At 34.9% G+C, this 72,089-nt stretch overlaps 1 protein-coding gene across 1 annotated transcript; it reads right to left on the minus strand.

The window, feature by feature from the left end:
* Window positions 1-4,476: 4,476 nt before the first annotated feature.
* On the minus strand, window positions 4,477-8,009 carry LOC149374083 (uncharacterized). The gene is made up of 9 exons (XM_089594997.1): window positions 7,967-8,009; window positions 7,612-7,897; window positions 6,869-7,200; window positions 6,777-6,820; window positions 6,206-6,597; window positions 5,649-6,157; window positions 5,246-5,434; window positions 4,911-5,148; window positions 4,477-4,858 (listed from the first exon to the last, which is right to left on the minus strand). Exons 1-9 carry the CDS (start codon window positions 8,007-8,009, stop codon window positions 4,477-4,479), a joined length of 2,415 nt encoding a protein of 804 aa, XP_089451123.1.
* Window positions 8,010-72,089: the final 64,080 nt, after the last annotated feature.

A 72,089-nucleotide genomic window follows, 5' to 3' on the forward strand; every position in this document is an offset into this window, starting at 1 on the left:
GAAGTGAGTGAGCACTACGTGCGAGAATGTGTCACTAAAAATAGAGTTGTTATGAAGTAAATTTAGTCAAAAAATCAGCTTGCTGCCATCTTTACCAAACAATTGTCTTATAAAACTCATGAAATACTCACTGCTCTCATCTCAAACGATGAGTAAGTATTAAAAATTTAAAAAATTTAGAAATTTTTAATTTGAACTAAATGTGCATGCATTTACACACGCACACACACACACACACATACACACACCCTTTTGTCTTAGCATTTATGTTCATAATTTTTTTTGTATGTTTTTAGAATCAAAAAATTACACTGTAATAACGACGAGTGTCTTCCATTGAGCCAGAGTACATATCTACATGGAAGTTATTTAATCTTATTTTTTTTATGTACTTATGAATGGAGAAAAGTAATTTCGAAAAGAGTTTCTTCATGAGATTAAAGTAAATTATAATGTAATTAAATGACCGTTATTTAAGACTCGACGTATAAAGGAGGGAGTGTTAGAATGTAAGTACTATCCCGTCCTTCTCACTAGAGGTGGTGGCTTGCTTGAATAAGGCAGGTGCTCACATGCGTGATGTACTTTCACTCTCAGTTCTTGCCTGACTACCAAAAGGTGATGACGGGCGGCTTAAAGAATAAACGTTAAACCTATTTTGCTAATTGTGTCTTTACTTACTTTTTGGTATCTCCGTATTTTTTACAAATTTATATCCATCACTATATTTTAAGAAACTCTATTTATTTATGTAAAAGTTCCTATGAGCTTAATACAAAAGGAGCCTGTTTACGCCATCAAAAACAATTCAAGCAGAACTCATTTTTTTGTCTCAATGTTAATCTTCTCAATCTATTGTGGACGTATCCAATTCCAACAATTTTGGCCGTCATAGTGGCGTTAGCAAATTGCTACTTTTCAATGCAGCGTTTTTTGCAAATAACATTACAAGAATCAAACGTATCTAGATAATTATTAGATATTCAAGTTGCTGCTATTTCCCTACAAATAAAAAAAAAAGTTGTTGCTCTCACTCATTTAAAAGCTCAGAAATTTTTTTAAGTTATTTAATTCGTCAAATATTTATTTATAAGCATTTATAGCCCAAATTGAAACTAGCTGTTAATAAGATCTTATATTTTGTAAATTCATCAAGGCCTAGTAAAACTATGTAATGTAAAAAAATAATAACTAGTAATTAGTAATTTTTGAAGGTCTATCGTTTGTTAGCCTAAATGGACAGTTTAAATTTTGATTGAACTAGTTTCAAATGAAAAGAGAAAATAAAATCATCATATCTTCGTTATTCTTTACCCAATTTAAATGTTAATTTCTTTCAATTTAAGGTAGCTAGTGAAAATAATAACAATGGGCACATTGACGACATCTCAACAATGAACAAATAATTGTTAAAAACAACTTTTTTAACATCTTTGTCTTTTTGAGCTTGTAAAAGTTATAATGTAGTAAATAGTAAAATATTTATGTATAACGATAAAATAGTAAAAATAATGCTGTTATATCCAGTGTTGTTCTATCGAGAAATAGTTTTTGTGTGAATTAGGTAGGAGTTAAAAAATAAAACTTTTACTAAATATTCTAAATATTATATACATAGGAACAAAAAAATGGCTTACACTCTAATTACATTAAAAAATCAGGGGGAAGTGTTAATGGCATTAATTTATCCTAACTTTCCTGCTCATTTGCTAAATATCCATACTGCTATCGCCGTTTGTACCATAAGTTTTAAATTATCAGATTTTTTGTAATACATATCTCTACTGCTAATACTATTTTATTGCTATTAATCGATGTATGATTATTTTGCTCATTACAACTTTTACAAGTTTCAGAAAGACAAAAAAGTTTCAAAAAATGCTTATAACAATTTATTATTTATTATTAAGATGTGTTGAATTTGACCATTGTTATTATTTTTGCTAGCTACATAAAATGAAGGAAAAAAAAGTATCAAAAATAAGTAGAAAATGTTGAAGGTATGACGATTTTTTTTGCTCTTTAAAATTAAAACTAGGTCAGTCAAAAATTCAAGTGTCGGTTCAGCTGCACAAATTACAGATCCCTAAAAATTACTTATTATTACAAATTATGTTTTGACATTTAAATTGGTCAACTCGCACAAGACCTTGATAAATTAAAAAAACATAAGATCTTGTTAACAACTAGTTTCAATTTGGGCTATAAGTGTTTATAAATGAATATCTAACAAAGTAAACAATTAAAATAATCATCTTGGCTCCTAAATAAGTAAGAGCAACATTTTTCTTTTAATTTGTAGAAAAATAGCAGCAACTCGAATATCAAAGATTTATCTAGACACGTTTGATTGTTCGAAAGTTGTTTGTAGATAACGCTGCAGTATGACGGCTTCATCATAAAAGTCTGATTTGTGTCATAAATTATTTTTAAACTTGATATGATGTGTTTTGGAAATTATTTTCAAAAAGAATAATGTAGTAGCTTTATTATTTTTTGCCAAAAAGTAAAAACTTTCCCATTATGTCTTAAAACTGTGTGAATATTGAACTAGCAAAATAAACATTAACGCGTTTTTTTGTTATTATTATAAAGAGTATTTATCTACAAATCATTAATGTTATATTTAACCATTAAAACTTAATATCAGGAAATTTAGTTTTAAATACCATCGTACAATTTTGGAACGTAACAGACAATGCCCATCATAGATAATGAGGGAAAAAATTTGCGATGTGAGTCTATGTGTCATTCAAAATGTAAATTTGTAATACTGGCAGAAATGTATAAGATACTTGGATAAGTGCGATATTCGCAGCATTCGAGAATATATTTTTCAAACAAATCTCATTAAACTGTTGGTAGATCTTGCCTTGGATTAGCAAAAATGTTTCAATCATATTATTTGCATAGCTTACAACGCGCAGGGATTTAAAGCTAAACTTATGTTTTAGTATATAGCAGAAAGACACGGTCAAAATTCAGCACTATATGCTGTAACGGATCAAAAATAAAATTCAACAAAATAATGAAAAAAAATTATTAAAATAGTTTTAATTATTATTACATAATTTTAAGTGGCTTGTGTAAGTCATATGGTACGTCCGAAATTAAGAAAAGTAGGGTTCCGCATTTTTTTAACAAACCCGTAACTCAATCATCCATAGGTCTTTCTCTACTTGATTTATATTTACCGGACAGTATGCATTTAAAAGATCAAAATAAGTTTAGAAAATGGTACAATCAGTCAGTAGAAAATAGTAATTAAAAATTTTGCTGTTATTCGCTCAGCTAAAGAAGGATGCCTTGAGCAAGCCTCAAATTACTTGGGCAAATACTTTATATTAATTTGTTAGTCAAGTCGCGAATCGACTAATAGCAGCAAAAAAGGCCATATTGAAATGAAGACGACTTACTTCACAATTATAACAAATGAAAAATCGTTATTTATTCATCAGTATAAACATATATACAATCGCACTAGAAGAATGTCGCTAGCCGCGAGGAAAATCACGACGCGAGCACAATTCTCATTCGAATTAAAACAAGCAAGGCTTAAGAAGCTGAAGCTTAACCAATTCAACTTGAATTGTTAAAAAGTTTGCTTAAATCAAGACGACGAGTCGATAGAAGACACGATCTCGGTAGTTTGAATTCAAGACGACGAGTTGATACAAAACTTGATCTCGCCGATTTTAATTATAATCTAACGAAAATACTTATGCCTGGACTGAGGCTGGCGAGCTCGGGAAAAGCGAGAAAGAGTGGCCGTGGTGATCCCTTAAGCCGACAACTGGCTAAAACAACAACATTAATTTGCTACTGCTGGTGAACTTGGGCAGAGCGAGAAGAAATCCAGCCTGGTTGGCTTCCAACCAGAGAGTAGACCGAGACGTTCGCTTGGAAGGAGCTCTAGCCATCTTAACTAAAGAGAGAGAGCCAGGAGTAGGGCTAACACACACATACACACACCAAACTGGATCTCCTAAGTTCTCAACGACAAGGAAGGTATTGTTGCGGTAGTGCGTGCCCGTGTGAGCCCCCTTTTTTGCCCACCTTGACGGAATGCCATCAAAATTGAAAAAAATAATGCACGAGATAGGATAGCCTAGTTTTGAATAGAGCTGGCCGTAGACTGCTTCTAGATGCAAAGCAGTATTACAATATAAGCTAGTCAAAAAAAGGCAAAACAAAAAAAAACACATCAGTCAAAGTTTCCTTAGCTAAATTAAATTAAAATTAAGAGACAAATTAGCATTGAATATTTTAGTAAATTACCCTACTCACGAAGCTTCGTTGCAGTTGAGTTAGTAGTGATTTTACATAATGTTTTCAACAAATTGTCCTACAGTATTAAACCATAATCGCAATCAGTCTTTTCTTTTTGCTAACATTAAGCTAATACAGTTTGTTGCACTAATTTACTCCGTCCTTGAAACACTTATACAGTTTTGGCTCGTCAAGCAATTTTATAAGCTAAACGATTGGTCGATCAAACTTGGTGTCAGCCGTTTTGATCGTAGCGACTTGTACAAGTCCGTCAGCACCGTGGTGTGTAGCGGTAACTAATCCCAAGGGCCACTTAGCTGGGTGTGAGAGTTCGTCTTTAATAATAACAACGTTGCCCTTGGCGATATTGGGTTGGGGCTTCAGCCATTTGTTGGAATTTAAGTGCTGGTGGAGTACCTCCTTTCTCCAACTAGTCCAAAAGGAGTTGCGTAGGTCCGACAGCAACTTCCAGCGACTGCACAGCCGAATTGATTGCTGCAACTCATCGTAAGGCTCGGGATGAGACAGAAACGCAGAACTGACGAGAAAGTGTGATGACGTAAGAGCAAGCTCTGCAGAGACTTCGTTGCTGAGAGGGCAAAGCGGCCTGGAATTTAGGGCAGGCTTCGATCTTGGCGAACAAGGTCGACAGCTCCTCGAATGTTAGCCTTGTTTCTCCGATGACTCGAGTGAGGTAATACTTTACACTGCGCACTGCGGCCTCCCACAATCCTTTGAAATGAGGGGATCGTGGCGTTATAAAGGACCAGTTCGTGCCCTGAGTGGCCACATTGTCCATCAGGCTGACGGTGAAGTTTGATGATCTGCTGAACATCTGCTGGAGCTCTGAGGCCGCACCCTTGAAGTTGGTGGCATTATCTGAATACAGGACATTGCGGTAAGGTCGGACACTACTTTAATGTGCATGGCACGGGTGATCATGCAAACAAAAATTGCAAGATAGCCCTTTGTAGACTTGGCGTGTCGTCCTCTTGAGAATAGGATCCAGGTGGGTCCTGCATAATCCACACCTGTGTGTGCAAAGGGATGCGCAGGGGTAACTCGAGCTGCTGGTAGTTGTCCCATCTGCTGTGCGCTACTTTTTGCTGCCAAGCAAGTGCAGACGGTGCATCGGTGTAGCACTTCTGCGGCAACTCGTGGCCCTCTGATAATCGACATAGATTTACGCAGATGTGACAGCATTAATTGCACTCCTTCGTGCAACGTAAGTCGATGCGCTTCTTTAACGAGTCACCTTACAAATTGACAATTGCCTGGTAGAATGATGGGGTGCATCTCACTATAAGGCAGCGACGAGTGATAGAGTCTTCCTCCTACTTAAATGAGGCCTAGGTCATTGAGAAAGGGACTAAGCCGACTTAATGGACTGCGTTTTGAGGCAGTTTGACCATCCACCAAATTTTGCCTCTCAGTTTGGTAATGCTGAAGTTGAATTGCTCTAAAGCAATAAGTCCTTGCTAATCTCTGCTCCTTGCCTGCTAAAGGCACGTCGGATAGCATCAATTGCTTATGTACGTTACGTAAGCGCCAACGGCAGCAGTAGGCAATAGTCCTGATGATTTTGGCAAAGCAGGAGAACTTTTGAAGCGACGGAAGACATTCAGGGTTCACAGATTGCTTCAAATTTTCGGGCGGCTTCCTCTGAATTGCAGAGGATTGGAGCTTTCCTTGGTCAGGCATCTCGGGCAATGTGAGAGACAGCCAGATACTTTCTTTTTGTATCAGCCATTTCGGTCCCCTCCACCAAATATCGTACTTTGTAATAGCAGCTGGAATTAAGCCAAGTGTAATACAGTCTCTAGGATTATCTCCGAATCTTACATGCCGCCACACTGTTGTAGGCAGTCCGGTGAGTATTTCGCTGGTTCTGTTAGCCACGAAAGTAGGTCATCGAGAGGGATGACTCTCCAACCACTCCAAGACGACCATAGAATCTGACCAGAAGTTGATACTGATTGGCTTTGTTGGTACATTTCCCAGCAAGTTTTGGACCAGGCAAGCTAAGAGAGTACAGCCGCACAGCTCGAGCCTAGGGAGCATCTGTACCCTCGTGGGAGCCAACTTGGTCTTGGCAAAGAGTAGATGCACAGCTTGGCCTAGTATCACTGCGTATAGGGCTGCTGCGTACGCTCTCTTTGACGCATTAGCAAAGCCATGCAAGTGCCATTTGTCCTTCTCTCTTCCTCCGAGCCAGCGGGGTATCCGTATGAGCGAGACTTTTCGGAGCTCATTACGAAGGCTTGCCCAGCGATGATTAATAGCCTCAGGCACCGGTGAGTCCCAGTCGAGATTGTTGAGCCAAAGATTCTGTAGAATTATTTTGGCAATTACCATTGTCGGGGCCAACCATCCGAGCAGGTCAAAAAGACGAGCAATCACAGACAAGATGATCGCTTAGTGACTTCACCATTACCAGAGACAAGCTTTGTGGTGAATGTAAAGACATCAAGATTAGGTAGCCACTTTAGGCCTAAAGTAAATATTACCTCATTGAGCTTCAAACTTTCCTTAGCTGAGACTGAAGCTAGACCTTGCAAAACCCTTGAATCGTTTGTTGCTTACTTAAACAAAGGCATACCAGCGGAGTCCAAAAGTTGTATAAGTTGATCTCGGCGCTCTTGTGCTGCCTCGATCGTGTCAGCGCCTGCAAAGAGGTCATCGACATAGAGCCTGTGTCGTAATATCTTGGACGCATGTGGGTGAGATTCTGTGCCATCTACTGCCAACTGCGGCATGACCTTTAGAGCCAGGTATGGGGCCGATGATGTGCCATAAGTTACTGTAACACACTTATAATCACGAATGGGCTGATCAGTTAATGAGCACCATAACACTCGTTGCCAGTCCACATCGTTAGCATGCACCAAGATCTGTCTGAACATCTGCACGACGTCTGTAGTGAAAACATATCTGTAAAAGCACCATTGAATTGTTACTTAAAGAATATCAGCCTGAAGCTTGGGGCCAGGCAACAGGTGATCGTTCAATGAAAGAACGTTTAAAGTCCATTGCGACGCGTTAAAGACAACACGTATCTTGCTCGGGTTCTCAGGCCGTATCACAGCATGATGCGGGGGATAATAACACGGGCGATCAAGCCCTTCTGACAAAACGAGCTTTATGTGTTGTAATTCGATGTATTTCTCGATGGATTTACGATACGATTCTGCGAGGTCTGGATTGCTACTAAGACGCTTTTCAGAGCGTTATGAGCAAGCCACTGCAATATTTCGGGAGCTTATAAATTCAGGATTGCTGCAAAGAGGCAATCAAACTACAAAACGACCTTTCTTGGTACGTGAAAATGTTTGAACGAATAACTTCTCGCAATAGATCTCGTCCTTCGTCAGTAGGGATTTACGGGGCACCTCCTTAATCTCCCAAAACTTTTGAAGGTTTTCCGGGACAGGAGGTTCGGTGTGTACGTGGAAAGCACGCACTTGTGCTGTATGGCAGCTACAAAAATAGTTTAACGTTGGACCAGTCAGGAGCCAACCGAAGACCAAATTCTGAGCTACTGGGGTGTTCTCAGGTCCTCGAATAAGACCGCTGAGAATTTCCGCCGAGTAAGCATCAGCACCAAGTTTGCAATCTATCTTTTGATGCTCTGCAAAATCAGGATCAGCCAGTTTAAGACCCCTGATGTGCGGCTAAACCAAATAAGCTACTCTCTCACTAGGTAAAAAATGCGAATGCTTAGGAAGAACTAATGCAGACATGTTCAATTTAAAATCGAGTGTTCTGCTTGAGCTTATATTCAGTATTACCTCTTTGTTTGCCCTAGACAAAGTTTCTGCGCCTACACCGATTGTCTTAATGTTGACATGTTTCCAGTCAAGGCTGAGATCAGATACAATGTGTTGTGCGATAAAAGAACGCTCCGCGGCGGGGTCGAGAAGTGCCCGAATGGACCAGGTATTTTCATCGGGATTTACGACGATAATGCGCGTGGTTGCAAACAACACTAAGTGACCGACTTGAGCGCTATGAACATTTACTATCTCTTGTTCATTAGAGGTTGTCGCGTTCTTATTATTCGTGTTTGGGGTTCCAGAATAGCGATTAGTTTAATTGCTCTGTTGAGCCTAATTAGTAGGGCTGTCAAAATGCAGCTTATGATGGTGTTTACCTTGGCAATAAAAACAACGGTTTGGTGAGGAACATTTATCTGCGAAATGGGAGGGTCTTCAACTACTCGAACACAGTTTGTCGCTTTTAGCTAACTCAAGCCGTTTACTTTGTGATATCACTTTGAATTTTATACAACGACCTAACACATGATTTTCTTTACATAAGGGACAACCAGAGGTTTTCTCTTTACTGTCGACTGATTGAGCAGCATGAGCATATACATGCTTTTCATGATTTTGCGATTCTTGAGAAGAAATTTGCTTGTTATGCGTATTTACTGAATCTGTGCCGTAATGTGCTTGTTCTAGCGCGTGAACGCGCCGTTCAATAAAATGCGTTAGGTCAGTGTAATAAGAAAATCCTCCCTGGGCCTCTTGCCAAATTTCTCAAGATTCTCACGAACTTTAATTAAGCTTACGGATGACACAATGCACTACATAATAATTTGGTTCTTTTGATTGGACACCCCAGGTCCTTTAATGATCGTACACCGCTTCTTCCGCGCGATCCATGATTTCATTCAAATCGTGTACATTTTGCGTTTTGACTGTTGGTAGCTGTATTAAACTTCTAACACTATTAAAAAGCCGGACACGAACGTTATCATATCGACGCACTAATTAATTCCATGCACTTAGGAAATTTGCGTCAGTCACTTCAATGCCCTTTAGGCGCTGCGCGGTGGAGCCTTGTAAGGCGTTTATTAACTGTTTCAGTTTTGCGACATTCGAAATATTTGGCTTATCATTAACTAGAGATAAAAATCGCTGCTGAAAGCTTTTCCACTCCTCCTTCTTTCCAAAAAAGGTTGGTAGCTGTAGGGAAGGTAGAGAGGTATGAACTTTATTTGTTGGGTTGACATTAAACGGCGGAACTAAATTGGAAGACTTAATTTTCTTTAACGTCTTGATCTTACTTAATATCAAGGCCTTAGCCAACCCATATGCAATCTCAATTTTAGTATAAAAATCGTCCTTAAAATACTCAGATTGCTTAAGATCTTCCTCATACTCAATTAAATCCTCGTGACGACTTATAAAAGTTTTCCAATAAGTCTCTAAGATATCTTATCAAGCCTCGGAATGATAGATTGTTTGCAGATCAATAGCTACTTTGGTCGTTGAATTATTAGCAAAATTCTGAATATTAGTACTCAATTTTAACTGAGCGTTATGCATTTTATCCATCTTGGAATCGAAAAATTAGATTATCAAAGCTAGGAAGATATTAAAATAATACCAATCTTCTAGCCGTGACGCTAACCAAAGCACTAAATACTATACAGCATGATACGTAACGGTAGCATTTCTCGAGAACCGCGTGTAGAGCGTTTTTTTCTGACTCAAACCCCGTTGGAATTAATTTTTTAGGGCAAATAGCTTTTAAATGGGAGCCAATTGAAAATACGTTCCAAACTACACCTAAATGGGGTTGGAAAGCTATAGCATGCCCGCATGAAACCGCGACGTTGCCACATAGTTATTGGAGCTTAGGCGGTAAGCAGTGAGAGCTACATCCATGTGCGCACGCAAGAGTGTCAGCTACTGCTGGTGACTTGAAGGTTGGATGTAAAAATTTTTACCTTAAGGTAAATATTGTCTGCTCCTTATGTTGTCAGTTGCTTATCCACGCGCTAACTGTCTTTCTCACTCTCATGTTGGACAAAAACATCTTTAAATTTTTATACTTAAATAATGTTACCTCGAATGACAGTAAAATACCATATCAGTAGGGATTTTTCCACTCAACACGATAGTATTTTTGCAAAAATAGTTGACCTCTCGGTCAAAAATATTATTGTTAAGTATGTCTTGCTTACGTTCCCAGGTATGCCGTCTGTACACGATTTAGAACGAGTCCATTCATAAATTGCAATAATCAAGTACCTGGGAAGTGCCCGGGAAGTACCCGCCAAGTGCCCGGGAAGTACCCGCCAAGTATCCGGGAAGTACCCGAAGAAGTGCCCGCCAAGTCCCCGCCAAGTACCCGAGGAAGTGCCCGGTAAGTGCACGCCAAGTACCCGGTAAGTATCCGAGGAAGTTCCTGCCAAGTCCCCGGGAAGTACCCGCCAAGTGCTCGGGAAGTACCCGAGGAAGTGCCCGGGAAGTATCCGCCAAGTGCCCGGGAAGTACCCGTCAAGTGCCCGGGAAGTACCCGGCCAGTACCCGAGGAAGTACCCAGCAAGTGCACGCCAAGTACCCGGGAAGTACCCGAGGAAGTGCCTGGGAAGTACCTGCCAAGTGCCCGGGAAGTACCCGAGGAAGTACCCGGGAAGTACCCGACTGGTTTGTATTTGGCAGGGACTTCCGGGGCACTTGGCAGGTACTTCCTGGGCACATCCCGGGTACTTGGCAGGCACTTCCTCGGGTACTTCCCGAGTACTTGGCGTGCACTTGCTGGGCACTTCCTCGGGTACTTGGCGGGGACTTGGCGGGCACTTCTTCGGGTACTTCCCGGATACTTGGCGGGTACTTCCCGGGCACTTGGCGGGTACTTCCCGGGCACTTCCTGGGTACTTGATTATTGCAATTTATGAATGGACTCGTTCTAAATCGTGTACAGACGGCATACCCGGGAACGTAAGCAAGACATACTTAACAACAATATTTTTGACCGAGAGGTCGACTATTTTTGCAAAAATCCTATCGTGTAGAGTGGAAAAATCCCTACTGATATGGTATTTTACTGTCATTCGAGGTAACATTATTTAAGTATAAAAATTTAAAGATGTTTTTGTCTAACATGAGAGTGAGAAAGACAGTAAGCGCGTGGATAAGCAACTCACAACATAAGGAGCAGACAATATTTCCCTTAAGGTAAACATTTTTTCATCCAACCTTTAAGTTAACAGCAGTAGCTGACACTCTCGCGTGCGCACATGGATATAGTTCTCACTGCTTACCGCCTAAGCTCCAATAACAATGTGGTAACGTTGCGAGTTCATGCGGGCACGCTATCCCGATTAGAAAAAGTCTACGGCCTGCCGGATACTACCATACGGGCCGTAGACTGTACGCCGGACATAATACTTCTTGCCCGTGTAACGCGTGTGATTAGGTACGTGTACGGACAATACACGGCACCCGTCACTCATGGCTCCCATGTACTGCCCGTACCCTGACCGTAAGCGGTCCGTACAGTATATATAGCTATGAAGGTGAGCAAAAATAAGCGGTTAAATTTATGCTAAACACTAAGTATTGCAAATAAGGCACGACCAATCTACAAGATACCAGAGCAAAAAGTGTTATTTAAATAATAGAATTTAATTTTAATAACTTTCCGTTATCATATGTAAGTGAGTATTTGTATCAATATGATAACTTTGAATTAAAACTAACAAAAAAAAAAGAAACCATTTTAAAACGTTTTTTGTTATTAAGTGTCTTAATAACAATACTATAGGTAAAATGATTTATTAAAAAAAGTGTATTTTTAAAAAATCTACAATGGATGACAGAATGAATAAACGTATGAATTGACATTTATTACACATGAGATGTGTTAGAAAAAGAAATAAAGAAACAGGTAATGATAATGAAAATAGTAAAACGGTTTTAACTACTAAAATACATGTGATAGAGGATAATATTAAATAATATTGAAAGTAATTTAGAAGATAAACAAACTATTAAAAATGAACAAAGTGAATGAACAATGATCATAAATATAGGTTTGAGACATGTAGCAGTGAAAGTGAATCTGATGTTGAAAGTGGCATTCAAATTAATTTGGAATGCAAGCAATCGATTGCACAAATTTTAAAAGATTATGCGAATGATTGTAAGCCTCCAAACGGTCATATTGATTATTTATTAAAAAAATTTTAATTAATTGACAATACTTTACCATTATCACACAAAACATTATTCACAGAAAATCTGATTTAAAAATATAAAGTTGAAAAATTTGATCCAAGTGATGCTAGTGACAATTCAAAGATAGCTTACTTGGGAAGATTACTTTAAAAAATTAAAAGAAAAAACAACAATGCATGCAATTTACTCTGTCTGCTAGTCATTTTCAGTACACAGCCTCACGGATAATACACAGGCAGTCCATGAGAGCCGTAACATACGGCAGCTGTGTACTGTCCGTACACGTACCTGATCAAACGCGGTAAACAGGCCGTGCATGGCCCGCTAGTTGGACCGTACACGGAGCCTCCGGCACCATGAGTGGGCCGTAAGCCACGTGGTTTTATTTCTAATCGAGATAGCTTTCCAACCCCATTTAGGGGTAGTTTGGAACGTATTTTCAATCGGCTCCCATTTAAAAGCTATTTCCCCTAAAAAATTAATTCCAACGGGGTTCGCGTCAGAAAAAATCGCTCTACACGCGGTTCTCGGGAAGTGCCACCGTTACATATCATGCTGTATACACAATATACAATATATACAATGCTGAAGGTCGACGCGTCTGACGAATGACGAGCTCGAAAGCAACTCTCTGAAGTAAAACTAGGAGTCCTGCCGCGACGCTAACTGAAACACCAAATGCTATATACACAATATACAATATTTACAATGTTAAAGGTCGACGCGTCTGACGAATCACGAGCTCGAAAACTATTCTTGAAGAAAGAGAGAGAGAGAAAAATATTGCGTTGCGCTCACCAAGCATCAGCTTCTACCTGTCTCTCCCCACTCACTCTACCGTCCAGACCGAAGACAAAGGCTGTGAGAGTACACAGCGGGGCGATGACAAGGGATCTGTGGTATTGACGCTGTTGACTCCGTCTGCGAAAACCCGCACAAAGAGGAGACCAATAACTGCTTGGCCGACGCTGGCTGCTTTCTCCTTTCCCTTCTGGATTGTTTTGGATAGATGCGATGTTGGATTTTATGCGAAGTAAAATACATTTATTAATTCAATTTTTTTTTTTTTTTTTTTTTGACTACCAACCACGCTCTGCCACCATGAAAATTTTGCTGTAATTTGCTCGGCTAAGGAAGGATGCCTTTAGCGAGCCTCGAATTACTTGGGCAATTACTTTATATTAATTTGTTAGTCGAGTCACGAATCGACTAATAGTAGCGAAAAAGGCCATATTGAAATAAAGATGACTTACTTCACAATTATAACAAATGAAAAATTGTGATTTATTCATCAATATAAACATATATACAATCGCGCTAGAAGAATGTCGCTAACCACGAGGAAAATCACGATTCGAGCACAATTCTCATTCGAATTCAAACAAGCAAGGCTTAAGAAGCTGAAGCTTAACCAATTCAACTTGAATTGTTAATAAGTTCGCTTAAATAAAGACGACGAGTCGATAGGGGACACGATCTTGTGAGTTTGAATTTAAGACGACGAGTCGATATGAAACTTGATCTCGCCGATTTTAATTATAATCTAACGAAAATACTTATGCCTGGACTAAGGCTGGCGAACTCGGGCAAAGCCAGAAAAAGTGGCCGTGGTGATCCCTTGAGCCGACAACTGGCTAAAACAACAACATTAATTTGCTACTTCTGGCGAACTTGGGCAAAGTGAGAAGGAATCCGTCCTGGTTGGCTTCAAACCAGAGAGTACACCAAGACGTTCGCTCAGAAGGAGCTCTAGCCATCTTGACTAAAGAGAGAGAGCCAGGAGTAGAGCTAACACTCACATACACACACCAAACTGGATCTCGTAAGTTCTCAACGTCAAGAAAGGTATTGTTGCGGTAGTGCATGCCCGTGTGAGCCCCCTCCAGGCCCCTCTGATTGCTATTGGCAACTCACTGAGCTGCGAGTGTCGCGCGCCTCTGTCCAGGTCATACTAACGCGAACAGTAATATTTAACTCTTAAACATCAAAAAGTGCTGTACGTAAGACGTAAAAACTAAAAAAAAAAAAAAAAAAAACTAGTTTAATACTGTAAAAATATTACAGAATGGAAAAAGATGAATTGAAAAACTTCTCAAATGGCTTTACAATGTCAATAAACACGTTTCCTTAGCGAAGTATCAACCACGCTGAATGAAGTCAAGAGAGACGCCGACCAACAAGTATCCTTGTCGATGGTTACCTCATTTCTCCAGATAGTGTACATAATCATCGAGAAATCGTATCACAATTTCAAGAGTATGTTGGACTCGCCGTGCGTGGGGATTCGATTATGAGCAATCTGTTGTGGCTCTAAGATCCTCGATTCTTATACGCTACTCACAGCTTGTGCTGCGCACTCATACGAGTGCGTGTGTAGGTCGAGGTCTTTGCAGAGCAAAATTAAATGTCTCATAATCTTGCTTCCTGGGCCCGCTGTGTCAAAAAGTTGTATATGCCACACATGCGAGAGATTACGTGGCTTACAGACGCGTATCTCCTAACACTCGCTGGCACTCTTGTGTAAACTGACATGCGTGCGTCAAGCGCTTTCCTCACGCACTAGTATCGTAATGTTCTTTTGGTACGATTTTTTATGGTGTTTCTGAATTAACTAAAAAATTGTTTAAATGACTGGAGATACAATATCTAATAGACATAAAAAAGCTTTTACAAGCAAAAAAAAATGTCAAACTATGAGTTAATAGAAGACTAGGAATGCGATTTTAATCGAGAAATATGTATAAATTATAAACTTTTAAGCTTATGTGACAAATTAAAATTATAAGAGAAGAAAAACATTGAATCACTTTTTTGGTAGCTAAAGGAGAAACACTAGCGAAATGTATAATTGTCAGGATAAAGAGAAAATAAAAAACGTTGATGTACAATCCTTATACTTTTATATTTGCAAACAAGGTATTTTTTCCATTGTTTATAAAATCTTATTCTACTTTTATATAAAACAAAGTTGCTCAAACCGTTGTAATCGCTAACCACGAAAACTATTGAACTGATTTTGCTAAGATTTTGCATATTATTTCTTAATAATTTCAAAATGGTTTTCGCATAGTTTTTTCTTGAAAAAGGTAATAACAATAGTGATAAAAAAGCTTAAAGTTTTAATAAAATAAGCAAGCTTTGCGCATTTATTCAGTTGGATTTACTAGGTAACATCAAGGTAAAATTGAAGTTACCCGCAATGAAAGATAGTGATAAGTGGTTACAAGATGCTCCATTGAGTTGTTGATTATCGTAGTCATTTATCGGCAGTACACCAAGAACAGAGTTGTTAATCGTGCAGCTAGGTATCCTGGCTACTAATAACACTCATTTTTAATGGATAAGCGAAATACATTGGCTTTTACTCCGGATCACCAAGATAACTGAGTGCCACGGTAAAATAGGTGGTCAGAACGTCGACATATCTGGCGAAACAGCAGAAGACGTGTCTAGCTAGAGCACAACCTGCTCCAACACTTTAGAGCCTTGTGGCCAGTTAACCATCTGGCCTGGAGCCATCAGAGAATTTTTTATTTAGACTGCAAGCAAAGAAGGTATTCTCCAGGCCCACTATTTCAACTAACGACGAGTGGTTGGTTATCTGAGTAACGACCCGAAGACAAGATATTTTTTGGTTAGTAGAGTTCCTCTCTCCGTTACGGTTTCCGTACACAGAGACTTCAAGGGCAATAGTCAAGCTACCCGCAACCAGCTCTCCATCATCAAGAATAATGATAAGGAATAGCTAGAAGTCTCACCACTGGCCCTTTTTAGGGCCACTTAAAGTATTAACGTTTTATACTCAACCATCAATCTCATCAATTTTTTTGAGGGCCACCCCAGTTTAAACTACCTCGCAAACAAATACATTTTTAAGACCATTTCCGAAAACGAGTCGTCGACTAAGAGACTATGTAAAGCCGGCCACTATTTAACCAAGTCAGTCCGTTACTGACAGACTTTACTTGCGGAGGTGTTCGTCACAAGGCTGCGAAATCAGGAATCACCGATCCTTATTAAGGTCTGCGCTGGGAGAGCCTCACAGCTATAAAGAAAAAATAATCTTGAGCAAACCGGACAGTCTCCAACGGGCAAGCATCACGAATTAGTCTCTCCTACTTAGATCACCAAAATAACTGAGTCTGCAAAAAAAAGGTGCTTTACGAGCTTTAGATATCAACGTCTTTGAGGTTATACCAGGAGACGTTGAGAAAGAGCTCTACAACTAGCTTTAAAGCTTTAAATGTTGTAGTTTCTCTTCCAATAAGAGAAGTGCGACAATAACAGGCGAGACAAGATCACCCTGAGGTATACAGGCAATTGCAAGAAAGAGTGTACTTAAGAAGCTCACTGGACCTTTTTAGGTTCATCGAATATCGAACTACCTTGCCGACAAATGTATTACAACCTAATAAAGTTAAAAAAATAGGCTTTAGGGCTAACAAAAATCTTAACTTTGCCAAAAGTTGCAAGATGTCGGGTTAGACGAAAAACTTTAAATGCATGTGATGAATAAAATTTTAGGCGTCAAAAAAATGACGCTAAATATTCATCGAGATTAAAACAGCATTAAAATTGATAAATAAAGAACTTTTTTAGTGAGGTATCAGTTTTTCATTGTAACCTTTATAGTAATCTCTTAAGTCTTCTTGATTTTTAAATAGGTAAAATATGTATTTGTTTTTTGTGGTGATAAAAAATTTAGAGATTAAGCTCCAGGACTTTGATGCTGTGATAATAAAGTTGTGAGATAAGAGAAAGATATTTTTTTTAACAATATATTTTTTGTGAGTTGTAAATCTTTGCAGCTTTGAAAATAGCCCTAATACGGGAGAAGCTGCAATTCAATGGCCTTTTAGGGCCAACGATTATTTAATGGCATAAGGAATGCACGGTACTTTTCAGCATAGTTATATTTTTTTAACTTCTTACAGCTTGTAACTTGATCAAGTAAACTGTATGGATTTCAGACAAATACGTTTTTAAAACATGATTTTTAATTTGTAACTTAAAACGTTTAACATTACATGTCAACATACTACAGCGTTCCATCTAGTGATTCTCGGGTGAAGCCAAGACGGGGGGCTGCTAGTTCTTTTACAAAGCAGAGTACAAGCAAAAAATAGGTGGCAATAATGATATCTACCAACTGAATAGTGTCATTACGTGTGATGTGATACCACCTATCGTTATATCGTTGAAAATGTTTATTAAATAGTATGATATTAGAAAACATAGAACAATGAAGAAACAGATAAAAAAGGATTATTTGCACATTGTATCAATTAATTTTTCAAGCAAATACCCCAATTTTAAGTTATTATCCTACGTGTGAACCTAATTAGCAGAAGAAGGCCTATATAGAGAAAGTTAATAGTACTAAATTCTTTGTGGCGTTAATTTGACACATGTAAGAATTTGCCACTGACTGAGATAGGGATGGCCCCAGAAAGACTAACCAATTTACTTTTGTGTACAAGAACAATGACAGTAGTGTTTAACTTATCAACGATGGTACGTTGTACGTTAAGGGGGCTCCAGCGGGAGGAGTTAGGAGGTCACAGGTAGCTCAATTGATAGATAAAAACACGCTGATTCCAACGGTGTCCTTATTTACCCCTCTAACCCTGGAAAATTTTGAGATATTTGCTCTCGAAGTTCGTACATTATACATAGCCTCTCATAGAGCAACGTGAAAACATCGGTATTTTCTAACAATAATTGAGGAGTTACATGTCAGGACTGTAACTGTTTTATAGAAAAACATCTCAGCTTTCAGATGGTACCTTCAAAAATATAGGTAAGCCTGGAAATATTTGAGATATTTTGTAAAGTATTGATCAAGACATTGAATTAGCAGGGTCATGACGGGATGCCATCTTGTTGTTTGTAAGGCGCGCGCTTTTGAATATTTCAGAATTACACTGCATGTACTTACATAAGTTTCATGTCATTTGTAACTCTTTTTTAATCGTGTTCTCCTATTGATTACTTACACTTGTTTTTTTTAAATAAAAAAGAACATTGAAAAATTTTAACTGCAATTACTTTTTATTTTATCAAAAATTGCGTCCATAATTTTTTTATTTAAAGTAACTCTTACTTTATTATTTACACTAATAGATAATAATGAGGTGATGCCATTTGTAGGATCTTTTTTATGTGCATCTACTAATACTTCTATTGATGTCGATTCTTTGGCCATTTTATAAATTATCTTATCATTAATAATAACCTTTTAGTAGTATTAATTCTTGTTTGTTATCATCAATTACTTTTTTATTTCTTTTTTGTTGTTGCAAAATCATTTCAGCATCCTGCAAGTCTTGATGACTCTTACAGTAATGTGTGATTTCTTTCATTTTTTATAACACAAAAAAACTAATTCTAAATAAAACGCTCTGTATGTGACAGAAGCTGCTGTTTGTTCACCATAGGTACGGACACATCATATATATAGATGATGGTGCTCGCTTATATATACACGTATATATAGATATATACTCACAGAAGTGATACCAACTAACCGAATAGTTTTCGGGTTGTACCAGTGCTCGCTGGAGCCCCCTTAACTAAAGTTATAAAACTGAGGCCTCAACGTTATTACCGTCATTTAACGTTGTGGTTGCCGCTTTCGTAACGCAAGGACGGTTAAAGTTTTTTGAGTGTTTGCATTTACTAGAAGAATGTGCTCTCTAATATCACATGGATGACATTTTTTATGTTTGCCACTAAGGACTGGATAATTCACCCATTCGTACTACGCTCGTAAGTCTCACTGACAAATTGGCTAATAAAAAAGTTGGCACATAAGATAAATTTTCATACAGTTTGTGAGCTTGTCACGTCTCATTTTATGGGAATAATATTGTCAAATTGTTTCATTCACCACACTTTTTTTCACCATGTGGTGCCTAAGCTAGAAAAAACATGTCCACCAGTATATGGCAAAAAATATTTGGATGCTATGATCAGAAGATATTCTATTTGTTTCAAACGTAATACCGCAGGGAAAAGGGAATAATACTGGAAGCAGAAAAAAAGACTCGCATGGATAAGGTATAATAAACTTTTTGGTTTATTGACTACCCAGCTCTTTTTATGACCAGAACATTACCAAATAAACAACAAAACGCGCTTAAAACGTAGCAAATCAGATGCTTTATTGGCTCGCAATCGAAACGATAACAATGATTATGATTATGATCGTCAAAAACTGCTGTTAGAAAAATAATGTTGAAGAAATTAAAAGTGCTCTTGCTGAAATACTTTTGTACGTACGAAAATAATGAATACTAAGTTGTAAAAAATAATTTATAAGATAGAAAAATTGATCCTTTTTAGCCATTCCAATGCTTACATATAGAAGTTAAAAATGTAATTAATTACCTAAGACTCGTGTCAGTGTTCTGACAGATGTTTGATTATATACAATACATATTCCAGGAAAGATAATGTTAGCACATTATGGATCATAAATCCTAAATCTTAAAAAAAAAAAATTCTTTAGTAATAAATGTATTTAGTTACTTTGTACTTACGTCAACGCATTCTCAAAAGTGTTTCGACGAATGTTTAATAAGACTTGATATATCTTTCAGAAACAGTGACATTAACACATTCTTAACTACGAATCTTTACCTTCAACTGTCACAGACAAATATTGAACTAATAAGGTAATTCCAACCACTCTGATGATCCAATCGTCCAGTAGTGGTGGTATCGTCGAATTAAAAGCGGTCATCATAAAAATTGAAAAGTAAACTTTTCATACAGAATATGTTCCATCAAGATAATGGCAGGTACGATATAACGTTTAACTTGCAGTTTATTGTCCTATATAAAAATTTACGGAATTGCGCACAAATACAGCAATTTTTTCCAGAAAACCTTTGGTTTCTGCAAAAAGCATATTGGGACGTTACTTAACGACCATTCATTTACTTCCTCTTTGATTGCAAGCAAAATTCACCAGACAACTAAAAATCCATCACCATTTTCAGAGCTCTTTATTTTCTCGACCTCCAAAGAACAGTAGATCCTGTTGTGAAAAGTTGACACGACGGTAATAAAGTACACTTGCGAGTGCGTATTAGACATTCTCATAAAAAACGCTCCACTTACTGTGGTGCAAAAAAAAATATTTGCAGTAGATATACAAACGTTCTCAGAAATCACGCAAAAATTTATCCATCATCAGACGAAAAAATCATCGTACAGCAGAAAGGATATTTCTTACCTGCTTTGTTTGGCCCACTTCTTGAAAGATGATTCTTAAGGCTGTAGCATGAAGCACACCAAAAAAAGTTCTTATGCCTCAAGAAAGTGTGGATCTGTTGAGAAACATGATTCTCAATGATAATCTAAGATATGTTTAAACGCCAAGTACCATGATGGGTTTTCTTGACGCAGAAATAAAGGACATTTTAAACTTATTGTAAACTAATGAGCGAGAAATGAAGAAGAAGTACTATCAAATTTTGCAATGGTATTTATGCCTCAAAAACAAGGCATCGGTGGATAACGATATGCTGATACGATCATCAAGAACACCAAGACATTATAAGATAACAATGTTTCTGATAATGCCGTCAATGAGAACAAAGAGAAGTGCAACAAAGAGAAAAGATAGGATGTTAAGGTTATTAAAAGCATGCCAAAAAATTTTCGTCAAAAAGCTGCAACTATTGCACAACGATATGTAACATACTCATGAGTGCTCTGCAAAAAAATTTTTTAAAACGAACGTAATCAGTTGGTTTGAAAGGCTTGATGCCTATGATTTTTATAGACTCATAAGGAATTGTCTTGCAAGTGGAAGCAATAACGTGAGTTACTTTGACGACGAGTAAGAATCTTATTTCATGGACCTTGGGGCTTTAAACACTAACAGTGATGACAACACTTTTTCCCCCCTCGTCATGATGGCGCTAGCAAATACGCTTGGTCACAGCCAATTAAGGATAAAATACTGAAAGACGTAGCCTCAGCAGCATTTTAACAAATTTTATCGAAAAGTAATGATCATACGTCGATGTGTCTCCAAACAGATAAAGGTGGATAGTTCGTACGCTAGAAAATGGAATCTGTTTTACAAGAAAACAAAAGTTAATACAGAATAGTGCGCAGCTCACAGATAAATGCTACAGTAGATAAAGGTTTTATAAAAACTACCACAAAAAATATAGCAATTCTTTACACGTGCAAAAAGTGAGTTTGTACACGTTATTTTAAGTATAACAAAGGTATTTAATTGCACGAAGCATTCAGCAACAATGTTGGCACCAGCCCACGTAGCTACAAAATGTTGTACAAGCACGCAAAAATACAAAGCAATTGTACGGCAGACATATTTATATAAATCCAAAGTAAACATAAGTGGTTAGACTTTCGACTTGTTTGAAATTGTACGTATATCTTGCAGACAACAACCTGCAGTATATTTCCTGAGAGATATGGCTGATAAAGACATTGATGGTGTCTTTTACCATGAAGAGCTTAACAAAGTGCGAAAGAAGTTAAACAATAGCTTCTTTAAGATCGACAAGGTATTGCAAAGTGAAGGTAAAGAATGTTCTAAAGAATATTTTGTCAGCTAGAAGAGGGTTCCTAAAAAATTTAATTCCTCGTAAAAAAAAAATATTTAAAAAATATAAAATAAAAAACCAATTTTACGTTGCGTATCCTAGCAGCAATAGTATATAGAACTAATATGATAATACTACTACGCATTACGTGACTAGATAACCTCAGCAAATTAGTTTTCAATGTCGATGAAGTCTTGGTACAACAGAGATTAAATTGACCTAGATGTTTGAAAACGCAGTAAAAAATGGCAAAAGAAGAATTACCATAAAATACATCTTATGGGTAATATAGTGCACACAGAAAATGCTCTGTAATTCATGTAGGTTATAGCATTCACTCTTGTCTATACTTACTTATCAAAGAAATGCTACAAGAAATAAAAAGTCTAGATAAATAGTCTCGATTTCTACAAGGACTACTTTATCACAGAAAGTGGTGGTGGAAGTCTTAAAAGAAGAAGGCGTAAGACGTATTCACGTTGGGTCCCTCGATCTCGGAGGATATAGAGGTATTATTTAGTTTTCTAGAGTATTGTAGAAAGTTTTGTTACTTGGTACACGAAGTACCAGAGCTATTTACAAGGAAGCTGTTAAAGTAGTTACGAATATTATGTCTGACATTATCACAAGAAATATATGTATTTTTTTAAGATACCTTTTGGACTCATGTAATGAGGTCTTGTGATATATGAAAGAGAAAAGCCGAAGAAAAATTAAACAAACTTACGGAAAAATTTAGACTATAAAGTTGATTGACGCGACAAGATATTTCAGTTGCAATGGCTTCGTACAACTGTGCAGTCAAGGTGTGAAAGTTGTAAGAGTAAAAAAAAAAACTATGAATGCATCAAACGAAACAAAAAGAAAGAGAAGAAGAGAATAAAAAGAAGGAAATTATAAGAAATTAGAAGAAGAAAGGACAAGAAACTGTAAGAGATATCTTTAAAAGTTAAATTTAGAAAAAAAAACTTTCTAACAAAGTAACTCGTGCGAGTGCGTTCAGTATAAGCTTTTTTTGTGTAATACTCTACCTAATAAACAAACTATCAAGGAATCGCACTAGATTAAATACAAGCCGATATTATCGCTAACAAACAATTTACAAATCAAATTTATTGCATTAAATAATGATGACAATTACATTGTTTTCATGTATACGATACTGAGTCTTTTTACCAAGTTAAACGTTGATTAAGACGAAGATATAGAATAAAAGCTGTTACGATGCATAATAGTAGTAATAGCAAAACTACAGTTTATACGATGGAATTCAGTGAATTGACAGACAATAATTCTTAAAATAGTTATCCCAGCAAACGAAATCGTCGGTTTTTTAAAGAATTAATATAATAATTGATTTTGTTCTATGAATATGCCGAATGATTATCATTTCAGTGATAATTTTTTTGTTGTTTCATTCATGTTAGTTGAGTTTGTTTTATACCATTAAAGCCAGACTCTAAAATAAAAAATTTACATGTAAATGCTTATTATACCTCATTTTTAAGTACTGGCATTTACTTTCTCAATGAAGGAAGCCACATTAATCGCGAACCGTATCCCAACAGTTACTGCCTCTTTAGTTTCAATGAGACTCCAGATTTGTCACTCAACGAATGCTCCCATTGGAGCCTGATTTACCATTGAAGCGTTAGATTAGACATTTTAAATTGCCAACGCTCAACATTTGACTGCTAACAGTATAGTACGATAAATTTTGTATGCCAAGTATGAGAATACTCCTGAACTCTATGCGTCATGTCAAATCGTGGTCAATTTTAGTGGCTAGATGTCACCACTGTTTACTTATACGTACGCTTGCTGTTGAAACACGTCAGTATACCTGCTGAGTTTTTGTTCGTATTTTCAACCAAATATCGATAAACCGCAATGGTACTAATAGCAGACGCTCAGTATTTTAAGGTCCAAAAGATGTAATAGTTAAAAAAAGTTGCTATTGTTACTTCGTACAATGACTTTTTTGCTTGTTTAGTGGTAACACCATCCCATTATCCACAAAAGTAGAGTAAGGTAAAACAATGATAAAATAATTAGTTGTCAAGATATTATCATGGACTTGGCTTCTTTAAAGGCAAAGTACTTTCAAAAGCATTGTGAACGATAATGGAAGGAATGCGAGAAAAGTTGACATCAAGGGCTGCGGAAAATAGTACTATTTACTTAAGATATCTGATACTTAATATGTAATTATTTTTAGAGTTAGATTTTATACACACATGTGATTTGATATTAACAATATATATATATAAACGTTTATTCAAACATGTAGTGATTTCTTTACTTTCTGATTTGACTACACCAGGTACCAGACTGACTGACTAAAAGTTCATATTAAAGTACGAAGACGAAAAAGTGATGAGGGGCGTGATTTTAAAACGAATACATACTTAAAATAATTTATTGAATATATTTAACCACACGCTTTCTCAATAATTATAAAAAAAAAATGTTTCTTAAATCCTTTTTTGAAGCTCAACATGTTTACAAAAATGCTTACATTAGCAGAAGAGCACTTAACGGGAAACTAGCTATCTTTTTCTTGATGACTTGTGTTAAATAATGAGTTTACCTTGATCAAACTTTTGTTTTATAAAAGTCTTTGACTAGAATATGCTTAGTCTTTGCAATAAAACAGGCGTTTATAGCTAGATTAATAACTGTCTTGATATCGTAAGACATTCTTACAGGACTCAGTTTCTGGATCCTTAGCTCCTCTGCTAATCGCTTTAGCCACAAGGCTTCTTGGGTTGCATAGTAGAGAGATTGATATTTTCTATCTAAGCTGCACATTGCTATCGTCATTTGTCTCTTGGAAGCCCAGTAGGTTGGCTCTTCTCATAATAAAAACAGATATCTAGTAATTGATTATGTATCCTGAAGGTTTGGTTGCCAGCTAGCGTTACAATAATCTTATAGTTGAGTGGAGCCAGATAAGCTGAATGTTAGTTTTGATGAAGTAGTGTCTTTTAGGTATCTTAATACATGTAAAGCTGGTTTTCAGTAGTTCTGAGTATAGATATTATTGTATTTACGTAGCTGATTTATAGCATAGGCCAAGTTTGATCTGGTGCATTGGCTTAGATATAGCAGGCTTCCGATTAAGGTCTGCTATGGTACATCATGAAGTTTCTCGAGCTCTTCTTTTGATCATCTTGAGTACACTGTGACGTCCAATGTACTTAGACTCAGACCTAAAGTAAATGGAGTGGACGCCAAACTGTACCTTCCTACATTACATCTCTTGAGGATGCTTGTGATATACCCTTGTTGATCCACTGTGATGATATCCAGTTTATGTATTAGGTCAAATCTCACGCCAAAAAACCTAAGGACCATTCCTAAGTCTTTAATTAGAAACTTTATGGCAAAGGAATACTTGATTTTTGTTAAATTATCTCGAGAAATAGACATTAACAAACTACCGTCCACAAATACAAGTATGGGCAAGATATATCTTCCATACATACACATGCACATGTACACACATACGTCGTTCAATGACTGATTTGAATGCACATTGACAAACAACTTGTAAAGCTTCTGGCTCCCTAGATGGCTGCCTGGTTTTAGTCTATATAGTACTTCATAAAGTCTGCAGAAATGATTTGGGTTCTTAGGTTCGAAAATTCCTCTGGTTCCTCATGTCTACGCTCTCAAACTTGTTTGGTTAAAGTAACATTTTACGTTAAAGTATTCAATGCTATAATTATAACTTGTGTGGCCATTACGTTAGTAATTGCCCCCAACCATTAAAAACAAAAAGTAAACAGAAACCTTTTTACACACAAGCCAAGGATCAGGATAAATCTGACTCTGATCCAGACAGTAATGTCGTGGTGACGTAAGCTTTTTTAGCAGGTGTTGTAGATAAAAGTAAATGGCTAATTGATTTGTGTGCATCGACTCATAGGTGCAACAAAAGGGACATTTTTCTTGTCTAAGAACCTAAAAACCTGAGTGAGATTTTTTTGGCAAGCAATCATACCATCAAAGTGAAACTAGCTGCGAATTTAATTTTGATTAGCGTACTGGTAAACAAAGGCTACTATTTGGAACTTCCTGGCAATCAGTGTCAAATGAATACAAAAGAAAGTTGGCCAGTGTTTACGAGCAGGCACGTGAACAGTGGTGTTTACAAGCCTTATACTTCTCATCAGGCATGATCAAAAGACAAAATACAACTGAACAAACATGTAACCTTAGCTAGTATTGATTAAAATTTATGACAAAAACGCCTAGTGCATTCAAATTTAGATAATCTTAACATTCTTAGCAAAGATAAAGCGATGAAGGTAAATTTTAATAAGGAAGCAAAACTGATAGATTCAAATGCAAAGACCATGTCTAGCTCGTTCTAAGCTGGCAAGAGAAAAATAAGCGCTAGTTTACAGTGTCGTGTGCCAAGTTCCTGATGCTTACTTGGATGACCGCTCAAAAGAGTTGTACGTATTTTTTTAAAAGAACAAATTTGATATTCCCAACCTCTTTGCACTTTTTGTGAAGTTCGCAAAGAGGCAGACAGGTTGTCACATGAAGATTTTTGAAACTGATAATAGAAGTAAATACGTGAAGTGAGTCACGAGGTCAAGGACTACGTAGACAACTTTGGCGTCGAGTACAAGACCAACACCCCATACAATCCTTAATAAAACGGCAGAACGAAGCGAGCAATATAATGTCCATCCACTCATCGGAAATGTTCATGCCTGCGCTCTCAAGCTTGTTTGCACGTACTATAATCTTGTTTGTGTAGACTTTGGTCAAGGAATAATCTTTTAGCCTTATTGAGCGAAACTTGATGAATAAGCTAACAAGACGAAACAAGCTGCTATCAGAGAAAGTTGTCTCTAATTTAGTTAACACCTTGACTGCCGTTATTGTATCACTTATATGCGTATGAAAAAAGTGGTAATAGTATCACACGTCCTGACTTCCTTCTTCGCCTTTAGGCACTTTAACAGTTTTCCAAAGGTCTTCATATTTAAGATACGCTTCCATTGCCCCTGCCCATGTGTAATAATTTTCACGGCCCTTCAGTTTCTCAAACGAGTGGAATACGCGATCAACCGTCCTGATTTTGCAATGGAAACTCGCATTACAAGATTTATTTTTTTTTCTTTGATTTGCGAGAGCTGATAACGCTTTTCATTTCCTTCCATAGAACTAATCTTTTTCTCACTTCCTTCTCTTACTCACACGTACAAAATTTTTTCCTTTATTTACAACTCCTGTGTTTATTTACTTACACGATCAGCATGCGATGTTCCACATTGATCTGTTTCCGGCCCCATAACCTGATATGTAACACATGATTATTTTTAGCGTTAGATTGCGTGCACTTAGATGATCTGATATTAAACAATAATAAGACACTGTAAATATTTACATAAACGTTCATTCTAACTTGTAGTAATTTTCTTACTTTGTTACTTGACTACAGCAGGTACCATACTAACTGACTTACACTACATACTAAAGTTGAAAAAGGAAAATGGACAAGAAGTGTGATCTAAAAACAAATACATATTAACAATAATAAATACAATACATTTAACAACGATATTTCTTTGTCAAGTAATGCATTTGGAAGGCGAGACTCACTGCGTACTTTTAAAAGATTTATTATTGAAAGTGTATTGTTATATGTATTATGCATTGAAACCAAATTATCAGACACACCGATGTGCCTTTAATAATGCTCAAAAACAAAAACCTTGGCTTTGCAAATATAATCGACAGCCTACAGATACTACATATCCTGTCGCAAACTATAGCACAGACCACCAGTGCTTCTCAGCTGATAAAATTTTACTAATGTGGACAAAATCAGCAGCACTCATCACTAACACTGATGATCATTTGTAGCCAGGTATGCATTGGATTGTTTGAAAAAAGGAGAGATATTCGATGTATTCTCAAGGTCCCAATCTGAGGTAAAATATTTATGAAAAAGTTGTAGTAAACTGTTTTTAATATAAGTGTCTTCGTGCATATGTTTGTTATTTGTAGTGTGTCCAGTTCTAAAAGCCTAGAAGTAGTACTTATATTTCTATTATAAATTTTAAGAATAAATGACGTTGATGTCAGAATTTTGCGATTCTACCTCTGAATGTTTATGATCCGTGAAGAAATTTTATAATCAGCGTTTTTACAAGTTCGTCATAAATAATTATACTTGTTTCAACACGCTGTTCTGGATGTGTCATCACTGCGATTTTTCGTAGTCAAACGCGTCTTGCCACCTCCAAACGTTTTTATCTTCTTTTTTTTATTTTAAGGGATAACGAGGAAAATAAAGTCCAATTAGTCGTAAGTTTCTGTCTCACCATCACACCATCATTAGAATTGATCAGAAAAAATGAGGTCTCCAAAAAAAAAAAAGATAGGAGAGTTGGTAGCAGTCAATCTCTTAAGCATAAAGTAGCATAATAGTTACTTCTGTAAAATTTTTGCAAGCCTTATGGATTGAATTAATTATGTGGCAAAATAGCTTTAAATAGTTTGGAATAATTAAACTTCTTGACAGCAATAAATAGCCTACAGTTTGTCTATTAAGTACAGATTTCTTGCCATGAAAATGATAACTTGCCAAGGTTAAGGTTGGAGCAAATTTAAACTGGCATTTACTGATATTGAGAAAACAGACAAGGCATGAGTAGCAGTAGAAAGAGAAAATACCATCGTAGTTTAGTATTAAAAAAAGGTTATCTTTGATTATTTAGGCCAAGTAATTGCCAGCTTTATAGATTACTACTACGTGTATTAAGTGATTTGTTGGATTAAATGCCCGCTGATGTGCAAAAATTTGTTAATTGCATTTCAAAAAAAGTAGTTACATACATAAAGTTATCGATTATTATAAACCTGATATTGTTGTGAAAATTGTAAAGATATAAGTAACATAAATTTGAAAAATGTGTTTGAAAAAATCGTATCTTTAAATACTACTGCAAAGCGTACATTTTTAATGATAGAAAACGTATGCAACTTGATTAACAACATTTAATTTTTTTGATGTAGACGTACGTTTAAAGGCTTAAGATTATTAAAGACATAAATAAATATACTTACCTTTATAACTTCTTACCTTAATGTCACACCTATTATAAGCCCTCTTGATTGTTATATTATAAGGAGACCATGGTTATAAGTTATGGTTAGCTTGTTAAAGAGCACTTGGCCAATCACGCGGAGAAGGTCCCTTGATGATACAATTTCGTTCGTTCTAGGCACGATTTTGTAGTGATGCTTGGCACTTAACGAATTTATCATATTTATTAGTAAAAGAACCTGTTGTATTATCAGATAAATCTATTATAGTACTGATGCTTGGAGAAGTTATTACAAAAAAGTAATAAATTATTCCTTAAGTCTCTTTAAAAAATAAACGAGCTACTATTTTCTAAGGAGCCTACAAAATTTTCCTTGTTACTTTTTTATTCTTTGACTTAAATATTTGCTTTAAAAATGACATAAACAAAAATATTAGAAAATCAAAGCACGACGGTTTGTTTACAGATACGCTCTTAATAAATATTTCACCTTTTTATTAAGAGCCTTGTTAGAGCATATATATGTTTCTTCTTATATTATAGTGCTTTACGTTTGGCTCCTATAAAGAGCACTACTCTGGGCACTGAGTACATGAGAGAAAGAAGGGAAGAGGGATGTGAGGCCTCTCATTACTGGGAGGGTGGTAGAGGCAAATAAGGGAAATTTTTCTGCTAGAAGATTACTTAACCCTCCTTGAGGAGCATTGCATGGTGAAGAAACGCAGTGTACAATTCACAGAGGTACGTGCCCAAAAAAGTCGCACTGGCCGGGAATTAAGCCACAGTCTCGTGCGTGCTGACCCACGACCTAGCTGACTAAACCACCGCACGCTCTCAGTATATATATATATACATACATATATATCTAGATACACTTGTAAATAATGTGAAGATCGTTTGAAGAAAACTAAAAACTGAGTAAAATAAAAAAAAATGTTTGAAAATTACTATGCAGATTTTATAAATTGCATATTACCTTGAAGAAAAAATACATATTTACAATAATATTTGGTAATGTCGATATAAACAAACAAAGACAACGTCTATCAAAAGCAAACAAGACATGTATGTAGAGCAACAGAAGTGATATGTGTAATAGACATGGTCCTTACCAAAGGCTCCCTTAGTTGAGGTGGCTCTTTAAAAAAAGGGACCACACATAAGAGAATGCAAGAAATACTCTAGGCTGAGATATTAAGAGATATAATACATGTTGTAAATAGAAATGAGAATTAAAATACATTTGTAATTCCAATATTATTTTTAATTTGGTTCAAAAATATTTCAAGCGTTTAATTTTTTTTTACATCTTACTATCTATTCATATTGCAATTGACCTATTTTATCTTTTCCTAACCTACGGATATTAGTTAGTTGGCTTGGAAAAAAACTTAAAAAATTCCTTTTAGATAGTGTAATACTTATGTTCATCTCAAAGGGATCGACGTAAGGAATCATCACAAATGTTTTTCTGCGTGTTATTGATTAAATAGGACAAGGACAACCTGAAGTAACTTCACGATGGTAGTTTTATTGATGTAAACTCTGGTATGTTTCCATTTGTCTGTCGAGAAAACTTATGCCAGCTTCATAAATTCATTGACAAACGGAGCAGAATAAGCATTTGCGGATGGAATTTGACTAGCGTCACAAATGTTTTTACGTCCAAAAGGAGAGTCTGCTCATATCAACACTTTACTAATAAGTGACAAGATGATAGAAATGTGTAGGCAAATTGGATTTTGTAAGAAAACGTTCAATTATTTACCTAACGCTAAAGATTTCCTACATCAATTCGTTGTGCTTGAGAAATTCATGTGTATGAAGCATATATCAAGGAACGAGATCTGTACATGTGGGAAAGATCGTAGTCTCTAAACAATGCAGAATTATCTTTGCAAAACTTAGAGAAATTCATCTTCCCACCGAGGTACTACAAGACTGTTTATGTGTGTGACTATTAAATAAAAAAAGTTAAAATTCGTTTTTGCTTTTACAAAAAAAGTTAATGATATTGTTGATATTTTTTGAAATCCAAATGGTACTACGGACTTAATTATTACGATCTTACGACATTTGGATGATTACCATTCCAACGTAAAGACAATAATTAAAATTAATTTATAATTCTATGTTATTTCGAAATGTATGTATAATACGCGTGTTGAACTTCTTAAGTCCGAAAGATTTTTATTGAAAAACTTTGCATTAAGTAGATCAACTAAATTTGTTTCACGCAATCCAACTCATCTAATTTTTTAACAAATTAACGTTATCTCCTTACTTATTAATAAAGTAAAAAAAATTAGCAGACCTTTCTTTTGGATCCAGAAACATCAATAAAGATCGTAAGCTTTTATCTAAGAACGCCTTATAAATTGAGATACTCTTGTTCTTTCTACTCAACAATCTATAGGAGGAATTCATTCGAGATCATTCCTACTACTAGTTTTTGCCTTTTGAGATCACCATCCGTAAGACACCATCTTAATTAAGTCCAAAAGTTTTTCTTCTAGCTCAGTCAAATTTACTGACATATTTAGATTGAAACCAGATAAGACTGATGTATTGCAAGGAAGCATCATTGTCTGTATGATATAACGTAAATGTATAACGTAAGTGGTAGATTAGAAAAAGTGAAAGCCCCTATGTTTGCACCTAAAAAAGACATAAACGATATTCAGAGAAAAGAGATAAGAGGTCAGCGTTTTTTGCTCACTATTTAACTCCACACAGGACTTTAACTTAAAGGTTGTGGGGTTGCTTGATCAGAAATATTACTTACACCAACGAACGTTTTTTAAAATGATTTAAACTAAATTTTTAGGCAACAATACAAATAAAAAAGTAGGCACGAACAACTTAATTATAAGTACGTAAGTTTTTCAAAACAAGTTAACATTCAAATATAATTTAGCTATAGTTTCTATGGACAACATGAACTATATCTTCATACACCCAGGCCCGAAGTACTCGTTACATTACTTTAATTGTTGTATCTTCCGTAAGAGCAGCTTTAAGTAAAAGGTTCTTAAGTCTCAGACCATGACAGTTGCTCAGTCTCCTCGTATTATTCTGTATTCATACCTTCCTTGCTGGTAAGAGAAGTTTTTTTTGTTTGTTTACACGTATTTTAACAATATCATGCTCTTTATCCTACCCTTACTCTTATGTGGTAGGACAAAGCTTCTCAGGGCAAAATCATCTGTCAATAACTTTAATATTTTTGTCATGCGAGTATGATGTGCATAGACTTTGTATTAAGAAAAAGCTGACATTTAAAAAATTATCTTTATTTCATGACTTCATGAACTTTAATGTCTTTATATACGTCTTTTTTTAGCCCGTATGAAACATATAATTGCAGCAGTTTTAACGTCGGGGTTACGCACAATCTGAAACATAGTTTTATTTTCATTCAATACCTCTTGGAATACACTTTCTAAAAAAATTTTCTTCTCGATCTGTTTGGACTGTTTGAAAAAATTTTTACTATCAATAATTAAGGATTCGTATAAAGCTGGGCCAAATTTATGGCATGTGCTACTAAAAGGTTAAATGTATTGAAATGTATTCGAAACACATTGTGGCTAGATCGTACAGCACACTGTTGTAGTTTTTGACAAATGTTAATTAAACAAGATCATGTTTTCACGAGTCATTAAAAGCGTGATTATTGTAAAAAAATGAAAATATAAATGTACTTAAAATATTTAAGCGAAAATATCTTATTCATCGGACCAGTTTCTTAATTTTATCTGATAAAACACTTTTATTTATGCATTCTTTTTCCAGCACAAGTAAAGCTGGTCTTTTGACTTTGAAGCATTACTTTTTTAATATTCTTATTTTGCCTTTTATTCTAAGCCACTATCCTTTCTTTTGCAATGGCATAAATAAATTATATAAGTTTTCAACTTCACGTTTACTTATTTGTTTTCTTCTAATAGTGGTCTCTCCCAATAAATTGATACGCTATACTAAAATACCTACTTAATGATTTGTTAGTATAGTCGTCATAGTTATGGTCTATCCTTCTGTTGGACTTGAATAATTTTTTTCAAGTCTCTTAAGAAACTGCATCACGATTACTGTTAGGAATATCCCACAGGTCATAATTCCCTAAAAAAGTCTTGGCTTCTAACAAATCTGTTTTTATGAAAAATATTGAATGGAATAATAAAATATACTTATGATAAGCTAAGTCACCCTGACACTAAAGAATTGTTAGCTACCTTGAAAAGTGTTATTTTTTGTGCACAACGTCGTAAGATTAGAAGAGATTAGCTGTGGCTTGTGATCTGTGTCACATGATTAAATGTCTCTCGAGCACGATAGAGGGTCACTATAACTTGGTAAGTGTTAAAGCACCCAGCGAATCAGTTAAAGTGGTTTTTACGGTTGCCTCATTACGGTGAGGAAGAAGAGGAACTTAAATGATTGTTTAAAGTGCTGGATATATTCTTAAAATTGAAAAGATAAAGCCCCAATATAAAATCCAGGATTGTAGTAACTTTGAAAAAAATGTTAAATAGTTCTATAGCAATATGAAAAAGTCCTAAAAAAATATTTAATTAATTAAGGGATATAACCTCTAAAAAATGTATGTAACTCAGCTTTCAAACACAGCACACTCTTTGAGATAAGAGGTATTATCCACTCCCTGAGAATCCAAAAAATCCCGGGCAAAGACAGTATTTTCAACAGTGTCCTGGAAATTCCTCATTAGATTACTCTCTTTGCCCAGTAAAGTCAGAAAAAGCATCATCCTTACCCACCTAAATAAGCACACCACGGAAAATGGCCTCCTTTCAGACGTGTTGTACGGCTTCAGAGCCAGACATTTGGCTGTACTCCAGCTTCTGAGAGTCACAGAAGACCTCTTCGATAGCCTCATCTACAAGAACTTTGCCACCATAGCTTTTATAGGTGTACAGAAGGTCTTTGACAAAGTTGGGCACGAGGCCCTCCTCTACAAATTTATTCGGTTAGGCTTTCCGCACTACCTTATCGGCACTGTCAAATTTTACCTCTCGGACAGATTGATCTGTCTTAAATTAGCTGACTTTCTCTCGGAGCCTCGACCAATAACTTCCGGAGTCTCCCAAGGCTCCAAACTCTTACTTATCATTTTCAAAATATTTTTCCATGTCCTGTCCCAGCGCGAAGACCTCAACACGTACGTCTACGAAGACAACGTTACGGTCAGATACACGAAGATTGGCTCTTTCCCCCTATAATGGGATCATCAAAACAGTAGTTTGATAAGGGTGTAGTCAAAAAGTTTTTGTTTAAATACATAACAGTATGAAAAAAAGCAGACATTACTGTACTACAATAATAGTTATTTATATTTGCTATTATGAAAATATTAACATGATGATTTTTTTTTTTAAGGCTAAAGATAGGGTAAAGATACTTACATTGTTGTGTTGCTCTACACGTTTTTCAACAGGAGTAGTGTTCTTAACTGAGAACAAATAAGTTCCTTTTTCTTCACTACTTTCATTGGGCGTTACACCTAAAAATCTGATTGGTCCATCAGGTAAACTTGAAGGAAATACTGGACTCTTGTTGCTTCTTTCGTTTGATAAAACAGCATTGTTTACAGAAACCATTTGAAAGTCTACTTGGAAGTGACTGGTAGTGTTAAGACTGTCTAGTGTAAGGTTTTCCTGATTCCTTAGAAAACAATTAAAAAGTTTCATTATTCGTACAAATTTTAATATGTAGAGTTTGTTTGAAAGGTATAACTTAGGATATTGTACAACTTAATACACCTTGATAATCATAGTTTAATATAAGAGTAATACAAGCTATTTTATGTAATAAATATTTTTATTTGCAATTAAATGCCTAATATTTCTAAGGGCTTTTTTTAAGAACTGGCATACACTAGTGGAAATTTGTGAATCTCTATCATTAATTACATAATGACGTATAAGAAGCTTGATTGTGCCTTTTTTTTATGTTATATTTTCTGATGTCAGATGGATTTGTCAATTATTTTAACAGCTTATCTTGTTTGATTTATTTTAAAAGCAGCTTAGTTAATAAAACTTTTAGTTTTACTACTTTTGAACAAAATGGTACAAAAACTTCTTTTAAGGGTTACTTTTGTCACTTTGAGTTATTCAAGAAGATTGCAAAAGTTAGATGACTCTTTGAGTAGTTACCAATAGCCGTAGTCTTTACATTTTCCTTAGTAAATAAGCATTTTGCTTCTAGTAAGTCTTTTACCTAAAAATTGTCAGTTTGTTTGTTTGTCATTTTGTAAGCTAACTGTTTTAACGTATTTTTTTAAAGCTAATTAGGTAAAGGCATTGTCTATAAAAGCTATTGTAGGCCCTCATTATTACACTAACTATTAAACCACTAGATAATCATTGTTGCTTACTCCATAGAGATTTATTCCTTTTATCTTACTACCTCATATTCATCTGTATTATGAAGTTTTTTGTGTTGGTCATTGCACATAGTCCTCTAGAAATCTCCTACAGACCTCCTCATAATGAGGTTAAGTTTGCTTGGATTCCTTTATATTTTTTATGTATTCAAAGATTTACTAAGACATCCTAAGAACCTTGACTCCCCCCAACTTATCATACACTGACCTATAGGTCCCCATTTTTATAATGCATTTTGAAGTTTAATTAATATAAGGTTTCAAAATAAAAAGTGTTGTTAAAACTAACTAAATAAACGTAAAAGTATTTACAAATTGAAGAAAAAAAAAAATATAACATCGCTTGAAAATTTTAAAAATAATGTAAAATAACTTTACTTCCTAAAAATAACCTCTATTAAGGTCATAATCATATATAAGAGTATCACAATTCTCATACTTATAATAATAGTGTAACCTAAATACTGAGCCAATCAAAAAAAAAAAAAAATGAAAAAACAGTGATACTTGAAATACAAATTACGAAAAAATTAAAAACTTTAAAGGTCATTTTGAAGAAATAGTAACTGTAAGTGATGGACACGTACTATTAGAAAGATTTCAATTTTTTTTATGGTTATGTTTGTTATGACATAAAAGTGAGATTAATAATGGTAAGACAAATGTGAAGAAGAAACATTGTTCTTCTTTTATAAAATTAAGTCTATTTTTTCTTGTGACAATTATCTGATTTATTATTCTGTTTTTTAACAAAAGTACAAAGTCCTTAATTTTTTATTATATTAAGACTTGTCACGTACAGTATCGAACATACTACGTGTAATGGGCCTCAGCTATTAGTATTAGAAAGGAGCACAAGTGGGGGAAGAAAGAGCATAAAAAGGCCCGCAGCAGTGGCCACAGGGCTCTAGAACGTCGGGACTAGGAGAACAGTCGCAATAAGTAACTCGGGACCGCAAAGCGCCTTCCCTCAAGGAATATAGCAATAAACTAATTGATTAAGTTTAACTGCCGCGTTGTTCTTAAGCATTCTAAAACCTTTATAATCCCACGTAACAGTTTTGGTGCTAGGTGTGGGGTAGGTTTTGTCGCGGAATAAAAATATTTTTTTTACACGTAATATTTTGGAATTTTCGGGCGACAATCGGGAAGCACACATAGTGCAGTGCAACAACAGGCGCAGAAAATTCAAGGCAGTCACCTGAAGCTGCTATCGAGTAAGAAAGGGCAAGAGCCAACATTCAGTTTCAAAAGAACCCATCGCAAAGAGGATGACTTGGAGTTAATTGGAGCTCATCGTTTCGTGCCTTCTGTCAGAGTAAGTAATAATTCTTTTTATCCTCCCAAATATATATACTTATTGTCCCTTAGGGTTGTTTAGCTAACAAAACGACGTACAAAAAAAAATACTTAACCCGAAAATGGCTAGTTCCACTCGTTTTAGAAGCCAGTAAAAAAGAAATACAGAATCGGAAATAAAATAGAAATCCTTTTTTCTTTATTATTTCTTCGTGCGTGGACTGAAATCAACTAATATAATCAAGCTCACATCACTTTAATATGAAAAAAAGGTAAAGAAATAAGGATGTCCGACCATGGGGAAGAGATTGATAACGGTAGGAATGGTTTGAACAAATCTTTTTCCATGACACAGGAAGATTCAGATGCAATAACTGTTATGCTTGAACACGACCCCGAATCGTATGCACTCTATAAAAAAAAAGATAAGAAAAATCAAGTTCTTATGTTAAAGATATTTAAAAATATGAAACCAAAAGTTTTATTTAAGAAAAATCCTATTACAAAATAAGCAGAGCCAACGAATGAAACAGCAGAAGTAGAGATGTTAGAAATTGCACCAGAAAAATCAGAATTGAAAAAGAATGCGATTAAGGAGAACATAGGGGTGGACAGGAAACGTGATCAATTAGGCGTAGAAGGGCTAGGCAAAATGAGTTGGCAGGAAAAGTATATATATATACCAAACAGCGAGAACAAGGAAGTACAAACAGTGAACAACCTTTTACACCATTCTGCGATTGGCCACCTCTTCATTCAAATGACAAAAATTATTACTACTATACATCAAACAATAGGACGGATAGGCTGAGGTTTGCATACGAAGAAGATCATGATGAAGTGTATACAAAAACAGAATACCTTTTCCCCGCATTTGACTGACCAACCAAGCTGCCGATAAATAATCAGTCAGAATTTTTTTAAAGGATACAAAGTAACATACGGCATAACCCTCAGCATTAAACCATGCAATTTTCTCCTAGTAGTAGGCAACAAATAGGGGTACTGTTAGCCTTAGGCTCGAATCTTAATATATTAGGCTACCTAACCAATGCAGCAAATGGTATACCACTGTATAATAGAGACCCCGTGCAATTTCCCTTATTCGAGCAAATGCTTAGGATGATAAAGGGAACAATACCTGCCCAGTATGAAAAATATTTCATAGGAATTTTGGGAAATAAATTGCGGGGCATAGCGGACGATCAGTTCTGCACGCAATTATCGTTATTTAATTCAATTGACGAGTTTCTGTTGGCTCTGTCACGAAGATTCAATAAAATGGGAGGAGTAGAGGCACTTGCAGCGGAGCTTAAAACTGTCACGCAATGGAATAACAAATTAATTATGGAATATTGCGGGCGAGTCGAGCAATTACACAATGGGATCATAATGGCACATAAGGTGAGCCCATACTTGACGCGGGCCGAGAAAGACGCGTCAAAAAAAAAATCAGACGGTAAAGCAGTGAGGCAGTTTCTGTGCAGATTAAAGGCACCATGTAACTGGAACGTCGCAGAGTTCCAACCAAAAACGCTAGAGGAGGCTATTGAAGCCGCAATTACTGTAGATAATAAATTAAGTTCCCGCCGCTTAATGATAGTGCAAAAGGGCAGATTTAGAGCAAATACCGCCGAGAGACGGTGTAACACCATGGTGGGCCTTATCGGTAGTGACGCACCCGTGAAGAAGTCAGATACGGACGAGTGGGTTGGTGTGGCTGATGTAAAGTACTGTTCGTATTGTCGAGAGCACGGCGCCTATTCTACTAGTGGATGTAAAAAATTTTGGCAAGATGCAAAAAAAGATATAATAAAAAATCCTAACGTTGACAAGGAACCAAAAAAAGAAAAAAAAGAGGAAGAAGGATGGTATAATAGGAAAGTGGCGTATAATGATTATCACCGTCAGTATGGAAACGATAGGAATTTCGATCGACAACAAGGAAATAATGGTAAAAGGCCTCACAACCAAGGAAATCGCTACTAGGAAAAAAAATATAACTACAATAGTAATAATTATTATAAAAATAATAATATTAGTGATACTTATGGTGGAAATAGTTACAATGACAGGAAAAGAGGTCATATTTATAATAGATATGACCACAGGAAGGACGATTATTGGGACAGGCGAAATAACCAGTACTCCAATCAGGATATTCGCAGGGATGATTATAGAAGAGATAATCTTAAAAGACAAAGTGCAAGGGTAAACAGCTCGAAAACCGGGCATTTGAGCTCGCAGGATGTTCGACGCGATTCCCAATCGTTGGGCATAACAAAGTTATAAATGAAGAAATTGATAAAAGGAAGTTAGGAGGGTTAGAGGAGGGTATGGATAATGACAAGCATAAGGTATCAGAGACTTATGCCACGACGCGTAAAAATTCTAAGGCTGAAGAAAAAGATGAGCAGCAGCTATCTCGTACAGTGAAAATAAATTTATCGAAAATAATATACACACAACCCACAGTAATTCTAAAAAGCCCTTGTATAAACGAAGGTGCGACATTTAATGCCAATACGGGCGCGGAAATTTTAATAATGAAAGAGAATTGCCTCGATATTGGAGTAGCGGTAAATGGTAGGGAAAAATTCAACATAAAAGGCGTATCGCACGAAGCTCGCCAAACTTTGGGATCTATAAGATTACCCATAGAAAACTTTATGTGTACCCTACACGTAGTCCCTCATGATTTTTCCTTAGAGGTGGAAGGAACCATAGGATGGGATATTTTTAAGTTGTATAACGGTCAGATAAATGCCACAGACAACACACGTAAGTTGAATAAAAGGAGAATTCCGCTAAAGGGACTCAGAAAGTATTGAAATTGTGCCGCAAACGAGGCAAGTTATATATGCGTATATAAAAGAGTCGCACAGGAAAATTAAAGTGGGCTGGGTCTTACTGCAAAAGCTTACAGAGGGTATTTTAATCGGTAATTTTATCGCAACGAACAATAATGGAAAGGTGTATGCCGAATGTTTAAATATATCAAATAAAATAATAAGCGTACCAGTTCCAGTGGTAGACTTTTTAGAGTGTGAGACGACGAAGAAAGCTGACTTATCGGACGTCAATGGGGATGACGTAGAAGCATTAGAAAGAGCCTTTGTACGGACGTTTAGAGAAACTGACAACCCTGAAGAGAATCAAAAATTAGGCAATAAAATAAGAAATGACGCCAGCTGCACATGTACAAAGAAAAATATCGTGGAAAATGAGGGTGGTTACAAGGACGGCCGTGACAAAAAGAATACTCAAATACTTAAGGAAAACATTAAAACAAGCGTCCTAAGTTGCAGAAAAGCGCGAGTCGACAAAGTAATGGAGTTAGGCGATATATCGGGGTGCAACGAAGAAGAGAAAAAACATGTGCGAGGGCTTATAAAGGTTGACCCTTACGTTTTTGGACTCGACGGGGAACAACTGATAGCGATAAATCTTTTAAAATATAAAATAAACACGACTACGGATAGACCAATAGTAACGAAGCAGTATAGATATCCGCCAGCTGTGGGAGAGCAAATGAAAGTTAAAATTAAGAAATTACTCGATCAAAGCATAATAGAGCCTTTAAAGTCGCCGTACAGCTCAAACATGTGGATCGTACCAAAAAACGCAGGACCAGACGGTGAAAAGCGCTGGCGGGTAGTAACGGATTTCAGGCAACTCAACGAGATAACAGTAGGCAGTTGTCACCCACTTCCCTTGCAGAGTGATACACTGGACCATCTGGCAACGGCACGCTACATACTGTGGTAGACTTGAAGCAAGGATTGTTTCAAGTTGAAATACATGAAGACGATGCTCATAAAACAGCGTTTTCGGGACCGAATGAGCATTACCAGTACAAAAAAATGCAAATGGGTTGCACGGACTCTTCAAACACGTTTTTAAAAGCAATAACGCTTGCACTGGCAGGGCTGCAGGGCCATGAGGAAGAGGGATATTTAGACGATATAATGGTGTTCACGTCGAATCTTAAAGAACATTGCAAACGCTTTATAAAATTGTTAGAGCGATTGTCAAGGGCAAATCTTACAATCAAGCCAAAGGAGTGCCAATTCCTAAAACGTTAAGCAAAATGGTTAGGCCATGTTGTAGGAAATCGTGAAATGAAAACGGATCCAAAGAGAATTGAGGCTGCAAGAAAATATCCAAGGCCTACAAATGCAAAGAAAATCAAACAATTTTTTGGATTTGTTGAATATTATAGAAGATTTATCAAAGGACACGCTAAAATTGCTCAACCACTGTCGAAGCTTCTGAAAAAAGGTACAGAGTTTAAATGGGAAGAGCAGCATGAACAAGCAATCAAAACGCTCGTAGATGCACTTTGCAGCGAGCCTGTACTTAAAGCACCTGATCTAGAAAAACCATTTGTGGTGACAACAGATGCATCTGACTATCCCATCGGGGCAATATTGAGTCAGGGAGAAATAGGAAAAGACAATCCATGCGAGTATGCCTCTAGATGCCTAAAGGGCAGTGAAATTCGATACCCTACGTACGATAAAGAATTGCTCGCAAAAGTATATGCAAAAGAGCAGTTTTGACCCTATCTATTTGGCCAAAAGTTTACAGTGGTTACGGACCATGAGCCTCTTAAACATTTTTATTTATCAAAGAAGCTAGATATGAGATTTAATAGGCCTAAAGCTAAATTAAGGGGCTATGAATTTGACGTTGTTTATGGACCAGAAATAGCCAATAATGCACCGGACGCACTGTCCTGAAATCCGATTATGGAGGATGGAAAGAAGAATCCTGAACTACCGTGACGAGAGTTATATGAACTTGCTGAAGAGCAGGAGAGGGATGGCCATGGTGACATAAATGCGTCAGCCGCACGAATATTCAAAATGCGGACAAGAAGCGAGAAAAACATAATAAGAAAGGATAAGCAATGGCAGATAGAAATATCCGAATTAGACGAGTTGAACAAAAAGGTAGCAAGGCCTGGTTACAGAGTTGATCGAAAAGAGAGAACGAATGATTGACCCTATAGATACTATAAAGATGATGAGTTCAGACGCAGGTATGTCAAGCAGAAATGCGAATAAAGGAGGAAAGGAGAATGACCGATGGGCCCAAGCTCACGCGCAAAGTCTGCTCCAAGAAAGTAACAAGCAGCAACAGAAAATACCGAATATGGTCGAAGGGGACCACCCAACGCCGGAGAAAGGAGCAGAAAGCAGACCGTCTAGTGAGAGCGTAAGCAAGAAGCGAGTAAATGAATCACGACGGGGTACACAGACGAAAGAAAGTCCAGAAAAAGGGACAAAAGTAAACAAAAAGCTTGGAGCGTTACTTAATGACTTAATAGATAACTTCCAAGTGGAAGTTAGACTAGATGTTAAGCGTCAAGACTTTAAAGGCAAGCTGGGAATCAGAATAGATGCTTGGAAGTCCGATACTATCACCAATCGACTTCTGAGCGATCCAACAGAAAGTACAGATAATAATACAAACATATCTTAAGAGCCCTTGAAGGAGAGAACGGGCTCAGGGGATAGAGAGAAATTCTTTAACGAGGAAGATACCCCGCGTGGATCACGACAGATAAATGAAAACTCATCGGGAAACGAAAGAATAATAGGGGTAATGGACGATTATACCGATGAAGGTAATAAGCTTGAAAGTAAAACAGGAGGTGAAAATGTAGCCAAACAGAATTGAGTACAAAACAGCAAGGAGTCAAATAAAAATTAAAAACGTATCGAAGAACTTCCAGTACGAATACCAGGTAATTGCTTATTCGACTTTGTTATTTTTTCCTGTGACTTGCAATTGATGGCGCGAGAACTCCTGGATGTACTACAATGTTCGAACTGGAAGAATATATATGTGTTGACCCGGAGGAGATAAAAAAAATCCTGCAGTCCAATACAGAATATGGTAATCATAATTGCATACATTTGTTCACACAAAAGTTCAGGAAAAATATTTGTGTACATCTACAGGGCACTAAGAGGGAAAAAAAGTGTGAAATTTTTAAAATTTTCACGATTAATGCTAGTGAGGAATATTTACACTTGCATCTCCTCAACAACCACTTCAGGTCACTCGTTGCCACAACCAGGCATAGCGAGGAGGAACAAAGCCCGGTGGAAGGGAAATCGCGGGTCAGTGACGAATCGGGCGCCAATATAAATAAAAAAAGTGAGGTAAACGAATCATGGAAAGAAAAAGAGGAAGGAGTTAAACAAATAGAGCGTAACAAAAGTGACTTCATGAATAAGGACGTTTATGAACATAGGGACACGCCCCCATCTTATCCACCACCACCCCCCGACTCTTCAAGTAGCTCAGACTTACTAAACAATGAGAGTGAAGAGAAGGCTGGTTTAAACAAGGCCAGACTGGAGTCGGAAAGCAAACCAGAGGGAGCAGACCCTCAAAAAATAGTATTATTAAACCTCCAACAGCTTAAGAAAGTACAAATTATGCAGGACACGGTTACCACATGAAAAACCACAGTGGCTACCAGGAAAAGAAGGAGACATACAGCCATTCCAAAGAATGCATCGGGCAAAGGATCACCCATTTCATTATCTAGATAACTTAGTACTCGCGACAGTAACAGAAAGCGTGCCTGATACGGAAACAATAGACGCCCTTTATAAGCGCGAATACAAACATCCAATAGCCCCAAATAATGAAAAAAGGATGGCTGGTGATGTCATGAGAGCAAATGTGAGAAAGGTCACGGTAATGCGAATGTATATTAAATCGCATTTTGAAGATACGGCGATGGAATCGGACATCAAAAAATGCATTACGTCACTCAAGGCACTAGTAATGATCAAGAAAATAAATTCTATAGGCGTGATACGTGACTTGGCAATACTTAACATGAGCCAATAGATCTACTTCGTGAAACAATTTGAGGAAACTTTTAAGAACCTCAAGGTCACAGCGACCTTTTTCATAATTACCTTAGTTATACTACCAGTGGATCAAAGATATAAGGTTATTAAGGAGTATCACGAATCAACAATTGGGGGTCATAAAGAAATGAATAAAACCTACAATAAGATAGCAAGGGACTATTATTGGAGGAACATGAGGGCCAATGTAAGTCAATTTATACTTGGATGCAGATCATGTCAGACTAAGAAACTAGTGCGCGTAAAAACAAAGCAAGCTATGCTCGTTACAGATACGCCCAGCAGACCGTTTGAAAAAATCTCGATTGACTATTACCGACCAATTAATAAGCCTTTAACAAACGGCTATACACATATTCTGTCAATACAGGATTGGCTAACCAAGTTTATTGTATTAATACCGGTACAAAGAGCAACAGCTGAAGAAACGGTAAGAGCCTTAACGAATAAATTTTTAGCATACTTTGGAGCACCTGAAAAATTATTATCAGACCGAGGAACGCATTTTATGAACAAAACGATGGACGAGTTTACGCGATTATTCAAAATTAAAAAACTTGGGAGCACGGCATTTTATCCTCAGAGCAACGGGGCAATTGAACGCCTGCACCACGTTCTAACAGAATACTTAAGAGCCTACATTAGCGAGACCAAAAAATGGGACGAACTATTGCCGTTGTGTATGCTCGCTTACAATACGTCAGAACACAAGAGTACTAGCTACACACTCTACGAGCTTATATTTAGTCAACAGGCAAAACTCCCGTCAAGCTTCAAAAAGCCAGAGGTGGGTCAAACATATACAGAGTTACTGCTGCAAATAAGGGGTACACTTGCGCAATTACGATAATTGGCAGCAATGACCCAAACACAGAACACATACAGATCAAAATACTTTTATGATAGGGCGCTGAACACGAATTTTTTTATGGAAGGTGAGATAGTGTATGAACTAAAAGAGCCATCTAAAGAGAATTTTGATGACCAATACGAGGGACCTCACGAAATAGTCGGCACGGATTACAGGAACCACAATGTAAAGTTACAGAGAAATGAGAAAATATGGGTCTCACATGTGGACTAAATGAAAAAAGCTTGTGTATTGAAATCCCGGTGTCTGAGCGATGAGATTATAAGAAGAGAAGAAAAAGAAAAGTGAAAGGGACCAAGAGGCAACTTGCTTACCACCCCAATAGTGACTTACGAATAATAGCATTGCAGACGGATAGGGGGTAGAAATAAATGTTAAAATAAATACCACTTCTCTCGGGAACTCCTTTTCTTTTGCGGCCCCCTGACGCACCACGAAGATTTATTAAATACAGGCATACGGGAGGAGACATATAACGAAAGGAAATACACATCGTTCAAAACTAGCACAGACTGAGGAATTAAGGGAAAGAGAGAAACATGCAGTATAAAAATAATAATAACAATTATAATTATAAGATGAAATAAATAAATGAAGTGTATAATGAAGTGATATTCTATTTTTACTTCCCTTGTTACTTTTTACATGAGTGATGTATAAGAGGTGGGTAAAAAGTGCGTGTGGCTCTATCTAACTAGAGTTAAAACCATGTTAATACAATTAACTTATAAGTGTTCATTTAGAACACATTTGCAGAACATAGGTGTATATATATGTAAAAAAAAAAAAGGAAGGAAATGAGGAGAATAGAACCTTTTTTTAAGTTGCATATTTGTATGGCTGAGAGAAGCATGAAAGAACAATAAATAAAAATAATAAGGGGTAACCGCAGGAAAAATTTATTTTATCACACTTTTATCGAGGGCCACGAGTTCGCAAACTAGGACACATCTTTCTTTTCCCTCTTCCTCCCTCCTTCTTCTGCACGCTGTCAGGGACCATCCTGCCTGCACCATGGTCACTCCCGGATTATAACAACGCCCGTAAACGGCACACGCACACTTCAGATGACAACACTGGATTGGCGGTCACATCCTTGGCGACGAAAAAACCGTTCACTGGACGGTCCAACTAAGGTTATTTTTCTTTACAAAAGCATATAACTGGCAACCATGACGAGAAGTAAATCAACTGATAGCGCACCTGAATTATCGGTCAGCTGTCGAGAGGATAGGAAGCAGCGTCGATCTGCACGTCGACTACCACCATCATAAAGGCCCAGTGGCAAGTACACCCGATAACAATAGTATAAGTCGCCCTGGACTCAAGTCTTCGACAGTATTTCTTCATCACGTGGCGGTCGAATGACGTGCGCGCCACCGCTTCCTCGTGGTTCTGGAAAACAAGGAGAAACGGTACTCCTAAAGGGCAATGAACCGTATAGGTTCCAGCACCTCCACAATATGGCTACCGCCACAAGGGCAAAGGGGCTATATTGTGAGACTACCCTTGCTCACACAGAGGCCTCGGTACGCCAAAATAAGCGTACGAATCAACAACGAGCGATGTACTTAACTTAAACAAATTTTTTCTTAAAGTTCAGGACCACGATATCCAATAATCTAATAGCCTTACCAAACCATGTAAGGGACAGTAGACGGCTGCGAACGCTGTAGGACCCTTGACCACAATAACGGTGACGGAAGAAGGTCGCCCAGTGGTGGGCACCTGCTGACACACGTAGAGGTGTGTGACCTGCAACGGAACAAAATAAAAAAAAAATACAAAAATAAATAAATAAATAAAAAAAAAAAAAAAACGAAGAATGCTTACACGACAAGCCAATAGAAAGTAAAGCGTGCTGGTAATTACGTAAACCGCTACTTACGTGACGACATTGGGACACGTTGCACGTGAGATCCTCCAGCAGGATAGAGTTTGAGAGAATCGCACAAGGCGATCCTCCAGGTAAAAGAAAATTTACCGGCTCACAAAGATGGGTAAGGCCCAACGTCAGAAACTCGGGCAACTGCACGAAAATATCAAAAATCGCCCTTGCACCAGTCATAGTAAAAATTTTTTTTTTGCGTTGTAAGGGAACAACAAGGAAAAATACCGGACAAAATCAGCAAGTACACTGACGTGAGAGCATCAATGAGAAAAGAAAAACCCAACAGAATTCCTTTGACATTCCCTTTCTGAATCCTGTAACATGAGAAAAGGAAAAGATAATATATATATATATATATATATATATATATATATATATATATATATATATATATATATATACAGTAATAAAAAAAAGGGACAAAAGGAGATAATGTATAAGTAAGGGGAAATGAGTGAAGTATTGGTTCCGACGTGACATACTGCTCACAACGATAAGGCGTGATTATAAAAACATCTACTCCTTCAAGCTTATCCCAGCCAAAATAGGGACAAACTGTAATACAACGTGGTACCTTCTAAAGGTACAATAAACGAGTACATACACAAATCTCGCAAGGATCGGCGAAAACGACGCTGTAAACATACAGACATGCATGTACCTAACACGCAACGTGGGAAAGAAAACAGAATTTTGAGCGAAAAAAAGAAACTCCTAGGGAATAAGACTCTTTTGTACCTTATGTTTATAGCATACACATAGCATACCCATACATGGTGTTACAAATGTAGATGTACATAAGTATAACATTAATATTATATGCAACGATATACCCTGAATGTACAGACAGAGCCACACTCGCTACTTACCGTAACAACCAGTTAAGCTCTAATACTAGATTGCTTTTAATGATTATTAGGAAAATATGTGTAATAAATTGTATGGCATGGGCATTTGTATTAACACAGAACGTTAAAACAAAATAAAAATAAAGGAATTAAAACAAATTAAGAAGGAAGGTAAGATTTTTTCTCTCTCTCTCGTAGTTGTTCTCTCTTTTCTTCATCAAGGGTAATCCAGGGACCTAGGAGCTTACGATAAATGGGAGTGAGAACGGGAAAAAAGGATAACTATTTAATGTTTTAGGGGTAAAACTACGCTGGTAGGAGGACAGACGGGGGATATAGAGCAAATTGAAAGAAATCCGGGGATACTAGTAGAGAATCTGGGTCCAATTCAATCAGTTGTGTCGACATAGAAGATAATATGGTATGTAGATTTGAATCAAATGGCCGAACAGACAGAGGCATTTCTACAAGCAAGCGGACAAACAAAATAGAAATGTAGGGTAACTGTAAAGAAGAGGGATGAATGTGAAGAGCAGGTAGAACGGTCTACTAAAGAGTCCCAGGAGCCTTACAAAGAATGGTAACGGCGTACAGGGCAGTAGTAGGTCAAAAAGTCCATGATAACCAGATCGAAACGGTACAGACACTTCAGGGACAAGTAGCAGAGGCAAATAAAGAAAAAATACAGGAGCTAGTGAAGTCAAACCTGATGCACACGACTGACACTACAAGGTACTTGAAAGAACAAATGAGAATTTCAACGTTCGGTAATCACGAGCAGGTTCTCCAAGCTGTAAAGAGATTTGAAGACCAAGCAGGAAAGGTAACAGAAGAAGGATTGAAAATATTTAAGAAACTTAGAGACGGATATGACAGAGTATCAGAAGTAGAAGAAAGATTCGAAAAATTGACCGAAGAACTCGTAGCTAAATTTGAGACAGCGACGGACATCATATATTTAGCGAGTCGAGGCGTGTCACACCTGCCAGAAGCAGCGCTAGATGTGATAGCAAAAGCAGAAATATTAGCAGAACAATTTAGACTGGACCTTAGATTTCCGGGAGAAAGAAACACGATGGAGAAAGAAATAGCAGAAATATCAAAGATAGCTACGATAGCGCTTGATAAAAGAATTATCTATTATATCGAAATACCGCTGGTAACAAGAGAGAGTCTAGACCTTCTCAGAATATTACTGCTGCCAGTAGAACAGGAGGGATTAAATATGACAAACGTTGTCGCTTATCTCTAACCAACATATGAGTTCATTGGGGGTAGCACGAGCAAAAAAAGATTTGCACCAGTAGCGCGGGAAACAGTGGAACAATGCAAAAAGTTGAAAAAGGTAATGTGTATACACGAATGGAGCCAACACAGGAAGTGGAGGAGGACCACCCTTGTAAGATACGGCTGATACTAGAAGAAACTGTGAAGAAATTGGAAGAGTGCCCGATAGTACTAGCAAAATTAAAGGGCACATATTGGACACGTCTTTACACGAAGAACCAACAAGCGCTTAGCACCACGGAAGAGGAAAAGATACACGTACAATGCGATCACACCGAGCACAAAACATTTTAAGTTATGAAGGCAGGAGTAATAGACCTAGCGAAAGATAGCACAGCCCAAACATCAGAGACGAGATTGGATCCGAGTTAGAAGGAGGGCGAGAACCAGATAATTAGGTTTAAGAGCTCAAATTTAAATCTAATAGAAATAGCGCGGAAAATAAAAGGGGTAGAAGAAGATGAGATATTGGAACAAATAAAGATGGTAGTAGAAAGGGATGGTTATAGGAGCTTGGTAAGCAAGAACAGCGACCGGATGATAGGTTGATGACAGGTACTAAACTGACAGACATAGTACAACGTATACATAAATTAGTACAGACAAAAGAGAAATTTTTTGACAGGAAGGAATATGCATGGTTAGCAGCTGAAATAGCGTTGCGGCTGCAGGATCGGTTGGAATTTTAAAATGGGGGGCCCAACTTATACTAAACTTATCTAGAATGTTTGCAGGAAGAAGAACCAAAAACAATGTCGCAAGAAATAAAAATCTGGGAAATTATATGGCACTACAGCCAAAACTTATCCAAGTACGGGGTGAGCGGTGACAAGGAGATTGATTGACGGGCCGTAACAAACAGTTACCATAAGAAACAACCAAACTTTAGCTAAGTTAAAGGTAGAGCCTTAATACCTAAGTAACCATTTGCCAGTAACCCTAAGACTGGACTTGGGCTGTTGCGCGGGCGCACATTGCATTTGCGTGGAGTGTGCGTTCGACGTAGCAACGCCGTATCCGGCCGAAGGGTGGGTGGAAGGGTGGAGTGCAGTTTAATAGCTGTGCGAGATCCCTCTGCCAAGTCGGGATTGCTTGCCTCCGAGTGGCACTGGCGGGAAACGCAGTTCTTTCGTAAAAAATTACTGTAGGCTGAAAGCACTCGACGGGTAATCATTTGTACTTCGGGGATGGTACCTTTGAAAGCTTGATTTCTCTGCTCAATCCCAGGTTTCTGGGTAACGAATGAGGAATAAAGCACCGTTGCAAAAAGTTGAAAGCACAACGACTACCGAAGAAGCGATGGTATCGAAAGAACTCGCGACCGTGACTTATCAAAGGTTGTTAAATGAATTTAACTAACATGAGTAGCTGGGGTGGAGAAAGATGCCCCACTAGGTCAGTTCTAGCGCTTTCTCCTATTTGGTGTTGGCCTCTAGCAGGCAGGCGCGGAATCAGCAAGTAAAGGTTGGACATTGAAGGGCATTTTGTTCATGCGTAAATGCACCTTGAGACCGGTAATCAATCCAGGTGGTAGGTGTAGATTTCTGTTAATATAACAGATGCACTTACCATGCTCTCTCCTAGAGCGTCATCCTAGGATAATGGACAGTTACAGTAACGTTCGTTAAGTCCTCGTATGCTTTGAGGTAATCGCAATACCAGGGGTCCGTAACCTTCAGGTATGGTGCCTTGTGACACGGAAATGTGCGGTGCGATTGCTGAACGGTGGAGTTATCATGGATGGAGCTAGCGCACGACGCCAACGTGTTAGTGTTGAAAGCAACACGGCGTTCGTGACTGTGACTCTCTTAAGGTAGAGCCTTAATACCTAAGCATTGAAGATGTCTAGAAAAAAAAAAAAAAAAAAAGATTTTATAGGTAAGAAAAAATATAAGTAAATAAATAGACAAAGAAAATAGTAAGTAAATACGTTAATAAAAACGGTTGATATACCTTTTGGTTCAATGATGCGTTAAATGGATAAATACTAAAAAAAAAAAAAAAAAAATACGTATGTACGAATGATAATAATTAAATTAAAAAAAAAAAGATTTTTATCATGTTGTGTAGAAGACGCTGCGTGAAATGTAATGAATATAGTATAAAATAAAAAAAAAAAAAAAATAAAAATATTAATATACAAAACAAAAGTAAAATAAAATCGAAAGAAGAAAAATAATAATCATAATGATGAAATGAATATGTATAAAGCATCTCAAAAAAAAAAAAAAGTAAGTAAATAAGTAAATATTAAATTAGATAATAAGCAATACGTGGTAACTGAATAATCATAAATGAAAGTAAGACCCACAAGGGCATATTCATCAATTTATTATGTAAAAGGGAAGAGTGCAAACACGAACAATATGTGTAATAACACAATTATAAACTTGCGGAAAACTAATCAAAGCCTGTAAAAGAAAAAGAAACAGGGATGTTCATAGGAACACCTAATTAATTTTTCTTATACGATTAGTATACATTAAAACACGAACAACATGATACAGACACTAATCAAACAATCATTCCCGAGGTAGTAGAGAAAAGAACGTTGTCGAGGGCGACGACGAAGCGGCCTCGGACGTGTCACGTACAGTATAGAACATACTACGTGGGATGGGCCTCAGCTATTAGTATTAGGAAGGAGCACAAGTGGGGGAGGAAAGAGCATAAAAAAGCCCGCAGCAGTGGCCACAGGGCTCTAGAACGTCGGGACTAGAAGGAGGATAGTCGCAATAAGTAACTCGGGACCGCAAAGTGCCTTCCCTCAAGGAATATAGCAATAAAGTAATTGATTGAGTTTAACTGCCGCGTTGTTATTAAGCACTCTGAACCTTTAGAATCCTACGTTACAGACTCTAAAAAGTTATTAAAGTCTATACACAAGTATCATTGTTATACAAGAATCAATAAAAAATTATCATTATAAGAATATTAATTGTATCAATGTAACAAAAAATAATAAATCCTTAATGAAACCTTTATGCTACAGTGAGAGAAGTAATAAATGTATGTGGTTTTCAGCAATGTTCTTGAAAAAAAACTTAAAAAATATCGTTGTTGTCACAGTATCAGTGTTTGTTTAAGTACTCTTAGTAAATATGACAAAAAACAGAAAAACCTTTTTTTCATAACAAAACAGTTGGAATACTCATCTCATTTTACAATTATATCTTTTGTTTTGCTTTTTTTATAACTAGTTAGATAAATGAAAAAAGTAAATCTATTTATAACATAAGAATTCAAGGATAAATTTGTCAATTTGTATATCATACTCTCAAATTAAATAAGGGTCAAAGACTTAAACATGGTTAATTATTTATTTATATACATACCATTATTAAGTAGCGATCAAACAAAAATTGAATTGAAGTAAAAATAAGAACCTAACAAAAATCACACAAAAAAGGCTGACTAATATCATAAATAAGATCATCCAAAAACCCAGCTTTTTCTTTAATTACAGTTTTCGTTCTAGTATTGTATTTAAGGAATATCTTGTATTTAAAGAATTTTGTAATTTGTAATCTTGTACTGTTACATAAGCCATCAATTATACTTAAATCTCGCATCAGCATGACAATTGCTCTAATTTTTAAGTTAAGTTCATGCGCTGGTAAGCCTTTACGAATACTGTTTAGAAATGTAATTGGAAAATTTATATGAGTATCATTATTTAATTTCACAACACTTGTAAGTAGCATGATTTCATAATTTATTATTCAAAAAGTAAGTTTATTCATAATGAAAAGTAAATATAAGGCTATTGATTGACAAGTAAATATAACGCTATTTACTGAAAAGTAAATATCTTCACCAAAAATATCGAAACAAACATTAGTTGTTTCCATTGATTTGGTACTTGACACAATTTTATTTTTTCTTCTCCACTATCTAATAATAATTTTGAAAATGATTTGTTAGTTAGACGGATATTGATATTTAGTCTTAGAATACGAAACAATGATCAAAGATATCCTGATTAAATACTGTTTTGTCTAATCATGCTTTGATTACTATTTTTTAAAACTGTAAGAGTCTGTCTTAAATTACCTCTTAAAACAATCAGCTTATAACCAAAACGTATATTGGCATCAAATAAATCACGTAATGTTTCTAAGGCTTTTTTGTGATTTTAAGAGCCTCGTCTCAAATAATTGAAAAAACTTTAGTAAAATTTTTTTTTTAAATCCAACTTCTAAGAACGAACTATCTACGTTGCTTAAGTCTATGGGTAAACAAAATATTCTATGACTGGTTATTCTGTTTAAAAGAAAGAATAATGCTATAACAGACCGTGCTAATAATAGAATTTTTTTTCCACAAGAAATAAAATAATAAATCAACGTTTTACATACAAATGTTTTTCCTAAATTACCTTGGACATTAATACAAAATAATTCATCTGTTTATCCACATACAGTCTTAAAAATTGTGATTTACGATCAGAAAGATTTATTATGGCCTGAAAGTATAATCACAATTTTCTCATTTTTTTTACTTTTTTGAATATTCTTATCTGTACTTTATATCAGGCATAATTACAGTTGCACATTAGGATGTTAGAGTAAGGTTAAAAGAACCGGTTGGACCTTTTTTTACTAAACATACTTTATAATCAATGAAATCATTAAATATGCCTTTTAAATTCTATCTCCTTTGATATTTTCTGCGGTTAAAAACGAGGCTCAAAAATATCTTAAATATTTATAAAAAGATGTTTATTAAATCAACAGTTCGTCTGTTTTAACTTTTTAAATACTTAACATATAAGTTTTTATTCTTATAACTTTATATAATAAGCTAAATTATAAAGTATTTAACTTATTCAAATATTGGGAGGTACGCGAGGAGCAGGCAGGTCGCAGAGCCTCACTTATTCATATGAATATCCTCCCATATTACATAGTCATCTCGGTGGGGTATTCCACTCAACTCCTCCCACAGACCCTTACCAACAGACCCCCATGAACCCCCCACCGCCAATTTTCCACTTTTCCCACAAAACAAGGTAGAAGCCCGTCATTTTCTTCTTTATTTTAACACGTTGCAGTTTTTTCCATAACCCCCCGCAGTCCCCCACAGACCTCCCACAGCCCTCTCACAGACTCCCACGAATTTTTTCATGGTTTGGATGACCTGATTCTTTTATTACTATAACATTCAACCTTAAATAAAAATAAATAAAGAAAATTTAAAAAAACTTTTCTAAAGGTACCCCAAATAATATACCAGATGTAACTGTTAGATCATTTTATACAAAATTAAAATTAATTTTAGACCGTATAACTAAACACAATATTTTTTAAAAAGTTATTGCTTATGTTTCTATTGTTAAATTTAAAAAAAAGGATTCTCTCATTTTCATATTATTGTAGCATTGCATCTAAACAATAAACTATTCATGACTAGAGACATAGATATATATGTTCCAGTGGAAATTTCACTTGATTCACAAACACAAAAATTAGTTATAAAAGGCATTTGTCATGGACCTCACGGTATAGAGAGTCTATATCTTACCACTTATCAAAAAATTTGTGCAAAAAAGATTTCAAAAAAGTTCACTAATCACACTGTTCTTACAAAAAACGGATGTCCAGATTACAAAGGAAGTGACAATAAATGTCATAGTCACACATATAAAATCAAAGATAGTTATGAAAAAATTTCGGATGATAATTCAATGGTAGTACCATATAATCCATTTTCATTAACAAGATAGAACTGCCGCATAAATTTTGAGTATTGTGCATATTTTTAATTATGTTAATAGAGGAGAAAATATAGCATAACGTTAAATAGCAAAAACAGATACAAATGCTGAAAAATTCGATGTGAGAATTTTTGATAAAATATCAGAGTAAGTAGATGGCTACTATTTCAGCCTCATGAAAGCATCATGGCAATTGCAACAGTTCTTTCTGTGTGAACGTAGTCATTCTGTGTTTAATTTACCAGTACATATTGAAAATGTACAAAAAATAGTTTTTCAAGAAAATCATATTTTTTAAGCAATAGAAAACTCTGAAGCAGCGTTACTAGGTTGGTTGACATAGAAGAAAATAGATGAATTCGCAAAAAAATTAGATACGTGAATATTCCAGAAAATTACTGTTTTAATTTGACAGTAAAAACTTTGGTTAAAGAAAAAAGAGTTTGACATAATTTAATAGTAGAGCAACTAAATGTAGTACTGCCTAAGGACTGATCATTTTTTTAAAAATAAATTTTACATTGGACGAGTGGAGCTAAATCCTATAAAAGTTTAAAAACAGTTAATAACATACATTACCGTATTTTAAGATATACTGCTATTGCTTAAGGTTAAGTTGAACACAAGTCTAAAATACATAAAGAACTTAAAGAAGCTTGCGACGTTATGCTGCTATAATAACTGAGAAAACTTTTTGCATGGTTTCTAATATCCATAGACGTTTGTGGTGAGTCTATTTGGGAGTTACTTCACAAGTTTTTTTATTGGAGATTTTAAAGAAAATAAACAAAATAATGCTTTTTTAACGTTTAAATAAAATCTCCAAATTTGGAGGCAATTTATGAAGAGATTATGGACCACCAGAACCGAATAAACAGTAAAATCTGATAATATTTAGGACAACAAAACTGTAATTGATTTAGAAATAAATTTGTAAGATTTATTTGCTAACCTAAATAAGGATCAAAAAGTTATTTGAATGGAAATATTAACAGTGATACAAGACTATATTTTATTGATGATCCAGGAGGTTCTAGAAACACATTTTAATGCAAAACGATCTTTTTTTTTCGGTTTCGACAGGAATAGCTTTAATTTTATTACCTAAAGGAATGACAAGTCATAAAACATTTTAGTTACAATAAGATGTTGATAATATTGAAAGTTTTTTCTTAGAATACAGAGTTGATTAAAAAAAATTACAATCAGTAAATGTAATTATTGGGAAACAGCTTCAATGATTAGTAAAATGCTTTAGAGATAGTAGATTAAACTTTAAAAGATTTATGTGATAATAATATTTCATTTAGTGGAAAATTATTCATTTGAGAAGGTGATTTTAGACAAAGTGAGGTGATAAGATCTATAATTAGTAAAACTATAAGGTACTTAATTCTTTGGGAACACGGTAAAATTATAAATTTGAAGAGTAATGTGCGATGTATGGATTTCAAATTTTCATTATTGTTAATGGACATTGGAAATGTAGCAACAAAGCTTTTGGAAATGGAGCAACAAAGTCTTTTTAAATTTCACAACAATAGAAAACTGATGATCTTTCTAAAATAATCAACAGAGATGGTACAAACAACTGTCGACACAAAATTTTTTTAACAACTCATAACGAAGTTTCATACATTTCAATTAATAAAATTTTAAGTTTTTGTAATGGAAAAGAACATACTTTGTACAGCATCGATTATGCAAAATATAAAGGTAGTGATCGCACTGATCAAAATGTAAACATGATTTTTTATGCAGAAACTCTAAATAAAAATCATAAAGGATTACAACCACATGTTTTAAATTTTAAAGTAGATGCTATTGTTATGTTAATAAAATGCTTGAATATATTTAATGGATTGTACAATCCAACTAGATAATGTGTAACAAAATTATTTAAATGTAACTAAAGGCAGAAGCAAAAACTGGTGGAAAATCTGGCCATATAATCTTAATTCCAAGATTTACGGTAAATACCGGTTATAATTTTTTTTTACAGTTTATTAAATACAGAAATAATTTTAAATAGTTCTAGCTTTTTTTATGACAGTCAATAAATAGCAAGGTCAAAGTTTTGATAAATAAGGATTTTACTACTAAAGACCTTTGTTTTCTCATTGTCAACTATACGTATTGGTATCAAGATGTAAAAGTCCTGAGAATATATGAATACAAAATGATTGATGAACATAAAAGATGATTCGGAGAATCAAGCAATCCTCGAAAACATTGTATGGCAAGAAAGTTTTTGATCGTTTTAAATTTTATTCTTTGTTTGTCAAAGTATATTCCTTATAATTGTCAATTTTTTTCGAAGAAATAAAGTTACTTAAATTAATAGAATGCATTTTAAAAATTAGGACTTTAACAAGTGAAACTTTAAAAAAAACTAATATATTTAGATACAGTATTTTTAAATTCTTACATTAAAAAAAAAAGAAATGTTGACGTTACAACAATTTTTCATGCATATTATATCTTCGACATTCGTCATAAAATTTTTAAATTTTGGTAAAAAACTAATTTTATGAAATTTAAGGATAGGAAAGCCTTTGATTTCGTTCTAGAGATTCTATAATGACGAAACTCGTCGTTTATTGTCAAACGCCGGTTTCATAGTTATAAAAATTCTATACTTCCTTTTTATGCTTAATACCAAATCACTGCTATATTTTAATAATGTTCAATATTAATTAACAAATATTTCAATCTATACGATTATACAGATTTGTATATTTTTCTTTTACAAAAAAAGGTTTTTCTTATGAACTTTTTATTTCTGAATACTTTAGCTCTAAATATGAGTGTTATTTATCATGTTATCAGAAACTGTGATACATAGCTATATGTTGTATGTATATTATAAGTTTATTGAAATATAAGAAATATTATTAAGAAAAGAAAGCAATCTAAGTAGCAATTGATGAATAATCTTATAAGTCCATCATTTCGTAGATATTAATTTTAAATTATATATTGTTATTAAATTTTTAAGTTCTCAATATTCTTGGAGAGTTGGCACGCAAAGCGTGCAAAAAGGTGAAACCCCACTAGTATATATATAGTGACGTAGAGAGTTAGAAATACATCCAAACACGTCAGAAAGCCCTTGTCACCGACAATAAATGGTGAGAGTCTCCTGGATAGCTCTCTCTCCAGCATGTGGCTTGCTGTTATGTACGAAATTCTGGCATGAGTCCCAGAGGCAACATCATTAAGAGCAACTGTAAAGCTTAGTCTGACTCTCCTTTTGTGCTTCTTACTCGTATTTAGCAGATGTCTGAGTATGCAATGTTAATAGAGTGAATCCGTGAACAGCAGCTGTTGTTGTGTTGATGTCCCGGGAGCGTGCATCGTAATAGTTACCATTCTATAATGCTGTGTTAGCTGATGGTGTGTGATGAGCCGTATAACATACGGTGTATCTGCGTGATGAGACAAGGTACAATATGTAATAAGACTTATTTCCCAGTGCTACACACATACACTAGTTAGTTTTTAAACGGCCACAAAGGTTCTCTGGTTCCCCTTGATACATATAGCATCATTGAGAGGATCAAAGAGATCATGACTAGTGAAATCTCGGTAGGTGACTGTACTCATTGTTGGTGCTATACATTGTATAGTGTTAAAGCAGTTGTTTCCTACTACTTGGCCCTTATTTCTTTGAGTAAACTCGAGTCCACTATCGCATGGTAAAAATTAACAAAATGCTTAGTGCAACTTTGTATAAATATAACAGCAAGCCATGATGCTGAGGCCAAAGCCTTGATGGTGTGCCGCGCCCGTATTATAACTTGCATGGCTGTTAATAAAATACGAAATTATTCTTAGATAAATTAAAAGTGCTTCTATAAATATTCGCTCGACTTGAATGATGCCAACTGTAGCTGCTACTGGTTGTGACCTAGAGTGAAAGGGTACTAGTAAGTGTTTGCAGTAAAGTGGAAGAAAAGCTAGTACATATTCTTACCCACACAAGACTACAGGTTGCTGCATTTGATGCCACACGTGACCGTAAATAACCCGATCCCTTTCCAAATGCAAGCAATGTAAGGTTATACAGTAAATAACAAGTAGAACACAAAAATTAGTCGCAATCCCAAGCTAACATGTCACAACATACACACACATGTACACACACACATACACACACAGCATCTACTTTTAAATTTATAACATGTGGTGGTAATCCTTCATGTATATTTTTTTAGAGTTTCTATACAAAAATTTAGGCTTATATTTTCATCAGTGTGAACATTACCTTTATATTCTGCATAATTTATGATGTAATAAGTATGATCTTCTTCTTTAATAAATTTTAAAGTTCTATAATTAGGAATGTACGAGAGTTTGTTATGAGTTATTAAAATAACTTTGCTTAGACACTTATAAATATACCATTTCTATTAAATTGTTCACAAACATCATCAGGTTTCCATCCCGATGGAAAATCAAAAGAGCTTATCGTTTTACTTCCAATATCCATTAACAATAATACAAAGTTTTAATCTGTACACTGCATATTACTTTTTGATTTTATTATTTTAAAGTGACTCCATAGAAACAAATACTTTATAGTTGAACTTATTATACAATTTTTACACTCATGCTTCATCACTGAGAGTATTCGCCTCAAATCGCCTACTAAAAGAACTAATTTTCCACCAAATAGAATATCATTATCACATAAACCTTTTAAAGTTTTATTCACTGTTTCCGAAGCTTTTTTAGAGATCATTAAGGCTTCGTCACAAACAATTGCATTTACTTCTTGTAATTTATTTTTATCAGCTTTGTATTCTTAAAACGAACTTTAAATGTTGTTTAAATCTTGTAGTAATCAAAATGCTGTATGACTTGTCATTCCTGTATATCATTAAATTAAAGCAATTTCTGTCCAAGCGATAAATAAAACCTTTTTTTTTTTAAACAAAGAATAAAAAATTGATGGTTTTAAAAAAAAATGTTTTGACAAAACCTGCTGAACCATCAATAAGTTAGTCTTTTAGCATAGAGTATGGGACTAAGGTTTTTACTATTTGGTCGATGGGAAGTTCGATGTAAGCAATATTAAAGCAACAAATTATTTTCTGCTTTTGTTAAAAATTTTTGTCTATTACATCTACTTTGTCGTACATTTTCTACTGGAAATAATAAAGAAAATACCATAGGATCAACACGCTGTATTCAGCATACAGCATTGATAATGCAACTTATAAAGGTGTTGATAAATAAGACAATAATATTCATATAAATTTTCACGTAAGAATGTTCATCAATATTCGTAAAGGCTTGCCATCTCATTAACTTAAATTGCAAATTGTTACAATAGTAATGCTGATTTGAACTTCAACTATTCAAGTATGTTACACGGTTTATGTAACGGTACACGATTGCAAATTACTAAATTGTTGTAGTATAATGTAGAAGGCAAAATAGATACAGGAGTAAAAGAAGAATTGCATCAAATACCGAAAACACTTCATCATAAGTTTTCATTTTATAAAGAAAACAATTACTATTAGTTTTAGCACTTACTACGACACTAAACAAGTCTAAAAGTAAAAATTTTGATACTGAAGGATTATACTTGAAAAAACCTTTATTTTTTCATAGTCAATTGTACGTGGTTTTACTAAGATGCTAAAATAAAAATGAAATTTGTGTACAAATCCATAGAGTTAACATTTAAAACATTCAAAGTATAGTTTCAAAATGAGTTCTTAGTAATAAGTTGTAACGTATCTAATAACAACAATACGATTTAAAAATTCTTATATGTATAGACAAAATTCATTACCTAATATTACATTTCATGAATGTTAATTGTGTTTATCTATTGTAAGGGTTTCAACATTAATTAAAAACAAAATAGGAAATAGACCTTAGTCTCCGTAGTTTAATAGGGCTTCATAAGTTGACTAATGAAATGAGTCATTTTTATGCGAAACCTCTAAGGTTTGTATTAATGATGAACTAAATATAATTTATGCTTTGCACAACAACTCCCTATAAATCACTTTTGACTTTGAATTTTTTCTTGACGATGAGATAAATCATAGCAATAAGAAAGCTTTCTCCTAAAGTAACTGAGTAATAAAGCAGACCAAGAATAATAAATGAATATGTATACAACACGAGCACGTTTATGTATACATCAAGGTCCGAGAAAGACGATATGATCCCTGTCAGATTCCCAAAAAGTAGTGTGGGGGGCGGTAGGGGGTCACGAAATATTACGTGGGGGATCTGTGGGAAACCTGTGGGGCAGCGGGGGATTTTTGGTAAAAACTGCGATCTGTCATAATAAGGAAGAAAATGACAGGTGTTTACTTTATTTTGTAGAGGGGCAGTGGGAGAGGGGCGAGAGGTGAATGGGGATATGTAGGAGGCTCTGGGGGTTTGTGTGGAATGTCTAACCGATATAACTGTTTAAAATACGAAGATATACGTAGTACATTTTTTAGGCTAAGTTTATGATACAATCTTTTAATTAAATGAAAAAGTAGACTTATTATGTACTGTCGATCTTCACTTTATTCGTTAAAAACGTGTAACAGCTGTTTTGGTATCACAGTACCTTCGTCAGACAGATGTACATCAAGACTTAATAATATACAGCACTCTGTCAAGAACATACACATTGCGCCGTGGTCGACAATCAGATAACAGGGGCTATACACATACATACATTCACACATTCATACGTACACACATAAATGCATACAGTTCGTATATAGTCAATAATACTGGTCATTTCAAAGCTAAAAATCCTTTAAATACTCTAATCTATTTATGAAACAAGTTATTAGTAAAGAAAAATCTGTAAGGTTTTTGATAGATATTTTAAAGTAGCCAGTCATTTTTCAACTTGTTATTCTACTAGTTTTTCTATTTAATATTCTAATTCTAAAATGTTTTAGTATCTCAAACCGTTGTTGTTACTTTTTTGTTTATTTTAGTATACGTTTTTGTGTCCTTTGATTAAAAATGTAAGGTCTATACAGCTATATTGCCTCTGTATTTAGCAATAACCTTTAAATACTTTAAATAGAAGCCTAAGAATTCTCCTTAAAGATACCGACTTTCCCAAGCAAGCCAGTGCAACTTCTACAGTGCCCTTACTCTGTAAGGAACTTGTTTTTGATCCACACTTTAACTTATCTCATGTTAATTTTTTATATGAAACAACCACAACATTGGCAGTCGCATTACCCACTAAGCACCACGAGAAAGTTTTGCTATTAATTTTATGTATTATTCAGGAAAAGGGCTGTTTGATATAATTGAAGCTATTATATCGTTAAGAGTTTACTTTTTCTTTCTAAAAGCTATAACGTGTCTTTTGTCTTTAAATAAGTGGTGCAAGGATCTTCTTTGACGTTTTTTATTGAGATATATATCTCCCATAAGCATTTAACAGAAATTTGGCAGCGTCTTCAGATCCTATCGACCCTGATAGGAAGTTTCTACTATTTTTACGTCTTTTTTACTCTCATTTTACTTATTTAATGTCCATCAAGCACCCATTTTTTCATCTTAGCCTCTCAAAATTTAGGGAATTTTGCTTGTGAGCACTTAACGCATTTGCAATTTTTGTCAAGAGCTTTCATCAACTGCTTTTTTAGACCAAGCTTAGTGTGAATAGAATGATTAAGGATTCTTGATTGGTCAATAAGGAAATCATAAGTAATTTTACATAATTCAGGGAAAGATGTTTTCGTTAGCTATTATGTGTGTCTCTCTCTCTCTCTCTCTCTCTCTCTATATATATATATATATATATATATATATATATATATATATATATATATATATATGTCTCTGTCAATCTCTACTCCTCTATAAACGTTAATTACAAGGGTACTTGGTAAATTCTGACTGCTGCCCAAGTAATGTTAAAACGCTGCTCAGATATCCATATATTTGCCATCGGTGACTCTCGTCACTAATTTTTTATAATAGGATTCACATATTGTTATACTTTTTTTGAACAACAGTTTAATAAACAATAAGACTAAGGCGTTAACATTAAAATAATGAAGTTATACAGCTTTTAGACTTCTCTTAGCCGAATTCATAAGTAGTTCTTAGTTTTCTGCTTGGTAGCTATTTGACTTCTATTAGTTTATGAGTCCTTTCATATTAATACAAAATACGATATCATCTTATGTAACAAAAGATTATTTAAAAGAAAAATCCTGATTTTGATATGGAGAAGCTTTGGTACTGAGTGCTAAGACTTTTTTCTCTTTCAAGAAAGAAGCCAAGTTCTCAGCACCATTCTTTAGAAGACCTAACTTTTGAATAAGGTCGCCTAATTTAGGTTATGTCGTTGATGTTGGAGGTACTTTTTTTTATGTGAATAGTCACTGCATTTTTCACTGTCACCATCTTTCTGACTGCTTTCTATATCACATAAATCCTAAAGTAACTTCGAAAATAATTCACAAAAATGTGTTTTGAACGGTATTTTTAGTTGGTTTTTGTTACTTCATACGCTGAATTGACCAAGTTACCAACCAATGCAGAGCTGCGGAAACATGGTGGCAATGCCTAAGGATCCAACTTCTCACCCTGACCAGCCACTATTACTAAGGCTCCAAGATTTTTCTCCAACATAGAACGCTTTTGCGCACCTGACATAACGGCATGCAAGCCGTTAACCAGAGGCACAGCCAGAAAACGGGTAGCTCTGTTGCCTACGGTCACTGCAAAGTTCGTAAGTCTCTGAGGTTATGGGTAGACCAAAACCCGATGAAGTGACATAGTTCTTAGAATCAAATTAAGTGACCTCGAAAGTACATGGAAAGCAAAGTCTGACTTTTAGAATATTTAAGTTCTTTTTATGCCCGACAATTTACACTAAAATTTTTTAAGGTTATGTTTAACCCTTACTATATAATTAAATTGAACATATATTTAGCGTAAACAATTAAAAAAACATACATTTATCGTATTTTAATACTTTGATCGAAGAGAGAACTTTTAATGCTATAATCCCTTATTAACAGACATTTTGAGGTCATGACAAGACCTAAACCTGATAAAGCAAAATTGACCTTAGATATAGAATCAGCAACCCTAAAAAGGTACTCGTAATAAGCATAATCAGACAATCAGGTCTAACACTTTTTGTGGCACTGTGAATATAAAAACGTTTGTGTAAATTAATTATCTAAATAAAGTTAATTTTAACATTAGGTTTAAGCAGTGGCAAGATTTTTCAGATATCATTAAGCATTTTCATTGCAAACACAAATATTATAGTTTGACTTACTAACCACCTAATACGTTGCGTTATCTACGCTGTAAAAGGTTTTAATTTTACTTTTGATTCAAAAATTTCGTTAATACGTAACAGAGCCTAAATATTTTCACCATAAGCAAAATATTCTGCTTAAATTCTTCATTCTTATTTCGCATTTGAACACCTGGAATTTTTTTCCAAAATTAGAGATCCCGCGAGAAACTGTCCTCATTGATAGGGGAAAAAAAAGTAATTGTTTATTCAAGATTATAATCAGTTTATAAATAATAATCAATTAAACCCATTGTCTTCTAGTATTTTTGCAATTCTAACATTAAATTCCCGTTAGTGTTTTGGACATTTTTGAAGGACATTGCACGATTTGCTTTATTTAAATTTCATTTAATAAAAACTGCATACTATTCTTAAGAGATATAATGTTTTGTCCAACTACAGTGATAATTTTTATATCAGCTTTTTTCTGCAAATTTTTAGTTTATGATTAAAAATAATAAATTATGATCCTTGCAAACTTTTAAAATCTAAAAATAAGAACGGCTGATTTTTCTGATTTCTTTTTTTTTTGGTGCAGCATGTTTTTCGTATTACACTCGTAGGATAATAATAATAATTACCTTTCATACTTTAACAAACTTAAAATAAGTAGTATTGATTTGTAATGGCCACCTTATGCAAATCTGTCAGTCAATAGACATGTAAGGGTATTGGCTATTACTCAAATGTATTTATAAATGCCAAGTTATTTTAAATTACTAGTAAAAAGTTTATAATACTTCTTACTTTAATTTATTTTGTTGGAGTACGAGTGGTAAACACAAGTTAACAACAAGTGTTAGTCACATTATATGCCGTCTACCTCGCAAAAAAAAACGTGACTAATTTTATACTTTAATTTAAAAAGTTGGCAGGGCTGAAGATTGATTAAAAAAAATACTCTATATTGCTACTGTATTAGGGCTTTAAAAGTTCTTTTAAAATTTCCATTAAAGACGTGAAACTTACCCAACTTCTCAATTTTGTTGAAAAAAATGTTATGAAGATATTATAACTTCTAAGGAAAATACTAGTTCTTTGAAATACGCTATTTAAATTAAAAACAGTTTATATTAGATGTAGCTGTATGTAAATAAGAACTGTAAAACGTAGCTACAGTGTACTGGAATAATCAACAATACGTTAATAACTTATTCACCACTAAATATATAATAGAAGCTGCAAATGCAGAGTCTTTAACAATGTTTAATTGTATGTTTAATTTCGTACAAGTAGTTCAAAGTTATGTTTATCAAAATACATTTTCACAGGAAGCATATTTCTAGGATTTTCAATATAAAATGGTTGTTTTCTATTTGTTCGTGATAATTAAAACGTACAAAAACTCTGTAAGTGACGCACAAGTAATTGGTATTTTTTTTAAGACAGTTTCTTAATTCAACCCCTACTGATTGATATTTTGTAATCACATATGTAATTTCATCTGTATTTACACTTGTAAAGTCACTTGGAATTCTACTTGGAATTCCACATGGGATTTTGGATTGGAAACTCCAAGTGTCATTCCAAGTGGCATTCCAAGTGGAATTACAAATGACCACTAAAGGTACATTTTTCCTTTTTTAAAATAGTTAAAATTAAAATTTCAAGCCGTTTCATGGCCTTAATTGATGTTATCATCCATATAGTAACACCAAAGCAGAGGGGTTTAAGTCATTTCAAGAAAATTTGAACGAAAAATAAAAAAATCTATTTTTTTGAAATCTGAGAACAAATACTTGAACCCCTCTGATTTGGTGTTACTATATGGATAATAACACCTACTATGGCCATTATACTGCATGAAATTTCAATTTTAACTACTTTAAAAAAGGAAAAAATGTATCTTCAGTGGTCATTTGTAATTCCACTTGGAATGACTCTTGGAGTTTCCAATCCAAAATCCCATGTGGAATTCCAAGTGGGATTCCAAGTAGAATTCCAAGTGACTTTACAAGTGTAAATACAGATGAAACTACATATGTGATTACAAAATATCAATCAGTAGGGCTACGTATAACTGAATTAACTATATATATATATATATATATATCGCGTAAATCTCTGAGGACTCTGGATATATTTAAGGTTTAATATTTTATTGACAAGGTTATCGTGACACACAGCTGCGTTATATGATTGACGACTACAATAGCTGTCTTATCAAAGACTACGTTAATCACTAAACTGCACAATTGCGTCTTTTATCCATTACATATAGCTGAAAAAATTAAAACTTAGGTTATTAAGTTTTAATAGTCTGTTCTCTCATGATTTATTTTACTCTTTGAGCTCTAAAGTATGTCACTAACTGTTAAATTAATAACCTATCTAAATCACTAAGATGTTTTAATAGTTGTCTTTTTTGGGAAAAAGCTATTTACGTAAAAAATTGTTCCAGTAGATTTTAAGTTAAAATTGTCTAACAATAAAAGTAGAAAACTGTAACTATCTTTAGACAACCCATTATAGTTATAAGTCTCTAACGTAGAGACTCATAAATAGAGTGGATTGGAGTCAAGTTGAATAAACCAACAACTGCTGTTGCAGTAAAATACTGTAATACAAAGATACTTATTATCTAGCTATATACAACTTATATCACTACTCAGTAGCTTTTACCTGAATCAACACAAATTGTTGGTACTCGCTAATAATTTGTAACAACGTGTGTGGACAATAGTAGAGCGAGTGTGACGATGGCGAAGCATAGTTTATTAGTGACTCGATCTTCTTCAGGTATGTTATTTGTAATGCGTACTAGCTCAGCTGGCTACAGCTGTTGGTCGAGACCACCGCATGTAGGTGGCTAAGTTTAAAAGTCGTCAAACTTACATCCCCCCTTCGTAACACATTTTCATCATAGTATATTTTATTTTGTTCGTGGATTTTTTTCGAATTTTCATATGCTATTTTCCTATTTTTATCCAGGTTATTTTAATTATTTTTATTTAATTTTTTTGGTAGCACAAAATCGTCCACTCCTGTTAACAAATATTTTGCAGAGAAATTTTTCGAGCTATGAATTGTATTATTATATTCATTTATGCATTCTTGTGCTAGTACAGACCATGATCGGTTTTTATCATTGTAAATTTCACTTTTTATTCTGTTAACCAACGTCTGGTTTGATTTTTTATTCAAACCATTTAAAAAAGCGCAGTCAACTGCAGTAAAAATTAAGTTTATTTTCTCTGATTTAAAATATTCCTTTAATTCTTTCGAATTTATGCCTCCGTATTGGTCCGTTAACAATTTTTTACCTTGTGTTTATTTTTTATTGATTTCATCAAATCTATAATATAAAGTCTTTAGCGGTTTGAGTTTTCGACGTAGAGATGAAAGCAAACCTGGTAAAATGATCTACCGCAAGATGCAGATAATTTTTTGTACTTTTGTGGCTGAAAAAACCACCTACTGTGTCGAGGGGAATTATTTCGAATGGTGTTTTTACTGGTCCTAATTATGAAAGTGGAGCTTTGTGATTTCCTATTTTAGACTTATTTTTTATGCATGTTTCACATATGCGGCATGTCTCTTTTATACGCTTATGCATATTTTTAATATACAATTTTCTCGTTATTGTTAGCGTTAACGGCCTTACTCCTACATGTCCTTATTTTTCATGCACGATTATTATTAAATTAATACCATATTCTTCGGATACCCAAATCTTCCTTTTGTTATTTAGGTTTTTATATATGACCCCTTTTTCAATATAACGTTTTTCATCTATTTTTAATTGTTTTTGATCATTAATTGTATCTATGACATTAATAAAAGTAGCCATTTTAATTATTGAATTTTTACAATGCTGTTCCTGTTCCTGTAGAACTGGGTTTCTCAATAAGCAATCTGCCTCTAAATTTTCTTTACCTGGGTTATAAATTATTTCGAAGTTAAATTGTGACATGTAATTCAAGATTTCTTGAAATTCTGAATCGTTACAATTTTTTATATTGAAGTGTTCCAACGGTTCATGATCTGTATAAATAATAAACTTATTTCCTATTAGGTAATATTGCCAGTATAAAATAGCTTTCTTGATTGCGAGAAATTCTATGTATATAGCTTTTTTCGTTTTTTGTCGTTCAGTTAGTTTTCTAGAAAAATAAAATACAGGTTTCATTGTTTTGTTTTCCGTCCTCTACACTTAAATTCTTAAGCTTATTTATCATGGGCTCCATTCTTTTTAAACTAGCCATTAAATTTTCCACTGTTTCTATTTTACCGTTGAGTTTTGATCTAACGTAATTGGGTAAAGCAATTACAATCAAATTTATTTGGGAATTTATTGTTAAATCAGGATCTGCATCGATTAATAGATTTCGTTTTTTTAGTACAAATTCAAAAAATGCTCCATGTAAATATTTATACGCGTACTCATATTCAATTTCAGATCATGATTTTTGATTTAACGTTTTTATAAAAAAATTATTCTAAAATTCCCATTTGTGAATTAAAGAATTTGTTTTTAAAAATATCGCGTGCCCGTCAAGTGCACTACCTTCTAAAAATTATCTCAAGATTTCAGCGTATTTATTCTCGTGTATGTTGAGGCGTGTACATTGATCTACAAAAACTTTCAGCCAAGTATGCGCGTTAAAATTTTTCCCGTTTAACTTTTTTACGACTATATTTTTTGCCTGTAAATGCATTGATTTTTCGGGAGAGGAATGTAGAGATGAGAGAGATGGTGGGTATATAATGTCCGTGACGACCTCCAGATAATAGTTGCTAAAAACAACATTACCTTCCTCGTCGAGATCCTCGTCTCTAAGCCCTTCCTTTGTTAAAGTGATTATTACATTTCGAAATTTATTACGTTCTTTGAGACTTTTGACGACCTTTTCACCATTGCATGTTCAAAAAGTTTTTTGTGATGATTATTTGTTTGTTAGTCGGCCGGAAATTCATAAACTTCCTGCTAGTCGACTAATTGTATTGTCTTGACCTCAACCACCGTAGTTTTAGAGGTTGCAGCTTCTGGTACAAAGTGAGATCTTGCCTTCAAATCACCCATATTTGTGTTGATTTATAAGTCTCTAACGTAGAGACTCATAAATAGAGTGGATTGGAGTAAGATTGAATAAACCAACAACTGCTGTTGCAGTAAAATACTGTAATACAAAGATACTTATTATCTAGCTATATACAACTTATATCACTACTCAGTAGCTTTTACCTGAATCAACACAAATTGTCGGTATTCGCTGATGATTTGTAACAACGTGTGTGGGCAATAATAGAGCGAGTGCGACTATGGCGCAGCATAGTTTATCAGCGACTCGCTTTTCTTAAGGCATGTTGTTCGTAACGCGTACCAGCTCAGCTGGCTACAGCTGTTGGTCAAGACCACAGCATGTAGGTGGCTAAGTTTGAAAGTCGTCAAACTTACATAATATATCCGTTACAACTCATATTTGTCAAAGAATCAAACATTTCATGTAGTTAATTTAAGTTTACTTTATATAAAAATTAAGATATAGTATACAAATTATCTTCAAGTTTTATTTAACAACTATCCAATTGATTGTTTATAATAAACTGGACAGTTTCTAACCTAATCTTTAATTTCCTCTCTTTATTTTAAGGTATAAAGATGAATGGAGTACAGAATTAAAAGTACAGTTTTAAAGTTTTTTTTTCTAAAAAAATTTTTATATTTTTGTGCAAGTTATTCGATTAAAAGCTTTAACTATTCGTTGTTGATCATTTTAAAAAAAAATATGTAAAAAAAAGAACTTCCTGAGTCTTTTTTTAATGTCCCACTGCATTAGAAAAATCAAAATCTTCATTCTCAGAGTATTAATTTTTCTTCTGTAATACAATGTAGATTGTAGATTTTAGTATGCACTGCAGTAGGCTCTCAAATGAAGACTTGGTAATGCTTTTTGATCCATACATTTTCTTCGAAAACCTCTGATTGTGAATAAAAAGTGACACAAACAGCATAATTTGTAAAGAAATGTGCAAATACTGTTCAGTGAAAATTACTCCAGTATCAAGCACGTTTAAGTTTTGATTCATAATCAAGACTGTATGTACGATGATTTATCTAAAACACCCTGCGTCAAAATTTCAATACTATGACTAAATTTCGCGAAAGCTAATATTTAGCCCACTTTAGCTAAACATGGGCAACGAGAGAATCTCAAACTTAGACTTTTGCTGAAATACTCACTTATGTTAAGCTAATGTTTATTTAAACTTAATGACGCAAACAGCAAAATTTCCCTAGAATTATACAGTAAGTAAACAAACAATAGGTCGTAGGACCCATAAAAATATAGAAGCTTCAAGAAGATTTTTATAAAGAAATTTTTTTTTTAATTTTATCGTTTTTTGACAGTTAAATGTTATTTTATAAAAAAACTACACAATTAATGAATCCTTGCTCATTATTTTATACTTATAAAAATTTGTCGCACGTACTATTGACATTTTGTTTTATAAACTATGCATTTTATACATTCAGAGATTTTTGTGCCGCTTAGGAACATCACGTTAACACATATTCCCCAATGAAAATTTTAACTAGGCTATCCACCCAAAAAATGTATAATAAAGTTCCATGTGTAATAACTTGGAGAAAGCCGCATTACATTCTATGGGGTTTTACATATTGTTTTACATAAGGGGTTTAAAGTTGGTGATGCCATATGTATTGCCGTATGAAAAAACACATTTAATTAGTAAACAGTAATTATTGTACTTTTTGGTAGGTAACAACATTACTAATACCTTAAACAAAATGGATAAGTATATCAGAATACTAACCTAATGAGTAATTCTTAAAGGGATGTTACAAATCATTTTAATGAGTACATCTGTAAAGAGTTTTATAACATGGGTTACAACCTTACACGACTACTTTTTTAATAGTTTTTTATCACTCCTGTAAGATTTGTTGACATGTTTTACTTCAATCATAGTTTTTAATGCTGATTTGACAGCCACTCTATAACAGCCAACGTCAATCACGATTTTTCATTGTTATTTCTAAATATTCGATATTATAACACATGCTACAAAAAAATGTAAGTGGATTGAAAACAGTCTAAATATTATTATTTTCAATTTTCATAAGATTTTGTTGTTATTAAATACAAGCAGGCAACGTCCTTTTCTAGCAAGAAAATTCATAAGCTTATTTTGCTTTAAAAGTAACTAAAGTCAATGAGAATAATACAAATGTTTTTAAGGAAGGTATTTTCTAAAATGATCGAAGTTTTATTCATCGATTACATATTAAATCATTTTATTTCTTTAATCCATTTCCGTTTCCTTTGAATTATAGAGAGTTTTGAAAACTGTATCGAAAATTATTCTGTCAACTGTACCTACATAGATACATACAACATGTGTATGTAGACAAACCAGGATGTCTAGGTTGAACTGAGCTCTTTCCCCATAACTTCATGCCACCATCTAGCGTAACACATTTGCCACGTAAGGACCAACTATGCTAGAAAGGATGCTTACGTAGAAAGCTTCTGATCGGGATTTCTTAATATTTTACTGGCTCATATGTAATTTTAAAAATTTTTACTTTACCTATTTTATTTTCGAGTTTCTTATCTTATTTCTCTTTCAAATTTTCGTGCCATCCAGTGATGCTGAGAAAAAAGAAGTGAGAGAGAGAGCACGCGAGCGCCTGCTGACGTTTAATATACATACTACTTTGGCTATCGAGAGAGCATGAGGCAGTGGGGGTATGAATTTGTCTTGTTAGGTGTGCCTAGCGACACATAGTAGCCAAGTATGGTACTGATATAACCAGGTGATTGGAATGAAATCATTATTACAAACCACTTAAAAATAATAAAAAGACGAAATAAAAGGCTTTGTCAGGAGAGAAAAACGTGTTTTTAGTGCTCGAGTTTACAATAACAATGTAGAGCTAGTTTTTTTGATTGTCTCATGATTATATCAAAAGAAAACAATGAATAAACCTGCACTTGTCAGGTTATGTTTTCGTAAACAGTAGCGTCAGAAGCGATTACTGACAGTAACTGACCATCTTGAAGAGCTGCAGCTCCGAATGTTAACGAAAACGTAACCTAAAGAGTGCAGGTTTATTCGTTGTTTTCTTTTAATATAATCATGAGACAACCGAAAAAACTAGCTCCAAATTGTTATTGTAGACTCAAGCACTTGAAAGCTTTCTTTTCTCTCCTGTCAAAGCCTTTTATTTTGTCTTTTTGTTATTTACATTGGCAGGTTTAACATGATTAAAACATTTATTGTAGATCGTATGCTAGACAATACACAAAGAAAGTATTATTTCACATATAATCAGGTGTAACGAAAAACATGAACATAAAAATGTTCTTAGAAAAATTATAAAGTCAATTTTATATCACAAATTTAAAAAAAATCATCGTACTGGTGACTTTAGTATGATTGATGCATATTAATTTTTTAATTTATGTTTTTGATAGTCTTTTTTATTATTGTATTAGTAAAGAAAAAACTTTTCTATTTGTGTTACAAAGTTAAGATAAGCATTAGCTAAACTTGAGTCAAATGTTCCAGCAGAAATCCAAGTTTGGGAATTCCTCATTACCCCTGTTGGGCTTATGTTTGGCCAAACATGAAGTTTCACGAAAGTTTGGCAAAACGTTCAAATTTTAACGTCGATCCTAGTCCAATCCAGGACAAAA

The sequence above is a fragment of the Copidosoma floridanum genome, unplaced genomic scaffold (genome assembly GCF_036245765.1).
Source record: "Copidosoma floridanum isolate Cflo_tuat_1 unplaced genomic scaffold, Cflo_Japanese_pri ptg000022l, whole genome shotgun sequence".
NCBI lineage: Eukaryota > Metazoa > Arthropoda > Insecta > Hymenoptera > Encyrtidae > Copidosoma > Copidosoma floridanum.

Coding starts and splice junctions, on each gene's coding strand:
- LOC149374083 (XM_089594997.1), bottom strand. CDS start 8,009: ATGTCTGCATTAGTTCTTCCTAAGCATTCGCATTTTTTACCTA. Junction 5,435..5,648: donor CTCAAAACGCAGTCCATTAA/GTCGGCTTAGTC, acceptor GTCGATTATCAG/AGGGCCACGAGTTGCCGCAG. Junction 5,149..5,245: donor TCAAGAGGACGACACGCCAA/GTCTACAAAGGG, acceptor TCCTGTATTCAG/ATAATGCCACCAACTTCAAG.